Raw genomic sequence first — 72,089 nt, forward strand, 5'->3', positions numbered from 1 at the left:
TGCAGTCTGTGGGTTAAGAAGTTCAAGATCCAATTGCAGATGCAGGAGCCGAGCCCCAGGCCATGGATTTTAAACACGAGTTTCGTAGGAATAATGATGTTAAAGACTGAGCTGTAGTCGATTAAGACGAGTCATAAAGAACATAAGAACATAAGAAATAGGAGCAGGAGTAGGCCATCTAGCCCCTCGAGCCTGCCCCGCCATTCAATAAGATCATGGCTGATCTGACGTGGATCAGTACCACTTACCCGCCTGATCCCCATAACCCTTAATTCCCTTACCGATCAGGAATCCATCCATCCGCGCTTTAAACATATTCAGCGAGGTAGCCTCCACCACCTCAGTGGGCAGAGAATTCCAGAGATTCACCACCCTCTGGGAGAAGAAGTTCCTCCTCAACTCTGTCTTAAACCGACCCCCCTTTATTTTGAGGCTGTGTCCTCTAGTTTTAACTTCCTTACTAAGTGGAAAGAATCTCTCCGCCTCCACCCTATCCAGCCCCCGCATTATCTTATAAGTCTCCATAAGATCCCCCCTCATCCTTCTAAACTCCAAGTCTGTGTTGCAGGATTCACTGTAGGGCCAGGGAGAGGGCGTCTGTGGGTCTGTTGTGGAGGTAGGTGAACTGTAGTGGATCCAGGCAATCTGGAGGGCCGGAATTGATTCATGCCATAACTAACCTTTTGATGCATTTCATAATATTGGATATCAGAGTCACCAGGCGATAGGCATTAAGACAGTCTTCTTGGCATTTCCTTTGTACCGGCCTTTGTTTGAGTTTTTCTTGCCTGATGCATTGATGAGCAACTTTCCTGCTGAGAGAGGACACACTGAGGTTCACTCGTCCAGTCGGTCATAGTGGGACAGCAGTAAACGCGGTAGCTTTTTACTGAACCCGAAAGCTTTCTCCCATTGTTCAATGTAAACCCTGGTACTTGTGTTCTGTGCCAATCGAGTGAAATTACTGTTCCTTCCCGTGTTGTTCTAACCGTGGCCACAATGCTGTGATCTCCTCTCCTGGGTACAGTCCTGGGTAAATATAGCAGAGATTCTGTGCTGTCGACACATCAGGACCTCCCTCTGCCAACTATCAATATTGTCCAGAGGAAAGGGTGAAACCAGCACGGTTTGCTACCAGCTCTGTTGCAGGGGTTGTCAGTAAGCTGTCTGAGAGACAACAGATTACCACCGACAGGACTCCACTCCGGAATTTCTGTCAGGGTTTGCTCCCTCAGCCTTCTTCCTGTCCAAATTCCCCAACAAGGTCGAGGGGCTAGTTATCTGTAGCTGAGTGAGGCTCAACATTGAGGATTCTCTGGAAAACTCTCTTCCGAATGATATACCATTGTGTCGCTACCATGGAGCAGCATGGTGGCACAGTGGTTAGGACTACTGATTCACAGCGTCAGGGACCTGGGTTCAATTCCAGGCTTTGGTCAGTCTGTGTGGAGTTTGGACTTCTCCCTGTCTCTGCGTGGATTTCCGCCGGGTGCTCCACTTTCCTCTCGCACTCCAAAAGACGTGCTCGATTTAAAAAAGAAAGACATTTAATTCTTCTGTGTGCGTGTACATTTTTAAAATTTTAACCCATGCTCAGTCTAAATGGATCATATCTAATTTTATTCTTTATTTCCTTTCCTACCAGTGAACATAATCACAATTGTGACACTGACGAGCAGAAACTGTGGTCTGTCCAAATGTGTCACTCGTTACCTGGTGGCCATGTCAGTGGGGGATCTGCTGGTCGTTATCCTCGACCTGATATTGAGACACATTCCCATTGTTTATCGGGAACAGTTTCATTTCCTGCATTCGGTCCCCGTGTGTAACATCCACGCCGTCCTGCTTTATGCAGCCACTGATTGTTCTGTCTGGTTCACCGTCACTTTCACCTTTGATCGATTTGTGGCCATTTGCTGCCCCAAGCTGAAAAGTAAATATTGCAGTGAGAAATCGGCGGCTGTGGTTCTGGGAACAGTGATGGTGCTGAGCTGTTTAAAGAACATTTTCTGGTACTTCATGTTTTTAAATATATATTGGCTGGGGAACGACCCCTGGTTTTGTGAAGTCACAGGGGATGTTATGGATTCTCCGGTCTGGGGAACAATCGAGTTCCTCCACAACATTTTAACCCCGGCTGTCCCATTCGCCCTGATTCTGCTGCTCAATGCTTTCACCGTCAGACACATTTTAGTGAGCAGCAGAGCCCGCAGGAGACTCCGGGCTCACAACAGTGGGGAGAATCCCAGAGACCCAGAGATGGAGAGTCGCAGGAAATCCATTGTGTTACTGTTTGTTATCTCAGCCAATTTCATCCTCTTATGGTCGACATTAATGGTTTATTCTATATGGAGCCGGATGTATGATTTGGGCTATGAGTCGGCATGGTTAGATGTTTTTGTTATGGAATTGGGTTTCATGCTGCAACTCACAAGTTGCTGCACAAACACTGCCATTTATGTTGTGTCACAGACTCACTTCAGGCAGCAGCTACAAAATCTGCTGAAACATCCCCTTACTGCAATTCTTCAACTCATTAGACCCTGAGAGGTAACTACAACCACAAGACTCCTGACTCTTCCTGTTGGACATTCAAACTGTAAATAACAAACAGTCTCATCGAGACAGAGTGACAGATAGCGAGAGAGAGAGGGGGCAGTGAGAACAACAGTGAGAGTGATAGAGAAACAGAGATTGGCAGAGAGGAAAGGGCACAAAGACATGAAGCGGACAGAGTTTGAAAGAGTTTCTAACAGATACAGAGAAAAAAAAACAGAGAGACCAAGAGAGGGAGAGAGAGACAGAAAGAAAAGACAGAGACAGAGAGAGACTCTCAAAGAGCAAGAGAGACAGGGGTAGAGAGTGGGGGAAATGGCGAGGGAGATGGACAGGGAATGAGAAAGGGAGACAGAGGAAGACAGATGGGAGGATGTAATAGGAGAGGGAGAAGAAGACTCAGTGGGAAAGGGAGACAAGAAGGGTAGGCAGAGAGAAACCGAGATACAGAGACAGTGAGCGTGAGCGAATGGGAAAGAGTGAGACTGAACGAGTACAATGGACACAGCAAAAACAAAAGACAGAGCGAGGTTGATAGAGATAGAGATAGAGAAAGACAAAGATGTAAAGGGGGACCGAGACAGAGGGGGAAGTGGATATTGAGACGATGCGGGAGGAGAGAGAGAGACTGAGAGGCCACAGGAAAGGCAGAGGAAGAGGGTAGTAGAGGGAGACAGAGGAGAGGCAGAGAGACAGAAGGAGACGGAGAGAAACACAGAGAGAGGGACAGAGGCAGAGAGAGAGAGACAGACAGACAGGGAGAGAGAGAGACAGAGAGAGAGAGACAGACAGAGAGAGAGAGACAGAAAGAGAGAAGCACAGAAAGAGACATATTTCATGACGGGCGGCACGGTAGCACAGTGGTTAGCACTGCTGCTTCACAGCTCCAGAGGCCTGGGTTCGATTCCTGGCTTGGGTCACTGTCTGTGTGGAGTTTGCACGTTCTCCTCGCGTCTGCGTGGGTTTCCTCCGGGTGCTCCGGTTTCCTCCCACAGTCCAAAGATAGAACAAAGAACAGTACAGCACAGAACAGGCCCTTCAGCCCACGATGTTGTGCCGAGCTTTATCTGAAACCAAGATCAAGCTATCCCACTCCCTATCATCCTGGTGTGCTCCATGTGCCTATCCAATAACCGCTTAAATGTTCCTAAAGTGTCTGACTCCACTATCACTGCAGGCAGTCCATTCCACACCCCAACCACTCTCTGCGTAAAGAACCTACCTCTGATATCCTTCCTATATCTCCCACCACGAACCCTATAGTTATGGCCCCTTGTAACAGCTCCATCCACCCAAGGAAATAGTCTTTGAACGTTCACTCTATCTATCCCCTTCATCATTTTATAAACCCCTATTAAGTCTCCCCTCAGCCTCCTCCGCTCCAGAGAGAACAGCCCTAGCCCCTTCAACCTTTCCTCATAAGACCTACCCTCCAAACCAGGCAGCATCCTGGTAAATCTCCTCTGCACTCTTTCCAGCGCTTCCACATCCTTCTTATAGTGAGGTGACCAGAACTGCACACAATATTCCAAATGTGGTCTCATCAAGGTCCTGTACAGTTGCAGCATAACCCCATGGCTCTTAAACTCCAACCCCCTGTTAATAAAAGGTAACACACTATAGGCCTTCTTCACAGCTCTATCCACTTGAGTGGCAACCTTTAGAGATCTGTGGATATGGACCCCAAGATCTCTCTGTTCCTCCACAGTCTTCAGAACCCTACCTTTGACCCTGTAATCCACATTTAAATTTGTCCTACCAAAATGAATCACCTCACATTTGTCAGGGTTAAACTCCATTTGCCATTTTTCAGCCCAGCTTTGCATCCTATCTATGTCTCTTTGCAGCCTACAACAGCCCTCCACCTCATCCACTACTCCACCAATGTTGGTGTCATCAGCAAATTTACTGATCCACCCTTCAGCCCCCTCCTCTAAGTCATTAATAAAAATCACAAAGAGCAGAGGACCAAGCACTGATCCCTGTGGCACTCCGCTAGCAACCTGCCTCCAATCCGAAAATTTTCCATCCACCACCACCCTCTGTCTTCGATCAGACAGCCAGTTACCTATCCAATCGGCCAACTTTCCCCCTATCCCACACCTCCTCACTTTCATCATAAGCCGACCATGGGGGACCTTTTCAAACGCCTTACTAAAATCCATGGATATGACATCAACTGCCCTACCTTCATCAACACACTTACTTAACTCCTCAAAAAATTCAATCAAATTTGTGAGGCACGACTTGCCCTTCATGAATCCGTGCTGACAATCCCGGATTAATCCGCATCTTTCTAAATGGTTGTAAATCCCATCCCTAAGGACCTTTTCCATCAATTTACCAACCACCGAAGTAAGACTAACCGGTCTATAATTACCAGGGTCATTTCTATTCCCTTTCTTAAACAGAGGAACAACATTCGCCATTCTCCAGTCCTCTGGCACCATGCCCGTGGACAGTGAGGACCCAAAGATCAAAGCCAAAGGCTCTGCAATCTCATCCCTTGCCTCCCTTTCATCAGGCCCAGGAGACTTATCGACCTTCAGTTGATTCAAAACTGCCAGGACATCCTCCCTCCGAACATTTATTTCCTCCAGGCTATTAGCCTGTAACACCTTCTCTTCCTCAAAAACATGGCCCCTCTCCTTGGTGAACACTGAAGAAAAGTATTCATTCATCACCTCGCCTATCTCTACTGACTCCATACACAAGTTCCCACTACTGTCCTTGACCGGCCCTAACCTCACCCTGGTCATTCTTTTATTCCTCACATAAGAGTAAAAAGCCTTGGGGTTTTCCTTGATCCGACCCGCCAAGGACTTCTCATGTCCCCTCCTAGCTCTCGTAAGCCCCTTTTTCAGCTTGTTCCTTGCTAACTTGTAACCCTCAGTCGAGCCATCTGAACCTTGTTTCCTCATCCCTACATAAGCTTCCCTCTTCCTTTGTGTGGGTTAGGTTGATTGGCCATGCTAAAATTGCCCCTTAGTGTCCTGGGGTGTGTAGATTAGAGGGATTAGTGGGTAAAATATGTAGGGATATGGGGGTAGGGCCTGGGTGGGATTGTGGTCGGTGCAAACTCAATGGGCCGAATGGCCTCTTTCTGTACTGTAGGGTTTCTATGATTTCTATGACTTTAATGATAACCATCAGGTGGACCTATTGGAATATGAGCTCCCTGATTGAGGCACTTAATGCTGTCCAATCGGGTAGCCCTACAGATGTACATAATATGGTGTGTCCAGGTTACCGGAACTCAGGGTGTGTACACTCAGGCTTTGGATGTGATGGACTGTTGGTTTTAACACTAGACTATTAATACAGAAACTCAGCTAATGTTCTGGGCACATGGGTTCGAATGTCATCACGGCAGGTGGTGGAATTTGAATAAACATATCTTGAATTCAGAATCAGCTTGTGACCATAAAACCATTGTCGATTTTCGGAAAAACACATCTGGTTCACCAATGTCCCAGGGAAGGAAATCTGTCGATCTTGCGTGGTCAAGCCTAAACGTGACTCCAGGGCCACAGCAATGTGGTTAACTCTTAACTAAGGCAACTAGGAATGGGCAATAAATGCTGGCCGTCCAGTGACACCCAAGTCCCAAGAATGAATAAAAATACTTTGTGCTAGGAAATTTTAAACAAAGGGTAAACTGTTTCTCACAGCTGGATAAATACCCAAGCTCTCCGGTTGATTACGTAACCTCAAATTTGGCTGGAGGATTCTTTTTTTCCAATGATGAACTTACTCACGTGCACTGACACTAACAGATAGATGAGGAGATACATAGACAGTAACTGAATAATCAATGACATGACGGGATAAATTTGATACCTCTTTATTGTTTGTTTGTTTCTGAAAATGGACCACCCTTCATCAGTCAGGAATTTGTGCATTACGTGATGTTGAACAGAATTTGACACATTAGGACAGTGCCATATTACCCATCATCCAACGGTTTGCCAGAAAGAACAGCCCAAACAGTAAAAGCAGGTTCAAAAAACGAGCTCACAGCCTCCTTAGATACCAAATCATTCAGCTTCATCTCCAATTACAGGACGACCCCCCTCCCCCCACACATTCCCTTCAACCACTGGAATAGCCCCAGCAGCAGAGATGCACATGGATCCACGTGGTTGTGAGGCACGGTCGGGTCTGGAATAGGGCCAGTTCATATCAAGGCCGCTTGGGAGATACCATCCTATGTGAATGCTTCAATCATCTACAAACCATGAAGCCCCAAGCAATGCCTGAAAAATCAATTCCCAGCACAGCGGGAACTTTGGAAAGAATTCCAGGCTCTCCATCTCCGCCAGTGGGAACCTCGGAGTCTGAAATGGACACAGCGGGCTTAGCCCTCTCGACCACATTGTCAGCTGATAGAGGGAACACGGGCCACAAGGCTCATGGCGGAAGAGGCGAGCTCCGGTCTGCTGAACCCCATTCACTTCTGAGGCTGAGCAGGACGACCCGGACCCAGCATTGAAACTCCAAGAAAGGTCTTCCAAGGCGGTCTGCCCTCGACGGTGACTCAGACCTCGAGGGGGACAGGTGCAATGACTTCAAACAGGTTCATGAGTTGGACATTCGCAAAGTGAGGCCTGTGAAGCTGCCCACTCAGGGAGCTCCACAGAGTGCAAGCTGCAGAGAGTGAAGCACTGAGAGTTGGGGTCAGTGTGGGAGTTTAGGAAAGTGGCTGGAGATGTATTGTTGTGTCTTGCGTCCCTTACTACCCAGCCCCTTACGACCATGTCCAGTGATGGCAGGTGTCGCCCAGACATTACAGTTCAGAAAGTAACGTGGGACCAACAGAAACTGTTGTTTGATGAGTAAGTCCTTGGAAGGAACACTGAGCGAATTTTCTGAGCAGTTCCATGCTGATGTCATAGCTTCAGGAAGGGCGCCCGATGTTTTGAACGTTCTGGGGACCCGGGTTCGAATCCCATCAGGGCACCTAGAGAATTTGAATTCAATAGAAAAATATCTGGAATTAAAAATCTACTGATGACTATTAAACCGGATTTGATTGTCAGAAAAATCCATTTGGTTCACTAATGTCGTTTTGGGAAGAAAATCTGCCGTCCTTGCCTTGTGTGGTCGACAAGTGACTCCAGAGCCCCAGCAATGTGTTTAACTCTCAACTGCCCTCCAAGGTCAACTCGAGATGGGCAATAAATGTTGGCCAGCCAGCAAGGTCCAGTTCCCACAAATGAATGAAAAAATACCCTTTCCCATCCTTACAGATTCAAAGTGGACTTAGATTTTTATTGGTGGGATACTATCTGTGAAGTTTATTCAGAGAACAGCTCAAAGTAGAAAATTAGCAACAAAGTACAAAAAATACCAAACGAAGTAGATAAAATAAAGATGCAGGGCCAGTTAATGTGTTGTAGTTGCATGACGTGGGAGTTTGTGTCTGAGCTTTGAACATTGCGGCACATCAGGGAGGGGGAGAGTTAGCGAGACGCTGTTTTTCAGGAGGCAGTTACACCCCTTAGAATAACTACATCAAACTTGTTAAGTGGTCAGGGACGGGAGAGTGAGACTACAAGCAAGTCGTTTTGACAAATCCAGGAGGTAGTGTTGAAGGAGCCTCAGCCCTTGAGCTTGTCTCAGTGTCGATGATGAACTAATGGTATTGTCAGTCAACAATTAATCCAGAAACCTGGCTAATATTCTGGGCTCCCTGGTTCGAATCCCGCCACGACAGATGGTGGAATTTGACTTCAATAAAACGAATCTGCATTAAGAATCGACTGATGACCCCAATGCCATTGTTGCAAAACCTGTCTGGTTCACTAATGTCCTTTCGGGAATGAGACCTGCGTTCTTATCTGGTCTGGTCTACATGTGACACCAGAGTCACAGCAATGTGGGTGACTCTCAGTACCCTCAAAGGGCAACGAGGGACAGACAATAAATGCCAGCCAGCCAGGGACGCCCATGTCCTTCCAATGATTACAGAAACAGGTTTGTGACACCTGCTCCCTGTGCGGACGTGGGTGGGGGCTGTAAGGAGGATGGGAAACCTAACCATAGCACGGTGGTTCAGGGAGCCATTCCAGAGGGAGGAGAAAAGGGAAATGTAGTTGTAAATGGGGATAGTTGGTCAGGGGATTCGTGGCCAGGATTGAGAGTCCCGAAGGCTGTGTTGCCTGCCTGGTGCCCCGGTTCAGGACATCTCATCTGGGCTGCTGGGAAACATGGAGCTGGAGGGGATAGATTCAGTTGTTGTGGCAACTGTGAATTCATTCCAGATTAAGTCAGAAACTGGAGTCACAATTATAGGACCTGAATGGATTCAGTCGATATCCAGAGTTAAAGAGGGTAACATCCCAGGATAGAGTGGAATAGCCCGGAGAGAGACACTCTAATATTTGGAAATGAGTCACAGACGGGTGAAAGACAACACGGAGGCAACATGGGATCTTGAGAGTTGTGTTTCAGATGACAGTACCATTTGGTGGGTAGCATAGCCTCTAATATTACAAATTAATTGTGATCAGCATTGTCCATTCTTTGAATGGCAGCAACTTAATCTCATTAATAAATATATTCCACAACCTTAATCAATGTCATCACGTGTTTGTTGATTTGAAGAAACTCGAAGATGAGCGATTTTACAATGTCAATATCGCAGAGGGGATTCCACAGGGTATTTATGAAAGTCTTTGTGGGGAATGTATCACCACGGAGTTAACACAGAGATTACCTGCAGAGCGAAGGGACACATTACTTCGCGCTGGAAATGTATCAGGAATTTCAAATGGTGAACAAAATATACCACCTGATCCATGGAGTTATTGGCGTTCCTGGTAAGTGACTATTACCATTGTAGTTGTTTAAATGTGTGTGTGAGCTGCTCTATGCTGTTACTCTGTGACTGATCTACAGGTCACCATTTTACAGGCACATGATCAGTGATAAGATATACTGATACCATTGAACCTAATGTTAGCACAGGGGAAGTTGGACCTGGAGGATTTATCAAGGATTTCCATAACTCAGCACTTGGAAGACAGCGGTATAACCAGACAAAGTCAGCATGGATTTACAGAGGGGGAGTCTTGTTTGAAGAGTCTGTTGGAATTGTTTGAGGATGTAACTCGCCGAGTTCACAGAGGAGAACGAGTGGATGTGGTTTATTGAGATTTTCAGAAGGTTTTCGACAAGCTGTCACAGAACAGACTGCCATATAAAGTGAAAGCGCATGGGATTGCAGGCAATGTTTTGAGATGGATAGACAGATGGTTTTCAGATAGAACGCAAAGAGTTGACAATAAATGGGCCTTTTTCTGATAAGCAGTCAGTGTCTCGTGGGGTTCTGCAGGGATCTGTGCACGGACCTCAAATGTTCACACTATATATTAATTATTCTGAAAATGGAACTTAATGTATCGTCTCCAAATTTGCAGATGATAAAAGGTGGGTGAGGGTGAGCTATGTGAAGCACGCAGACATGCTTCAGTGTGATTTGAACAGGGTCAAGGTGTACATTGATTTGAGTACAGGAATAGAGATGTGTTAATGCAATTGTACAGGGCATTGCTGAGGCCACACTTCGAGTGTTGTGTGCAGTTTTGGTGTCCTTAGCTGAGGAAGGATGTCCTTGTTATAGAGGGAGTACAATGAATGTTTCCCAGGCTGATTCCTGGGATGGCAAGTCTGTGATATGAAGAGAGTCTATGTCGGTTAGGGCTTTATTCATTGGAGTTTATTCGGGTGAAACATATAATATTGGAACAGATGTAGACAGGGTAGATTCAGAAAGAATGTTCCCCATACTGAGGAAGTTGAGGACGAGGGTTCATAGTTTGAGGATAAGGGTCAATCTTTTAGAAAAGGTGAGGAGAAATTTATCCACCCAGATAATTTTTGGACTTCACTGCCACAGAAAGTAGCTGAGGCCAAAACCTTTTGTGATTTCAGGAAGTAATTATATATAGCTCTTGGGTCTAAAGTGCTCACGGGATATGGGAGGAAGGGATGATCAGGATATTGAAGTTGATGATCAGCCATGATCAAACTGAATGGCGGAGCAGGCTCGAAGGGCCGAATGGCCTGATCCTGCTTTTCCTATATTTCAATGTTTCTATGATTGTGAAGCTGGAGTCTGTACATGGTCCGAGACCGAACCTTGTGTGAATCTGAACCACGTCTGAGCATGAACCTGGTGCGGGCCTGAAGCTGTTGATTGAGCGATTTTGGTGTGGACATGAACTTGGAGATGTTCTGAACCAGATGAGGCTACCCACCTGATGATAATTTGAAGGCAGCTGTATATAAATCCGGAGATGTTTTGAAACTGGGGAGATCGCTTCCCCCTTCCCTCACACAAAAAGACCAACCCCCACTCCCCCCATTCCTCACCACCCAAACCTGTCACAAATATCCTAAAAAACCACCCCCAAATCCTTGCACTTTGAACATATTCCAAATGCTCCTTACATCCACTGGTATTCCTTATTCCCAAAAGAAAGAATGGTCTAGTTTCGACCAGGGAGCGGCACGGGCTTGGAGGGCCGAAGGGCCTGTTCCTGTGCTGTATTGTTCTTTGTTCTTATTGCCCGTATCATAAGAGACCATAAGACACAAGCAGAATTAGGCCACTCAGCCCATCGAGTCTGCTCTGCCATTCAATCATGGCTGATATTCTTCTCATCACCATTCTCCAGCGTTTTCCCCCATAACCGCTGATCCCGTTATTAATCAAGAACATTTCTATCTCAGTCTCAAATACACTCAATGACCTGACCTCCACAGTCATCTGTGGGAAAGGAGTTCCACAGATTCACCACTCTCTGGCTGAAGACATTCCCCCTCATCACTGTTTTAAAGGATCGTCCCTTTAGTCTGAGGTTGTGCACTCTGGTTCTAGTTTTTCCTATGAGTGGAAACATCCTCTCCACATCCACTCTATCCAGGCCTCGCAGTATCCGATAAGTTTCAATAAGATCCCCCCTCATCCTTCTAAACTCCAATGAGCACATACCCTGAGTCCTCAAACGTTCCTCATATGACAAGCTCTTCATTCCAGTGATTATTCTTGTAAATCTCCTCTGGACCCTTTCCAAGGCCAGCAGATCCTTCCTTAGATACGGGGCCCAAACCTGCTCACATGACTCCAAATGGGGTCTGACTTATACAGCCTCAGAAGTACATTCCTGCTCTTGTATTCTAGCCCTCTCGACATGAATGCTAATATTCCATTTGCCTTCCTAACTGCTGACTGAACGTTCACGTTAACCTGTTGAGAATCTTGAACAAGTACTCCCACCTCCCTTTGTGCTTCTGATTTCCTAACTATTTCCCCATTTAGGAAATAGCCTATGCATCCATTCCTCCTTACAAAGAGCATAACCTCACACTTTTCCACATTGTATTCCATCTGCCACTTCTTTGCCCACTCTCCTAACCTGTCCAAGTCCTTCTGCAGCCCCCCTGCTTCCTCAATACTACCTGTCCCTCTACATAGCTTTGTACATCTACAAACAGCAACAGTGACTCCATTTCATTTATCCAAATCGTTAATGTACGTTATGAAAAGTTGTGATCCCAGCGCTCACCCCTGAGGCACACCACCGTTCACTGACTGCCATCCTGAATAAAGACCCCTTCATCCCACTCTCCGCCGTCTGCCAGTCAGCCAATCCTCTAACCATGCCAGGATCTTACCCTTAACACCATTGGTAATTAACGTATTTAACAGTGTCCTATGCGGCACCTTGTCAAAGGTCTTCTGGAAATCTAAATAAATCAGGTCCACTGCTTTGCCTTAGTCTAACTTCCTTGTTACCTCCTCAATGAACGCTAACAGACTTTTCAGGCATGACCTCCCATTGACAAATCCATGCTGACTCAGTACTATTTTATCATGCAATTCCAAGTACTCTGCGATCTAATCTATAACAATGACTCTAAAATCTTGCCAATGACCGAAGTCAGGGTAACCGGCCTACAATTTCCCGTCTGTTGCCTCCCTCCCAGCGGTGTTACATTAGTTACTTTCCAGTCCTCTGGGACCCTCCCTGCCTCCAGTGTTTCCTGAAAGATCACCACCAATGTCTCCACAATTTCCTCAGCTATCTCTTTTAGAACCCTGGGTTGTAGTCCATCCGACCCAGGTGATTTATCCACCTTGAGGCCTTTCAGTTTCCCCAGCACCTTCTCCTTAGTGATGGCCACGACACCCACCTGTGCCCTCTGACTCTCCTTGGGCTCTGACATCCCACTGATGTCTTCCACCGTGAAATCTGATGCAAAGTTTTTATTCAGTTCCTCTGCCTTTATTTGTTTCCAATTACTCCTTCTCCAGCCTCACTTTTCAGTGGCTCAATGGCTATTTTTGCTTCTCTCTTCCCTTTTATATATTGAAAAAGCTCTTCCCATCTTCTTTTATATTCCTAGCGAGCTTACACTCATATTTCATCTTCTCCCCCCTTATTGCTTTTTTAGCGGTCCTCTGCTCGCTTTTAAATGCTTCCCAATCCTCTGGATTCCCACTAATCCATGCCACTTTGTATGCTTTTTTCTTTTGTTTTATGCTGCCCTTGACTCCCCTCGTCAGCCATGGATGCCTTGTCCTCCCCTTAGCATGTTTCCTCCTCCATTGGGATGAATTTCTGTTGTGCCTCCCGAATAATTCTCAACAACTCCTGCCATTGCTGTTCCATTGTCTTCCCTGCTAGGCTCCCTTTCCAATCAACTCTGGCGAGCTCCTCCCTCATATCTTTGTAGTTACCTTTATTTAACTGTAATACCATTACATCTGATTCCAGCTCCTTCGTCTCAAACTGCAGGGTACATTCTGTCATATTGTGGTCACTGCTCTCTAAGGGTTCCTTCACCTTAAGTTGCCGAATCAAGTCTGCTTCATTACACATCACGAAATCCAGAATTGCCTGTTCCCTCGTAGGCTCTGTCACAAGCAGCTCCAAAAAAAATCTTAGACATTCCACAAATTCCTTTCCTTAGGATCCACGACCTACCTGATTTTCCCAGTCCGCCTGCATATTGAAGTCCCCCATGATTACTGTAATGTTGCCTTTTCTATCTCCTGATTTATTTTCTGCCCTTCATTCTCTCACTGACCTCATCACTACCCTCAGACTGTACTTTGCCCTTTTCCTCCGCTAATCGTCCCTGACGTTTACTTTTGAAGGCCAGTTTCCGATGTTCAAAGTCTCTCTATGTTTCCTTCTCCCTTTCCCTTTCTTCCTTTTTTTCTTTTGCCTGCAATCCAAAGGGTTTTAATTATTTTTCATATTCAGTCAGTTTCATTTGTAACTGAATTCTCGCCATTTCCAACGATTCTGATTGTGCTTCTGGCAATTCCAAATGCTGTGCTATTGCCACAATTATCTCTCCTTTCCGTACTCTGTCAGGCAATGTCAACTGCAATGTGTCTGCCAATTCCAAAAGCTTTGCTTTCGTCACTCTCTGCAAGGTACCGTGCGTGACTTCCTCCACCCACAGAAACGTCTGAGCCTCTTAAAGAGCCATTTATCCAAACTCCACTCCCTATTTAAACTTGATTACAACACCTGTAAAGAAAACACAAATCTGTGCACCACTCACTGTCTTTGAGTTCACTAATCCCAAATCAATCAAGAAATACAGATTTCAATCCTGGAGCCCCGAATTGTTATCAGGCAGGTTTGAAAATTCTAGGTGTTCCATGAAGCTCGACTGAGCTGTAACGCTTTACATTGAATTGGGCTCGAAGGAGCATGAGAGGTTTTACGTCAGGTGTGTGTCAACTGACCCACAAGGAACTTTTATTCAAAATAAATTTTAATCAAGAATATTGTTGACATGTACAGCAAGACAATTAGGAAGAACTTCTAACAATTACAAACAAGAAACACAACAACGACGATAATGTCCAACTCTGAAGGAAATATCTCTAGTTTGTTCCAACCAAAGCCAACATCCAATCCACAAAACCCTCCAAATCACCACAATTCAGCATAGGGTAATGTCTACTTATTACACGTGTCCAGCCTCCTGGGTTGAATGCTCAATATCCCTTGAGAAGAAACTCAGAAGAGGTTGTAGTCGAATCTGTTTGGCAAAACACAGCCTTTTAAAAAGAGGACAGGGAGAGGGAGAGACTGCTTCTTAGCTTGCTGTGAAACTGCTTCCCAAAACAAAACTAAAAGCCCAAAAGGAAAAAAAAACTATCACCTGACTGCCACAGCTGAGCTCAATGTGAGCTGAATGATACAAAAAAGGAATCTTGAAGGTACACTCACATGACAACATCAACACTCACGCTCTCAACTCAGCTCTCCCTATTAGCACAATACTCTCCCTCACATCAGCACTATCCTGTCACTTCTATGCACTCTCGCTCACCTCTATACTCCCCTTCTCCTCTCTACGCAACCCCTATCAATAGACATGACACCCTTTTCTCCTCAACAGTAACTGTCTCACCTCAACACTATCCGTATCACGTCTAAATTCTCCCTCTCACATCCAAATTCACTGCGTGCGATCCACACGTCCCGTATCTCAAAACCCACCCCTTCTAATCTCAGCGACCATTCCTATCTAAACACTCCCCGATCTCCTTAATAGTCCCCCTCACACATCAACATTACCCTCTTGCATGAACGTTCCTCCTCTCAGCCCGACATGCCCCCTTATGTTGATACTGCCGTGCCTCAATGGAACAATGTCCCTCTCATCTCAAAACTCCCTACTCATCTCAAAACTCTCACCCCTCAACTCAGCACTCCACCACCTGAACAAACTTCTCCAATCCTAAACACACATCCCCGCACCTCAACAGGCCAACTCTTACCTCAAAACTCAACTTCTCACATCTGCATTCTCCACACTGAGGTCAACATCACCCCTCTCACCGGAACACCCCCTCTCAACTCAACTCCCCCACTCAACACAACCCACCTCCTCCTACCTTAACGTATTCCCCCCTCACATCAATCCTCCCTGCTCACCTCGACATTACCCCACGCCCTAAACACTGCCCATCTCATTCCTGCACTCTCCACCCAGCTTCACACTGTCACCTCAAGATCCCCAAGAGATGAATTTCCCATCCCACACCGCATGGGAGTTGGAACAGACGGGCACAGACCATGTAAAGATCCGATTCCCTCTGATTGGATTATCCAATTTTGGGGGCCAAATCCCACCCTCTGTCTCATCACAACATTCTCCTCCCATCACGTCAGCTCTCTCTTCTCATCTCAGCACTCTGCCTCGCCTCAGCTCCTGCCATCCCATCTTAACTTTCCCCCTCTCACTTCAACAACACCCCCTCTCATCTCAGTACACCCCCTCTCATCTCATCACTCTATCTCTCGCTTCCACAAGCCCCTTTCACCTCAACAATCTCTCTCTCTCACATCAACAATTTCCTCTCATCTTAACATTCCCCCGTCTGGTCTCCGGTCTCGCTCTCAAATCCACACTCCCACTCGAACCTCAACAATCTCCGTCTCGCCTCAACACTCCCATAATCACCTCAACACAGTCTGTCTCTGATTCACTCTCCTCCTTCACACCTCAACCATCTCAACTCTCATCTCAACTGTCTCCTCACATCTCAACAGTGACCCACTGCTCACCATTTTCCACCCTCACCTCATCATTCCTCCTCCACTCAAGATACCCCACTCCTCACATCAACATTCCCCCTCTAACCTCAACACTTAGCACGTATAACCTCAACACTCACCCACTCTGTCTTCAACAAGAACCCCTCTCACCGCAAAACTCACCCACTCTCACCTGCACTGGCCCACTCCAATTTAGAAGCTTCCCCTCTCACCTAAAGACTGCCCACAACTCAGCACTGCCCCCTCACCTCAACAGTCCCACTCTAAACTGTCACTGAGTGATATTGCAAACTGTTCTTGTGTTGGATAGGGTCATCTCATTGTCCCAATACTGCAAACAATCACAATATGGAACGGGTTCTCACTTCTAGAACATAGAACATTACAGCACAGTACAGGCCCTTCGGCCCTCGATGTTGCGCCGACCAGTGAAACCAATCTAAAGCCCATCTAATCTACACTATTCCAATATCATCCATATGTTTATCCAATAACCATTTGAATGCTTTTAATCTTGACGAGTCTACTACCGCTGCAGGCAGGGCACTCCACGCCCTTACTACTCTCTGAGTAAAGAACCTACCTCTAACATCTGTCCTATATCTATCACCCCTCAATTTAAAGCTATGTCCCCTAGTGTTAGCCATCACCATCCGAGGAAAAGGGCTCTCACTATCCACCCTATCTAATCCTCTGATCACCTTGTATGCCTCTATTAAGTCACCTCTTAACCTTCTCTCTAACGAAAGCAACCTCAAGCCCCTCAGCCTTTCCTCATACGATTTTCCCACCATACCAGGCAACATCCTGGTAAATCTCCTCTGCACCCTTTCCAACACTTCCACATCCTTCCTATAATGCGGCGACCAGAACTGTACGCAATACTCCAAATGCGGCCGCACCAGAGTTTTGTACAGTTGCAACATGACCTCCTGGCTCCGAAACCCAATCCCTCTACCAATAAAAGCTAACACACCGTACGCCTTCTTAACAACCCTATCAACCTGGGTGCCAACTTTCAGGATCTATGCAGATGGACACCGAGATCCCTCTGTTCATCCACACTACCAAGTATCTTACCATTAGCCCAGTACTCTGTATTCCTGTTACTCCTTCCAAAGTGAATCACCTCACACTTTCCCACATTAAACTCCATTTGCCACCTCTCAGCCCAGCTCTGCAGCTTATCTATGTCCCTCTGTAACCTGCCACTTCCCTCCGCACTGTCTACAACTCCACCGACTTTAGTGTCATCCGCAAATTTACTAACCCATCCTTCCACGCCCTCATCCAAGTCATTAATAAAAATGACAAACAGCAGTGGCCCTAAAACAGATCCTTGCGGTACACCACTAGTAACTGAACTCCAGGATGAATATTTCCCATCTACCACCACCCTCTGTTTTCTTACAGCTAGCCAATTCCTGATCCAAACCGCTAAATCACCCTCAATCCCATGTGTCCGTATTTTCTGCAAAAGCTTACCTTGGGGAACCTTATCAAACGCTTTGCTGAAATCCATATACACCACATCAACCGCTTTACCCTCATCCACCTCTTTGGTCACCTTCTCAAAGAACTCAATAAGGTTCGTGAGGCACGACCTACCCTTCACAAAACCGTACTGACTATCCCTAATCAAATTATTCCTTTCCAGGTGATTATAAATCCTATCTCTTATAATCCTTTCCAATACGTTGCCCACAACAGAAGTAAGGCTCACCGGTCTATAATTACCAGGGTTGTCCCTACTCCCCTTTTTGAACACGGGGACAACATGTGCTATCCTCCAGTCAATCATAGGATAAATCCCATCCGACCCAGGGGACTTATTTAGTTCTACACAGGACAATTGTTCCCCATTTGGCATTGATTGCAATCAGTCTGTGAATCTTATTTACTTTAGTAGGGCACTCGACACATACAACAGAAAATGTTTGCAATTAATTCATTCGAATTCCAAAGTGTCTAAAGTGTACTTAGCAAAGATCTGAAGGAGTATTTCACAAACTATGACAACAAGTTTTAACAGAAGACGGTATTGTGAAAGCACGAGTGGAAAATATCAATATCACTGGGACTGCCCTGTGATTACTTCATCTACATTGATGGAAACGTGTTTTATTCCCAAGATATCTCCTTTTTATCGGCCTGTTTGAATTGGCAGTGCAGCAAGACCATATACTTTACCCAGTGCTGTCCCTATCTTTGGAAATGTTCAATGGAAGCGCAATTTACAGTAACCCATGGCAAATTCAGAAACATGGTTCAGAATGGGGTTCAAAACAGAGTAAACACCCTTTGCAGTGAACTACTCAATGGGACACTGCAGAGTGAGCTTTGCTCTGTATTGTGCGTAACTGTTCTGGGAGCGTTTCAGAGGGCAGTATCAATAGGAGATGTATCTGTATTGAGCTTTTCTTCACCCAAACCTGGGATTTTTTTCTGGCAATATACAGAGAGCGCCGAACTATATGTATCTCTGTACACCTGCGCTCGAGTTCCTGATGGGACAGTGCAGAGAGATTTTCTGTGTACCTTACCCTGTGCTGCTCCTGCATAGGTCTTTTGTGTTTGGACCGTGTATGCGGACATTTTTTGTGCATCTCGCCCTTGCTACATCTTCACTGGAGTTTTTGGTGAAACAGTGTGGAGGGAGTTTTCTGGAAGTCTCGGCCTGAGCTGCATCTGAAGTCACACTCGTTGATGGAAGGGTGCAGAGGGAATTTAACTGTGTGAATGTTTGATGGGCACGGTCTTACGGGCCATCAGGTCTGAATTTGGATATGGAACCATGATTAATTCTCTGAATTGAACCTGCATGTTACTAGCCATGGAATTGGCAGGCCAATGAGCAAAGAAGTAAAGTCAAGCATGCAGCAATGAGCACTGAAACGAGTGGTACAGGGCTGTTGAGGCAACACAAGGAATAAATAATGCATGTCGTGAGATAGTTGTCAGCTGTACCAGCAGAATGAGCAACATGGAATGTCTTTAAAAATGTTTTGCTGCCATCATCAAATCTACTGTTAACTGCACCTTTAAAGATGCTGAAACTTAAACTGGACCAACAGAATCAGCTGGAGTTTAGAGGTGCTGTGGGTATGTGGGCAATACCCTGACACTGTAAGTCTGTAGCTTACAGTGGAGTGTTTAATGGGTGGTGCAAATGAAATTTGCTCAGTCCTAAGCTGCAGTCTCGCTGCCCACCTCACTTGGGTTGGCATATCGAAGAGGCAGATTCACTTTGCATCTAACCTCTGCTGCAAATACCCTGGGAGAGTTTGATTGACAAGGTTGGAGTGATATAACTCCATGTTCTCCCCCTCAACACAACACTCCCCTCAGATTAACACAAACCTCTCACCTCAACACATCCCTTCCCCTCCCAATAACCCCCTTTCAGCTCAAAACGACCCGCTCAACACAACACACTCCCTCTCTCAAATGAACATCACCCCCTCACTTTAACTCTTCCCACATCAACACTCCACTCGCCCCCTCAACGCAACACCTCTGCTCTCAGCTGCATACCCCTCCTCTCAGCCCTAGGATGCTGTTTTAATGTGCATGGAGACAGCACAACATGAAGAAACCTTTGCAATGTAGTGATGAGTGGAACCTGGAATGTACTGTCTGACCGTGTGGTGGAAGCAAATTCCATCAAGGACTTCAACGGTAAATTGAATGGGAAGTTGAAGGGACACTATTTACAGCGTTAAGGGGAGAGAGAGACATCAAATTAGCCATTATCTATTAGACTGGAGGAGCAGGCTCGAGCGGCAATCGCCTAATACTTCTCCTATTTCTCTATGGGGGCTGTAAAAGAAACTTTATTCTCTATCTGTCCATGTACTGTGGCTTTCCTGGTAGTTTTTGTTGGGGGCAGAGGGAGCTTAACTCTGTATCTAACCCCGTGCTGTACCTGTCTTGGGTGAGTTTGATGAGGACAGTATAGAGGGAGACTTACTCTGCATCTAAACACGTACTGTCCCCATCCTGGGAGTGTTTGATGAGGGCAATGTAGAGGGAGGTTTATTATGTATCTACCTCCCCGCCATGCTGTAGTTGCTCTGGGAGTCTTTGATGGGGACATTGGAGGGGGAAATTTACTCTGTACCTCAGTCCGCCCTGCACCTGTCCTGTACATTGCCCCTCTCCTCAAATTTCCCATTCACACTTCAATTTAGCATGGCAAATCCAACTAACTCCCACATCTTTGGAGTGTGGGAGGAAACCGGAGCACGCAGAGGATTTCCACGTAGTCAGGGGAGAACGTGCAAACTCCACACAGACGGTGACCCGAGGCTGGAATCGAACCCGGGTCTTTGACGCCATGAGGCAGCAGTGCCAACTCATGTGTTACTGTGCCACCCCTCAACTGAACACATCCCCGCTCACCACAAAATTCCTCTCCCACCTCCAGTCTCACTTTCACCTCAACTCTCCCACCTCTCACCTGTACATCTCACCCTCTGTTATACTTGAACTGGAGATTCATATTTGAACAATGTAAAGGAAGCTATTTTGTGTATTTAGGCCTGTGCTGTCTCGAGAATTAGGGTATTTAATGTGACAGTGGAGAGGCAGCTTATCTTTGTAAATGTTTGATGGGTGCAAGCTTGTGGGATATCTAGCCTGAAGATTGCCTGACTAATCCTCAGAGTTGAACCTTCAGTTTAGCAGCCATGGGACAGCCTGGTCATGCAGTTAAGTTGGGGTGGGGGTTGAGGGGCATTAGCCTGACACTGTATATCTGCAGTTAACATTGGAGTGTTTGATGGGATGTTGCAGATGATGTTTGCTCTGTGTTTCAGGGCTGTCACTGTGCCCTCCACACTCTGGATGGCAGCGTGAAGAGACAGATCGACTTTACACTGAATCACTGCAGCAAATATTCTGGGAATGTTTGTTGGATCAGTGTGTGTTGATATAACACCATGTTGTTCCCCTATCATCTGAAAGCTCCCGCTCACATCAACACACTCCCTCTCACCTCAACTCCCAGCATCCACAGCAACACCTCTCAACTCAACACTGACCCTCTCAGCTCAAAATTCCTCTTCACTTCAACTCTCTCTCTCTCACTCACCCCACTCGCATCAAAAATAGGATTGGCCTTGTGAGTTCCTTCAATCTTTCTGATCCTAGGCTGTCATCAACAGCATAAAGTTTCACTGCGCAACAGCAGTCTGTTCCTACACGGAAACACTAGTGTTGAATAATTTCTGAATGAAGCATCTATTTCAGGACAAGCTAAGATTGCGGCGTTGAAGCATGATGCTAAATACCAGAATTGTCTATATCAATGTCTGATTTCTCCATGTCCTGTGTTACATTGATTTGGGTGAGAATTTAGGAGGCATGGTTAGTAAGTTTGCAGATGACATCAAGATTGCTGGCATAGGGGACAGTGAAGGATATCTCGGATTGCAACGGGTTCTTGATAAATTGGGCCAGTGGGCTGACAAATGGCAGATGGAATTTAATTTAGACAAATGCGAGGTGATGCATTTTGGCAGATCGAATCAGGGCAGGGTTTACTCAGTTAATGGTCAGACGTTGGGTAGAGTTATGGAACAAAGAAATCTCGGGCGGAGGTGAGGGAAATACAGGCATTGACAGTAGAACAGAGGTGCGGGTTGAAGTGAGGTAGTGGGAGGAGACACAGGATTCGGTGGGGAGGGAGGAGGGGGGGATCGCCAGCATGGCGTCAGTGCCAAGCTCCTTGTCTCTGGAGAAAATCCTCAGTCACAGCCTTCTGGGATTCCTGATTTACAGAAATAAACAACTAAATAAACAAATAAATAAATGTTGGGCGGCTGATTATCAGAAGTCGCCCCAAGGAATGGACACAGCTTGTTCCCAGTTTAAAGAGGGGAGTTTATCTCTTTCTGTGACTGAGATATTGTCTATTCGGACTCGGGATATGTATGGCGTTCAGTGGCTGGATGGGAGGATTACACCAGGCATGAGGCTGGGACAATTAAATTTCTCCCCTTTGTCCCGTCCCGATATTGTCAAATTGTTGCCCATGGAGTCTGTCTGTGCATCAATAACCAGCTGCCTTTCCTGAGCTGCAACTTCTACGCACGCAAATTTAAAAAGGAACTGTCTGTAAAACATGCGAGGGACGAGGGAGGGATGAAATTAAAATTCCCCGGCCTTGGCAATGGCTTGTTCCCAATACCAGATTCCGGATTGTGTTTTTAGAAGGGGTGCTGTGAATTGGAGAATTGCCAGGGGCAGGGGCTCAGGACAGGGAATTACGATGACTGTTTCTGTCACTCCAGCTTTCTGGGCTGGAGAGAATTGTTATGTTTCACTGGAGTGGAGCGAATCCTGCTCTTTGCCCCAAGGTTTAATGCAGCCTCTGTGAGTAGGCCTCAATTCAAGCTCTAAATGCAACAGAAACAGATGGAGAGAGACACAGGGAGTGAGATGAGGAGTGAGCGTGGGTATGAAAACAGCTGGATGTGGTGGGCTAAACTGAGGCTGTTAGTGGGAGCGGGCTTCAATGAGGGATGCACTCTACATTTTAATTCTGAGGGCCCGTTGGGGCATGTCTCAGTCTCTTTGCCTCTGCCTCTATCTCTGCCTGTTGCATTCTCTTTGTCGCATTCTCTCTCTCTCTGTCGCTGTCTGCAAACATCTACTCAATAGTAAAATCTTTGCACACTATATGCCTGTCAGTTTCGACATTACAATCATGCTGAAACTGAGTGAGAGAGATCCACGATGAGAAAGCCTGCGCTGAATTTTAAAATTCCCACTATTTTGAGGATCTTTGTATGAACAGGGTGATTACAGAACTCCAAAATTACAATGGCGTGGTCACATTATATGTCACACACGGAGGAAACCCCTGCGGACACAGGAGAACGTAAAAACTCCACACAGACACAGTGACTAAAGCCGAGAATCGAACGCGATTCCCTGGCGCTGTGAGGCAACAGTGCGAACCACTGTGCCACCATGCCCTTGAACAAAATGGCATGCCAGGCCATTTCGGAGGACAGTTGAGAGTCAGACACGTTGCTGTGGATCTGGAATGGCATGCAGACCAGACCAGGGAAGGACGGCAGATTTCCTTCTCTATGGACATCACTGAAGCAGGGGGAGGGTGAATGTGTGGAGAGAGAAATTGAGAGTGAAAGGGAGAAAGAGAGAGAGAGAGAGTGTTGTGGGGACAGGGAAGAGTGTGAGGTAACACAAGGAATTGGCAGCAAAGCAGAGGTGGGGGAGCGGATAGAGAGTGAGAAAAGACACACGGTCTCCAGTGTGGGCTCAGTGCTCAGTTCCCAGTCTCTGGAGAAAAGCCTCAGTCACAATCCACTGGGATTCCTGAATCACAGACATAAATAAACAAATGAATGCTGGGAGGCTGATTTCAAAAAGCTTCCAAAGGAAGATTCCACATTATCCTCACCGGATACGGTCACATTGCTGTCCATGGGATCCTGCTGTGCACCAATGACCAGCAACATTTCCTCATCTGCAACTTGTAACCAAACAACTAGAAAATCAAACCAGCTCAATGACTGTCATAACTCGGGCGGAGAGATTGCAAATAGAGCTTAATCCGGACAAATGTGAGGTAATGCATTTTGGAAGGTCGAAAACAAATAGGAACTATATAGTAAATAGCAGAACCATTAAGAGTACGGCTAGACAGAGGGATCCAGGTTTACAGGTACACAGGTCACTGAAAGTGGCAACGCAGGTGGAGAAGGTAGTCAAAAAGGCTTATGGCATGCTTCCCTTCATTGGCCGGGGCATTGAGTTTAAAAATTGGCAAGTCATGTTGCAGCTTTATAGAACTTTAGTTAGGCCGCACTTGGAATATAGTGTTCAATTCTGGTCGCCACACTTCCAGAAAGATGTGGAGGCTTTGGAGAGGGTACAGAAAAGATTTAACAGGATGTTGCCTGGTATGGAGGGCTATGAGGAGAGGTTGGAGAAACTTGGTTTGTTCTCACTGGAACGATGGAGGCTGAGGGGCGACCTGATAGAAGTCTACAAGATCATGAGGGGCATGGATACAGCGGATAGACAGAAGCTTTTTCCCAGGTGGAAGATTCAATTACTAGAAGGCACAGGTTTAAGGTGCGAGGGGCAAATTTTAAAGGAGATGTACGTGACAAGTTGTTTTCGACAGAGGGTAGTGGGTGCCTGGAACTCACTGCCAGGGGAGGTATTGGAAATGAAGTGAGTTTTAAGGGGTGTCAAAGAAGAAAGAAGAACAAAGAACAATACAGCACAGGAACAGTCCCTTCGGCCTTCCAAGGCTGCACCGATCATGTGTTCCTAACTAGACCATCCGTTTGTATCCCTCTATTCCCAGTCTGTTCATGTGGCTATCTCGATAAGTCTTAAATGATCCTAGCGTGTCTGCCTCAATCACCTTGCTTGGTAGTGCATTCCAGGCCCCCACCACCCTCTGTGTAAAATGCATCACCCGCATATCCATACTGAACCTTGTCCCCCTTACTTTGAACTTGTGACCCCTTGTGTTTGTCATTTCTGACCTGGGAAAAAGCTTCCAACTGTTCACCCTATCTATGCCCTTCATAATTTTATAAACTTCTATTAGGTCGCACCCCCCCCCCAACCTCCGCCTTTCCAGGGAGAACAACCCTGGTTACTCAAACTCACCTCATAGCTAAGACCCTCCATACCAGGCAACATCCTGGTAAACCTTTTCTGCACTCTCTCCAAAGCCTCAACGTCCTTCTGGTAGTGTGGCTATCAGAACTGGCACCGTATTCCAGATGTGGCCTAATCAACGTTCTATATAACTGCAACATCATATGCCAACTTTTATACTCTATGCCCTGTCCAATAAATGCAGGCATGCCATATGCCTTCTTCACCACCCTCTCCCCTGTGCTGCCACCTTTAAGGATCTGTGGACTTGCACACTGAAGAAGGGAAAGGGTTAATGTTTTTTTGTACTCAATGTATTTTGTGCCTAAAAGGTTGAACTTTGTATCTGGAATGTATCATAAACATATTGCTTACTTGTGGCTAGTCATCCCTTTTTTATATTGCTCCTGGTAGTAGCATAAGCCATTTGTTCATGTCTTTCATCTGTTACCTTTAGTATAAGCCATTTGTTCATGGTTCCCTCGCTTGTTTATATCATTCTGATAAAACAGACAGTTGAATATAGATGTTAGGGGGTAAGTCTTTCTTTCCGTAGGCTTGTCTATGATTTAAACAGAGGAAGCAGCGACCAAATGATAGAGTGCGAGAATGGCCGTTTGAAGGAGGACTCCCACTGGGACAGTTGCACTCAGTCACTCAGTCACTTCAAAGGAAACGCTGCGGGAAGAGCAGGGGACCAGAGGTGACACCTTGACTGCAACGACCAGAAGAATTGTGCTTTATGACCCAAGGATACCAGATGGTTTCTAACCATGATCCAAATACTATCAGAAGCTGTTAAAGGAACTATAATTTACGATCAAGGACTGTTAACTGGACTTTGCTTCATGACTTGTATTGGGAACCCTGATGTATAAATATCCATGCTTCTTGTGTTCAGTGAGAACTTTGGCTTCTGCTTTCAAGGGGTCAAGTTCTCCCATAAGCTTGTGAGAATAAAGCCTGACTGTATTTTTGACTCATATCAGCCTATAGAGGTATAATTTCCGTCTTCACACACCCAGAACTCGCTGTGTGTCTATAGTCCTGATGGTTCTGCCATTTATTGTATAGCTCCCCCTGCATTAGATCTACCAAAATGCATCACTTCGCATTTATATGGATTAAATTCCATTTGCCATTTCTGTGCCCAATTTTCCAGCGCCCCTATATCCTGCTGTATTCTCTGACAATGCTCATCAGTATCCGCAACTCTGGCAATCTTTGTGTCGTCCGCAAACTTACTCATCAGACCAGCGACATCTTGCTCCAAGTCATTTATATATATCACAAACAGCAGAGGTCCCAGTACAGAGCCCTGGGGAACACCACTATTCACAGACCTCCAATCAGAAAAAGACCCCTCCACTGCTACCCTCTGTCTTCTATGGCCAAGCCAATTCTGTACCCATCTTGCTGGTTCACTGTTGATCCCGTGAGATTTAACCTTTTGCACCAGCCTGCCATGAGGGACCTTGTCAAATGCTTTACTAAAATCCATGTAGACGACATCCACGGCCCTTCCCTCGTCAATCATTTTTGTCACCTACTCAAAAAACTCAACCAAATTTGTAAGGCATGACCTCCCTCGTACAAAACCATGTTGTGTATTGCTAATGAGACTATTCAGTTCTAAATGTGTGTCGATCCTATCTCTAAGCATTTTCTCCAACAATTTCCTGACCACAGACGTCAAGCTCACTTGCCTATAATAACCTGGGTTATCCTTGCTACCCTTCTTGAACAACGGGACCACGTTTGCTATCCTCCAATCCTCTGGGACCTCACCTGTGTCCAATGAAGAAAAAAAGATTTCTGTTAGAGGCCCAGCAATTTTATCTCTTGTCTCTCTCAGCAATCTCGGACAGATGCCATCTGGCCCTGGGGATTTGTCTAACCTTTTGCTTCCTAAAACACCAAATACTTCCTCCCTTCCAACTGCGATTTGTTCGAACGGATCTTCACATCCCTCTGAGACACTACCAATCAACGTGTCCCTATCCTTTGGGAATACTGATACAAAGTATTCATTTAGGATCTCACCTACTTACTTGGGTTCTAAGCATAATTCCCCTCCTTTGTTATTGAGAGGTCCGACTCTTTTTCTGACAACCCTCTCGTTCCTAACATATGTATAAAATGCCTTGGGATTCTCCTTAATCCCGGCTGCCATGGACACTTTTGTCCTTCTAACTCCCTGTTTGAGTTATTTTCTACTTTCTCTGTGTCCCTCCAGTGCTTCATCTGTTTTTAGCTGCCTGGACCTTATGCATGCCTCTTTTTTCTTTTTGATTAGACCAACAATTTCCCTGGATATCCACGGCTCTCGAATTCTACCTTTGCTGTCCTTCCTTTTTTACAGGCACATGCCTGTCCTGCACTCCTATCAACTGCTCCTTAAAGGCTGTTCAGAAAGCTTGTGGCTTTTGCTACCAAATAAACCTGTTGGACTTTAACCTGGTGTTGTTAGACTACTTACGATCTGAAAGTTTACAGAATTGTGGTCACTGTTCGCCACATGTTCCTCCACTGAAACTTTGATGACCTGAGCGGGCTCATTCCCCAGTACTAGGTACAGCATAACCCCCTCTCGAGTTGGACGATCAACATATTGTTCCAAAGAACCTTCCTGGACACATTTTACAAATTCCTCCCCGTCCGGACTCCCAGCCCGAAGCGATTTCCAGTCTCTGTGAGGGAAATTACAGTCTCCCACTACAACAACTCTATTTTTTCTGCACCTGTCCAGAATCTCCTTACATATCCGTTCCTCAACTTCCTGTGGGCTGTTGGGAGGCCTCTAGTATATCCCCAGCATAGTGACTGCGTCCTTCCTGTTTCTGAGCTCTACCCACAGTGTCTCGTTACATGACCCTTCCATATTGTCCACCCGCTGTACCGCTGTAATATGCTCCCTAACCAGCATTGCGACTCCCCCACCTCTCCTCGCCCCACCTCTGTCTCGCCTAAAACACTTATACCCCGCAATATTCAGCTGCCGGTCATGTCCTTCTTTTAACCAAGTCTCTGTCATTGCAACCACATCCAAGTTCCTGCCAAGCATTAAGGCTCTAAGTTCATCTGTCTTGCCCGTTACGCACCTTGCATTGAAGCAAATGCACTCCAGACCTCCAGGCCCACTGAGTTCATCCTCGCCCAAATGGCTCTTCCTCTTGTATGTCAGGAGATTCTGGATATGTACAGAAAAAATAGGGTTGTTGTAGTGGGAGACTTCAATTTCTCTGGTATAGACTGGAAAGTGCTTCGGGCTGGAGGTCTGGACGGGGAGGAATTTGTAAAATGGAAGGTACTTTGGAACAGTATGTAGATAGCCCAACTAGAGAGGGGGCTATACTGAATCTAGTTCTAAGAAATGAGCCCGGTCAGGTCGTCAAAGTTTTGGCAGGGGAACATGTGGCAAATAGTGACCACAGCTCTGTTAACTTTAGGATAGTAATGGACAAGGACGAGTGTTGTCCTAAGGGTTTGGTGCTAAATTGGGGGAAGGCTAACTATAGCCGGATTAGGCAGGAGTTGGTGGCCGTTGATTGGGAGAGGCTGTTCAGGGGTAGGTCCACGTCTGGCATGTGGGAGTCTTTAAAGAACAGTTGATAAGGCTGCAGGACAGGCATGTGCCTGTAAAAAGGAAGGATAGGAAAGTTAGGATTCGAGAGCGGTGGATAACCAGGGAAATTCAGGATCTGATCAAAAAGAAAAGAGAGGTGTAAGTTAGCTCCAGGGAACTGAAAAAATATGCCAGGAAATAACTCAAACGGGGAGTTAGAAGGGCTGAAAGAGGTGACGAAATGTTCTTGGCAGACAGGATTAAGGAGAATCCTAAGGCAATTTATTCATATGTTAGGAACAAAAGAGTTGCCAGGGAAAAAGTCGGACCTCTCAGGGACAAAGGAGGGGAATTATGCTTAGAACCCAAGGGAATAGGGGAGATCCTAAATGAATACTTTGCATCGGTATTCACAAAGGAGAGGGACTTGTTGCCTGGGAGTGTCTCAGAGGGAGGTGCTGACCCATTAGCGAGAATCTCCATTACAAGGGAGGAAGTGTTAGGTTTTTTAGGTAACATTAAAACTGACAAGTCCCCAGGGCCTGATGGCATCTATCCTAGACTGCTCAGGGAGACAGGAGATGTAATTGCTGGGCCTCTGACGGAAATCTTTATCTCTTCATGGGACACAGGTGAGGTCCCTGAGGATTGGAGGATAGCGAATATGGTACCGTTATTTAAGAAGGGTAGCAGGGATAACCCAGGTAATTATTGGCCAGTGAGCTTGACGTCCGTGGTAGGGAAGTTGTTGGAGAGGATTCTTAGAGACAGGATGTATGCGCATTTAGAACGGAACAATCTCATTAGTGAAAGACAGCATGGTTTTGTAAGAGGGAGGTCGTGCCTTACAAATTTGGTGGAGTTTTTTGAGGAAGTGACAAAAACAGTTGACAAAGGAAGGGCCGTGGATGTCGTCTATATGGATTTCAGTAAGGCATTTGACAAAGTCCCTCATGGCAGGTTGGCTAAGAAGGTTAAGGCTCATGGGATACAAGGAGAGGTAGCTAGATGGGTAGAGAACTGGCTTGGCCACAGGAGACAGAGGGTAGCAGTCGAAGGGTATTTTTCCAGCTGGAGGTCTGTGACCAGTAGTGTTCCGCAGGGCTCTGTACTGGGACCTCTGCTATTTGTGATATATATAAATGATTTGGAAGAAGGTGTAACTGGTGCCACCAGCAAGTTTGCGGATGACATGAAGATGGATGACACGATGATAGTGATGAACATTGTCGGACAATACAGCAGGATATAGATAGGCTGAAAAGTTGGGCGGAGTAATGGCAGATGGAAATTAATCCAGATAAATGCGAAGTGATTTTGGAATAACTAATGTAGGGGGGAGTTACACAATAAATGGCAGAGCCATCAAGAGTATAGAAACACAGAGGGACCTAGGTGTGCAAGTCCACAAATCCTTGAAGGTGGCAGCACAGGTGGAGGTGGTGGTGAAGGCGGCATATGGTATGCTTGCCTTTATAGGATGGGGCATAGAGTATAAAAGCTGGAGTCTGATGTTGCGGCTGCATAGAACGCTGGTTGGGCCACATTTGGAGTACTGGGTCCAGTTCTGGTCGCCGCACTACCAGAAGGACGTGGAGGCTTTAGAGAGAGTGCAGAGAAGGTTTACCAGGACGTTGCCTGGTATGGAGGGTCTTAGTTATGAGGAGAGATTGGGTAAACTGGGCTTGTTCTCCCTGGAAAGATGGAGAATGAAGGGTGACATAATAGAGGTGTACAAAATTATGAAGGGTATAGATAGGGTGAACAGTGGGAAGCTTTTTCCCAGGTCGGAGGTGACGATCACGAGGAGTCACGGGCTCAAGGTGAGAGGGGCGAGGCATAACTCAGATATCAGAGGGACGATTTTACACAGAGAGTGGTGGGGGCCTGGAAAGTGCTGCCAAGTGGGGTGGTGGAGGCAGATACGCTGGCATCGTTTAAGACTTACCTGGATAGTCACATGAGCAGTCTGGGAATGGATGGGTACAAACGAATGGTCTAGTTGTACCAATGAGCGGCACAGGCTTGGAGGCCGAAGGGCCTGTTTCCTGTGCTGTACTGTTCTTTGTTCTTTGGTAGCCTTTGTCTTGGCCCTTTGCTCATCCCCAGTCTCTGCGCTTGCTGACCTATTGTTCTGATCCCCACCCCCCTGCCACATTAGTTTAAACCCACCCAAACCACACTAGTAAACCTCCCAGCAAGGATATTGGTGCCCCTCCAGTTCAGCTGTAATCCGTCCTTCTTGTATAGGTCCCATCCTCCCTGCAAGACTTCCCAGTGATCCACGAAACTGAAACCCTCACTCCTGCACCAGTTCTTTAGCCACGTGTTCAGCTGCACAATCTCCCTGTTCTCACCCTGACTAGCACGGGGAGCAATCCAGACATTGCTACCCTTGAGGTCCTGCTTTTTAGCCTTCTACCTACCTCCCTAAATTGCTCTTGCAGGACCTCCCTGCTCTTTCTCACTACGTCATTTGTACAAATGTGGAAAATGACATCTGTCTGATTACCCTCCCTTTTTTGGATGCTTTCTACCTGCTCAGAGACATCCACGACCCTAGCACCAGGGAGGCAGACTACCATTCTGGAGTCCCGTTCCTGCCCACAGACCCGCCCACATCCTGCAAGAGGAGCATTGAATTGCCCTAACTGCCATCCTTTCCACCCAAAATCCCAACTGTCGCCGCTCTGTGTTCCCGCTCTTTAAACTGTCGCCGCTCTGTGTTCCTGCTTTTTAAACTGTCACTGCTCTGGCTCCCGCTCTTTAAACTGTCGCCGTTCTCTGTTCCTTCTCTTTAAACTGTCGCCGCTCTGCGTACCTGCTCTTTAAACTGTCGCCGCTCTGTGTACCTGCTCTTTAAACTGTCGCCGCTGTGTGTTCCCGCCTCTTTTAACTGTGTCTGGACAAATACATGAACAGGAGGGGAATCGAGGGATATAGTCCCCGGAAGGGTAGGGGGTTTTAGTTCAGTCGCGCAGCATCATCGGTGCAGGCTTGAAGGGCCCAAGGGCATGTTTTCCTGTGCTGTAATTTTCTTTGTTAGGGAGAGAAAAAGGAGGGATAAAATTAAAAATCCCCGGTCTTGGTAAGGCCTTATTCCCAAACACAGAGTACTGTTTGTGTTTGTACACACAGCTGGGGTGGGCAGTGGGATGAATTCTCCCAACATCAGTCACTCGAGCTTCCCCTCTCTCTATCCATGTCTTTCTATGTTGTTTCTTCTAATAAATGGTAGACAGTCCCAATGCGACTCGTTGTTTTTTCAAGGGCGGGGGAGTGGAGGAGTGAGAAGAGGATTGAAGGGATAGGGGGTGAGAAAAAGTGGCTCCCTTTTCCCTCTCGCTCCTTCCAGTTCTGTTTCTTTGTGGTGAGGTTATGAGTCTTATTTTGCCTTAAGTATGGATTAAGCCTCTGTGATTAGGCCTCAAATCAAGGTCTAATCTCAGGGCCCTCAGGATGCCTGTTGCATTTGCTTTATTCCCAAACAGTGTCAGTGTTGAATTTAATGAACTCAATGGTTAATATAATGTAACAAATGTAACATCCAAAAGTTTGCAGATAATACAAAGTTGGGTGGGAGGGTAAGCCGTGACGAAGTGCTTACATCGTTCAGAATGATCTGTACAGGTTGGGTGAGTGGATAAATCAATGGGACATGCAGTATCATTTGGATGAATGTGAGATTATTCACTTTGGAAGCAAAAACAAGAAGACAGATTGCTACCTGAATGGCTGTAAATTGGGAGAGGGGAGTGTGCAGCGGGACCTGGGTGTCTTCGTGCACCAGTCGCGGAAGGTAAGCATGCAGATGCAGCAGGCGGTGAAGAAGGCAAATGGCATCTTGATTCTCATTGCGAGAGGTTGAGTAAAGGAGCAGGATGTTTGTTGCAATTAGACAGAGCCTTGGTGAGGCCACACCGAGAGTATTGTGTGCAGTTTTGGTCCACTTTTCTGAGGAAGAATGTTCCTGCTCTCGAAGGAATGCAGTGAAGGTTTACCAGGCTGATTCCGGGAGTGGTGGGACTGATGTACGAGGAGAGACTGACTGGGTTAGGATTGTTTTCACTGGAATTCAGACGAATGAGCGGGGATCTCAGAGACTTATAAAGTTCTAACGGGACGAAACAGGGTCGATGCAGAGAGGATATTCCCGATGGTGGGAGAGTTCAGAACCAGGGGCCAAAGTCTGAGGATTCAGGGCAGACCATTTATGACGGAAATGAGGAGACATTTCTTCAGCCAAAGAGTGGGGAGCCTCCAGAATTCATTACCACAGGAAGCAGTTGATAAAATAATATTGAATGTATTCAAGAGGCGGCTGGATATAGCACTTGGGGCGAATGGGATCAAAGGATATGGGAAAGGGTAGGGTTGGACTATTGAGTTGGATGAGCAGCCATTGGTCATCGTGAATGGCAGAGCAAGCTCGACGGGCCGAATGGCCTCTTCCTATCTTCTATGTTTCTATGTTTAAAGAAAACCTGGAGCAGCCACTTGAATTCATTGTATTCAGGATATAATTGTGGATTTCCCACTCTGTCTCTTTTGAGAGTCATCGGGAGAGAGAGAGAGAATGAGAGAAAGGCGAGAGAGTATGTAAGAAATAGTGAGCCAAGACAGAATGGTAGGGAGAGGAGATAAGGAATATTGTTGGTAAGAGGGGGCAAGTGTTCGGGAGAACTCTGTTGTGCAGTCACAGCCCATTCTCTGGGTAACAGAACAAAGAAAGTTACAGCACAGGAACAGGCCCTTCGGCCCTGAAAGCCTGCATCAACCATGCTGCCCGACTGAACTAAAACCCCCTACCTTCCGGGGACCAGATCCCTCCAATGCCATTCATGAATTTGTCAAGACGCCCCTTAAAAGTCACGATCGTATCTGCTTCCACTACATCCCCCGACAGCGAGTTCCACACACCCACCAACTTCTGTGTAAAAACACTTGTCTCGTACATCTCCTTTAAACCTTGCCCCTTGCACCTTAAACCTATGCCCCCTCGTAATTGACTCTTCCACCCTGGGAAAAATCTTCTGACTATCCCTCTGTCCATGCCCCTCATAATCTTGTAGACCTCTACCAGGTCACCCCTCAACCTCTGTGATTCCAGTCAGAACAAACCAAGTTTCTCCAACCTATCCTCATAGCTAATGCCCTCCATACCACGCAACATCCTGAAAAACTTTACTGTACCCTCGCCAAAGCCTCCACATCCTTCTGGTAGTGCGGCCTAACTGAGGTTCTTTTAAGCTGCAAAATGTCTTGCCAGTTTTTAAACTCAATGCCTCAGCCGGTGAAGGCAAGCATGCCGTATGCCTTCTTGACTACCTTCTCCAACTGTGTTGCCTCTTTCAATGACCTGTGTACCTGCAGACGCAGATCCCTCTGTCTATCAATACTCTAAAGGGTTCTTCCTTTACTGTATATTTCCGATCTGTAGTGGACCTTCCAAAATGCATTACCTCACATTTGCCCGGATTAAACTCCATCTGCCATCGCTCCGCCCACGTCTTCAACCGATCTGTTGAAGATTGATCGCTCCCTGCAATCCCTCACCCCTCCCCCAGCCCCACCACTTCCTCCACCCATGCCCCACCCCCTCACGCTTGCAAACTCTGCCCCATGCAACCTCTTGCCCCCTTCAACCACTGTCCTGCAACCCCTAGCCCCCTCCTCTGCAACCCCTCTCCACTTCAACCGCTCTCCTGCCACCCCTGCCCCACAACTCCTCACCCCCTGCCCCTCGCCCCCTCTTTCCCCCACAACCCCTCGCCCCCTCTCTCCCCCACAACCCCTCGCCCCCTCTCTCCCCCACAACCCCTCGCCCCCTCTCTCCCCCACAACCCCTCGCCCCCTCTCTCCCCCACAACCCCTCGCCCCCTCTCTCCCCCACAACCCCTCGCCCCCTCTCTCCCCCACAACCCCTCGCCCCCTCTCCCCCACAGCCCCTCGCCCCCTCTCTCCCCCACAGCCCCTCGCCCCCTCTCTCCCCCACAGCCCCTCGCCCCCTCTCTCCCCCACAGCCCCTCGCCCCCTCTCTCCCCCACAGCCCCTCGCCCCCTCTCTCCCCCACAGCCCCTCGCCCCCTCTCTCCCCCACAGCCCCTCGCCCCCTCTCTCCCCCACAGCCCCTCGCCCCCTCTCTCCCCCACAGCCCCTCGCCCCCTCTCTCCCCCACAGCCCCTCGCCCCCTCTCTCCCCCACAGCCCCTCGCTCCCCCACAACCCCTCGCCCCCTCGCTCCCCCACAACCCCTCGCTCCCCCACAGCCCCTCGCCCCCTCTCTCCCCCACAGCCCCTCGCCCCCTCTCTCCCCCACAGCCCCTCGCTCCCCCACAACCCCTCGCCCCCTCGCTCCCCCACAACCCCTCGCCCCCTCGCTCCCCCACAACCCCTCGCCCCCTCGCTCCCCCACAACCCCTCGCTCCCCCACAACCCCTCGCCCCCTCTCTCCCCCACAACCCCTCGCTCCCCACAACCCCTCGCCCCCTCTCTCCCCCACAACCCCTCGCCCCCTCTCTCCCCCACAACCCCTCGCCCCCTCAATACCGATTGATCCTAATCAATTTATTTGCACTTGGACTATCACCTACTACACCTCGTCTATTGATGTGTTTGTCCAGAAGCTTCTTAAATGAGAGAGTCCCTGCCTCCAGCAGCCACTCAGACAGCGCACAGCTCCGCTGGAAACATGGCGGCCGTGAACACGATGCAGTCATGGGGAACAATACTGGGTTCCGCTGGGTACAAACGGGGAACCGGGGATTTCATTCTGACTTTCTGCTTTGCAGCACCTGATTATGAATCCTCTCCGCCCCCCCGAGCCGCCATTCCATTCACTCACCGATTGAATATCAGACCGCTGTCTCCTCCACCGCCATTCCTCACACTGCGCATGCTCCACTCACAGCCCCGCCCCCTCATTCACTCCGATTGGTTGGAGGTCCAGCCGCTCTCGCTTGGTCCTCCAGTCCCGCCCCCTCTTCTTCTATTGGTCTGGTGCTGCCGTCAATCAGCCGGGCATTGTGACGGTTTCAGATGGTGGGGCGTGGCCACAGCCTCAAGCTGACTTGCTGGTCATTGGCAGCTTTTGGTGCTTGGGAATCAGAGCTGGAGCTGGATGGTCAGTTCCCCTGTGTCCGGGGCTGGGGGATTCACACTCATTTCCCCGGGACACTCATTATCACTGCAACTTTACAGGAGAAAGTCCCCGCTTCGATCCCCACTGAAAACCTTGAGTTTACAATTGTCCAAACTGGAAACATTTCCAGATTTAATGCGACAGGAAAATATCAGATCAAATTTCTCACAGAAAAGTATCAGATAATGAATTTCATCAGTCAAAAGTGTTGAAATGTTGACTAAATAGTGAAGGCTTATAAGTTGCAGAAGAACAAAGAGATGGAAAATTCTGGTTAATAAATAGCAGGTTCAAGACCCACGTCTGAACAACGTTAAAACATTATTCAGGAATATAAACTGAGCAGGGAGGATGGTTACCAGGCACTGCAGTGTCATTCAGCCCAGCTGCTCCTTTGCCTGTCCCTTTACAGCTGGGGAACTGGGACATCCTGTCCCCAAACACATGCCACCCTGTTCACACTGAGAATGATGTGGAGATGCACACGTGAGGACGGCCTCAACCGGGATATTGGGTTCATGTCACACTATCTGTAACCCCCACAACTTGCATGGGCTTGCAAAATCTCATTAATTGTTCTGGTTGGAGACAGGACACACCTCTTTAACATGTGCTTAACCCTCTCTTCACTCACATTGTCCTTACCTTAGAGACTTGATTACCTGTAAAGACTTGCATTCCACCCCTTATCTTGTAAATTGAGTTTGTGTCTATACATGCCCTGTTTATTACCACACTGAGAATTCTATGGCAGAGAACTGGGACATCCTGTCACCAAACACATCCCACCCTGTTCAGCCTGTGAATCCCAGGATGGAGAACAGGGACATCCTGTCTCCAAACACATCCCAACCTATTCACACTGAGAATCCCAGGGTGGACAACAGGGACGTCATGTCTCACACACATCCCAGCCTGTTCACACTGAGAGTCCCAGGGTGAGGAACTGGGATATTTTACCCCCAAACACATCCCACTCTGTTCACACTGACAATGTCAGTATTTGCGTGGATACTGCACCTTGAACAGTGTGAACAGGAGACTGATGGTGGAGGGAGGCCAGTCGTTTGCAAGGATGATGGGGTAACAGATTTAGTTTTGGGGATGGGACGATGAATGTAGATTTGTATGTGAGAGGGACAGTAATTCAGGAGAGAGAACTGTCAACAATCTCAGTGAACATGGGGAGGTTGGGTATTCAACAGATTAATGAAAATAGAGTCAATGGAGCAAGTCAAGTGTCTCATGGACAAGGTGAACTGAGAGGAGAGGACGGGAGATAGGAGGGAAACTGGAGAAAGGTGTGGCTTCAGACAAATGGGACCATTCCAGACATTTTACCCCTGTGGGCTAGTGGAAGGGAAGGAAGCAGCAGTGACAGCTGGGATGGGATTGTCTCGATCTTAGTGACAAAGAAGCGTGATCAGCTCCTAAAACTTGTTGTTGCAGGTGAGGATGGAGGAGACAGGGGAGCAGGAGAGCCCTTCAAAAGGAACTAATTGTGTTCGAGATAACATCGAGAATCAACAGTGTGCGCTCAACATAAAGCTGATTTATTTGATTTTGAGGCAGAATATTTGAGGCAGACCACCAGTCAGGATCAGCAGAAACAGATCCCAATGAACAAGGTTCAGTCCTGAATGTGATTAACAGGGAAATCCTCGTGAACTTTCTGTTGTGTCAGCAGGGTGGATGAATCACTGAAACTCATCCCACACTCAGAGCAGGAGAACGACCTCTCTCCATTGTGAATTTGCTGGTGTCTCAGTCGGTCAGATACCTGAATGTATCCCTTCCCGCATTTGGAGCAGGAGAATGGCCTCTCTCCAGAGTGAACATGTGGTGTATCACCAGGTTGGATAACTGACTGAATTCCTTCTCATACTTGGAGCACGTGTATGGCCTCTCCCCGGTGTGAACTCACTGGTTTGTCAGTAGATGGACTGACTGAGTGAATTCCTTCCCACACTGTGAGTAGGTGCATGGTCTCTCTCCGGTCTGACACTGTCGATGAATTTCTAGCACTGATAGACAACTGAACCCCTTCCCACAATCCTCACGTTTCCCTGGTTTCTATATGTTGTGGCTGTGTTTATGTTCTGAATGGACAGATAATTGGCTGAATCCTCCTCCACACACATAACACGTGTACGGTTTCTCCCCACTGTGAATGGTGCTTTTTCCTTCCATCTTCAAAATCCGATGATATTCAGGTTACGATAAAGTGAGTGGCTCTGTCAGATCCTGATGTGATGCTGGGTTTCAGTTTCCCGACTGCAAATCCTCCCCTCCTGATACCCTGTGAAATTGATTGGAAACAGAAAAAAATGGTGTGAGAGAGAACCCACAAAAGAACAAAGGCAGGTTGTGAAATTGAGCTGAATGAATATGGTAATTTGTGCGGCTGGCACTCGGAAAAAAATGGACATGAAAGCTGCTGGATTGTTGTAAAAACCCAAATGGGTCACTAATGTCCTTCAGGGAAAGAAACCTGTGACCCGGTCTGAATTTACACAGGACCGGGACTTCGATGGGAGGATGGAGCAAGTGGGCGGGTTAAGAAAGGTGTGAGGAGAAGAGATGACAGAGAGGAATTCTATGAATGTAAAGAAGATAGAATCTCTGAAACCCTCAATCTCCCCCATATGGTACGATCAGGTTTGCATGTGTATGTGAACATCATCACCTCCAAGTTACAAACCATCCTAACATTACTGAGATCCAGTCCTGGATTACGATAAACTTTCTCCATTTAAACAGCGAGAAACATGAAGCCATTGGCTTCAGTTCACCCTCCAAACTCCACCAACACCAGCTCACTCCCTGGCAACTGTCTGAGGCTGAATCAGAATGTTCACAATAATGATGAAGTATTTTTTTCTAAATCTGACTTTGCAGGGGATACAGGCGCGTGAGGCCAGATAACTTACTCCTGCTTCTCATTCTTATGTTCCTTTATTAACTTTGTTTCCGTTTGATACATCAGAGGGGAATTAAAATTCAACCAGATTGCTGCAGATCTGGAGATACATGTAGGCCAGACCAGGTGAGGGCAGCAGATTTTGTTTCCTAAACCTCATTAGCCAACCAGATGGGTTTTTATCAATAGTATCAATATTTAATCTTTCTCATCATGAGACTTTCAATTTCAGTCTGATATTAACTTCAAATTCCACCACATGCCGTGGTGAGATTTGAACCTGTGTCTCCAGAGCATTCTCCTAGGTCTCACCCCAAGATGGCCTTCCAACCATACATCTGTGCCATCTCCAAGAATGGGTTTCCACTGCTGACGGGACTGAGACCTCACACCATAAAATACAATTGATATTGACAGCAGATAATGGTAACATCTTCAAAAACTGGACAAAGGCCTTTATTTAAGTCCTGAATTTATGTCTGTCTGTGATTTCTGGAAACACACACTTAATTATCCCTGAAGAGACATTTTGATTCTAGACTGGAACCATGTGCAACACAATTGTTTTCTGTGATCTCTGCTCTGTAAATCTTTCCTTTCTCTGTCCAACAGATGTGTCTGAATACAGAGGGTCAATGCAGAGACCCTCTTGCTGTGTTTTCATTGCGTGCAAATAAACAATGCATTTGAGTTCACCCTGTCTCAAGGGATTGGGAAATATGTCCCCACTTATACATGAGTAGTGAAATTAAAATCATCTTTCTGTTCACGGAGATATGGCGATATGAAAAATCAATGTGGTTTAAATTAACTCCCCTCCTGTTCCTAACAAATCCCAGTAACATCACTCAACATGACCCCTGCCTCAGCTCCTGTTTCTGAAACTTTTATTCATTCCTTTATTTCCTTGAGACTTGACTGGCCAGCCGCCCACATTCAACCCACGATAAATTTGAATCTATCTGAATTCCTGTACTCACTGATCTACCCCAGTGCTTACCCCAGTCCAACGCCGGCATCTTCACATCATGACTACCACTCACTGATCTACACAGACTCTGGTTAAAGAGCAAATCAATTTAAAATTTGCATTCTTAATTTCAAATCATTTCATGACACACTTACATTCGGGTTCTGATGAATTGAGTGAATATGTCAGGTGCTAATCTGATGTTTGGTTTGTTTCTGAACACTGATCTGCTAATAGCCTGTAAAAAAAGAAGCCAACATCGTCAGTCCAAGATAGAAATTGAGAAGAAACATACATATCTCTTGGTGTGAGTTTTGTGTATGTAAATGCTCCCCTTCTAATCCCTTTTAAAGATAATTTCCAAAAGCCATCTATGAGAGTCAATATTTTTATTTATAGAAGAGTCTACAAATGCAAACTACATTACACTTTCAAATTACAAGCCAGAATACAAGATCAATCCACAATAATAAATTATAGAGATAACACCCGATATAACACAGCATCAATAATAAACATATCATTTTTAATACAATAGCACAAATAACATAGCACTGTAACAAACAGCTAGTATGCATCGCGAGTATCCACAACTGGCCGTCCAAGGTTGCAAACAACTCATAACGATTATAAATCAACAAGCTATAATATGGACACAATACCGACAGCTAACACACCGCCCTTTAACAAATAACAACCAACTCCCTTGCAATAAGAAAGGGGATCATTGCAAGTTATCTACAACTTTCCAGGACTTTGCACTCCATATTTTCCTCTTCTGAGGGTTTCACCTCCGGGGCACTGCTCTCGGGATTGCACTTTCCGAGGCTGCACTTGCCAGGGGTTATATCATGAAATAATAAATCAACAAACTTATATCACGAGACAGCAAGTAATACACCTCTCTTAACAAAATCACAAACATCTCTTGTTACAATGAAATGACCTTTGTGAGTTATCTGCACCCTCCAAGGTTTCACCCTTCAGAGTTTCACCGTCCAGATTTTCGCCTGCTGGATGAGCGTGCCTCGAACCAAGTGGTTACTCTGTCCTGGAGTTACTTTCTCCGAGAGGTACACCATCCGGGCTACAGACAATTCACAATGATAAGCCATAAAACAATAACTAATAGTATACCCTCCTTGATGCAGTAACAAATAACTCTATTACACTAAAAATGAACATTATGATTCACCTGGAACCATCCAGGGCCTAACCTTCTGGATTTTCCTGTTCGGGGGGAGCACCTTCCGGAGGTCCTCTATCCACGGGTTGCACCTTACTGTCAGGGGCTTACACCTTATAGATTTTAGGCTGGGATGGGGTGGCATTGGATCTCCGAGGATCGCTGTCTGGGCACAACCATAGGGATTTTCCTTGGGGGGTGGGAGGGGGGGGCGGCGGTTGGGGACCTTCCAGGGTTATTCTGTCTGGGGCTTCGCCTTCCTGACTTTTGCCTTGCTGGAGGTTACAACCTCTTGCGTTACACTGTCTGTGAGGGCTGGGGGGAGGGGGGGGGGAGGGGTGAGTGGACCCTCAAGACCACAAATAATACAAACATGAAAAAGTAAGAAACAACAAGCTAATACAATACCGAGACCTAATGATACAATAACAGATATTCCCTTTTGCAACAATAGTGTCCATTATAATTAACAATCGAGTCCATTGTAAGTTACAATCAAGTTCATTTTAAGTAACAAAATAGTCCATTGTAAGATGCAATCGAGTCCATTGGAAGTTACAATAAAATCCATTAAAAGCTACAATCGAGTCCATTGTAAGTTACAAAGGAGTCCATTGTAAGTTACATAACAGTCCAGGGTAAGTTACAATCGAGTCCAGTTTAAGTTACAGTAGAGTTCATTGTAATTTACACTCGAGTCCATTGTCAGTTACAATAGAGTCCATTCTCAGTTACAATAGAGTCCATTGTAAGTGACAACAGAGTCCATTCTCAGTTACAATAGAGTCCATTGTAAGTGACAACAGAGTCCATTGTAAGTTACAAAAGAGTCCATTGTAAGTTACAATAGAGTCCATTGTCAGTTACAATAGAGTCCATTGTCAGTTACAACAGAGTCCATTCTCAGTTACAATAGAGTCCATTGTAAGTGACAACAGAGTCCATTGTAAGTGACAACAGAGTCCATTGTAAGTTACAAAAGAGTCCATTGTAAGTTACAATAGAGTCCATTGTAAGTTACAATAGAGTCCATTTTAAGTTACAAAAGAGTCCATTGTAAGTTACAATAGAGTCCATTGTAAGTTACAATAGAGTCCATTTTAAGTTACAAAAGAGTCCATTCTACGTTACGTTAAAGTCCATTCTAAGTTACAATGTAGTTCATTGTGACAATCAATTCCTTTGTAAATTACAATCGAGTTCATTCTAAGTTACAATAGTGTCCCCTGTAAGTTACAATCAAGTCCATTGTAAGTTACAATCAAGTCCATTGCAAGTTACAAAATAGTCCATTATAAGTTACAACAACAAGAAATGTTATCTTGCAACAATCCAGAGGCTTCACCTTACAGGGCATTCGACTTTAGGATTACACATGAGTTGCACCATTCCAGGGTTAAACCTTCTTGCCCTCCATTTTCCTGGGTACACCTTCCTGAGTTATATCTTCCTGAGTTGCGCCATCCTGGGTTGCACCTTCTAGGACACAGAGTCTCAACTGAACCATCACCTCTCACACAAGTCCCAGCTGTGACAAAACTTCTTGCACGAGTCCCAAACAAGACAGGGGAAGACACCAGCAGCAGCCAGGCCTGTGGCACCACGCCTGCTTCTGCTGTAGAGCAGTGCCTGGCAAAGAGCAAGTGAGCAGTAGTAATTAGGGAGTCACTAGTTCGATCACAGGCAGGCATTTCTATGGCCGCGATTGAGACTCCAGGATGGTGTGTTGCCTCACCGGTGCCAGGGTCGAGGACGTCTCTGAGCTGTTGCAGGACATTTTGAAGGGGGAGGGTGAGCAGCCAGAGTTCGTTGCACATATTGGTACCAACGGCATAGGTAGGGAAAGGTGAGGTCCTGAAGAATGAATATAGAGAGTTAGGCAGAAGGCTAAAGTGCAGGACCTCGAAGGTAATTTCTGGACTACTGCCAATGCCAAGTACAAGTGAGAGTAGGGATAGGAAGATTAGGCAGATGAATGCCTGGCTTGAGGGGTGGTGCAGGGGGGAGATTTTTTTTTAGATTAGTGGATCATTGGGACCTCTTCTGGGGAAGGAAGAATCTGTTCAAGAGGGACAGCTTATACCTGAACTGGAGGGGGCCTAATATCCTGGCAGGGAGATTTGCGAGAGCCACTCGGGAGGGATTAAACTAGATTGGCAGAGGGTGGGACCCTAAAGAAGAGGGAGACAGGAGAGAAGGTTGAGGGCAGCACAGAGTTAAAGAGAGCAAATTAAATAGTAAAGGCCGTGCCAGTAATCCTCGTACTAGATAGATCAGGCAAAAGCAGGACAGAGAGCAAGGGAAGTCCAGATTTAACTGCATTTATTTCAATGCAAGCAGCCTGACGGGCAAGGCAGCTGAACTCAGGGCATCGATGGGTACACGGAACTGGGATATTAAAGCAAAGAATGAAATTTGGCTAAGGGAGGGACAAAACTGGCAGCTCAATGTTCCAGGGTACAGGTGTTATGGGAAAGATAGAACAGGAGGTAAGAGAGGAGGGGAGTTGCATTTCTGATTAGGGAAAGCATCACGGCCGGACTGAGAGGGGATATATCCGAGGTTTCGACCACTGAGTCTATATGGGAGAACTGAGGAATAAGAAGGGGGAAATCACTTCGATAGGATTGTACCATAGGCCCCAAATAGTCAGTGGGAAATCGAAGAGCAAATATGTGAGGAGATTGCAGATAGCTCCCAGGAACGTGGGGTGGTAATAGTCGGGGATTTTAACTTTGCATACATTGACTGGGACAGCCATAGTATTAGAGGCTTGGGTGGAGAGAAATTTGTTGAGTGTATTCAGGAGGAATTTCTCATTCAGTATGTGGATGGGCCAACTAGAGAGGGGGCAAAACGTGACCTCCTCTTGGGAAATAAGGAAGGGCAGGTGACAGAAATGTTAGTGAGGGATCACTTTGGGACCAGTCACCATAATTCCAGTAGATTGAAGAAAGCTATGGAGAATGATAGGTCTGTCCCAAAAGTTAAAATTCTAAATTGGCGCAAGGCCAATTTTGATGATATTAGGCAGGAACTTTCATCAGTTAACCGGGGGAGTCTGTGGGAAGGCAAAGGGATGTCTGGTAAGTGGGAGACTTTCAAAAGTGTGTTAACCAGGGTTCAGGTCAAGCACATTCCTCTTGGAGTGAAGGGCAAGGCTGGTAGAAGTAGGGACCCCTGGATGACTCAGGATATTGAGGCCCTGGTCAAGAAGAAGGAGGCATGCACGTGCATAGGCAGCTGGGATCAAGTGGGTCCCTTGAAGAGTATAGAGGGTGCAGTAGTAGAGTTGAGAGAAAAATCAGGAAGGCAAAAAGGTGACACGAGATTGCTTTGGCAGATAAGGGAAAGGAGAAGCCAAAGAGCTTCTACAAATATATAAAGGACAAAAGAGTAACTAAGGAGTAAGCAAAAGTTTAAAATTTAAAGCTTATTTATTAGTGCCATCGTAGGCTAACATTAACACTGCAATAAAGTTAATGTGAAAATCCCCTCATGTCCACACTCAAGCACCTGTTCGGGTACACTGAGGGAGAATTCAGCGTGGTCAATGCACCTAACTGGATGTGGTCTATATGGACTTCAGCAAGGCGTTCGATAAGGTCCCCCATGCAAGACTTCTTGAGAAAGTGAGAGGGCATGGGATCCAAGGGGCTGTTGCCTTGTGGATCCAGAACTGGCTTGCCTGCAGAAGGCAGAGAGTGGCTGTGGAGGGGTCTTTCTCTGCATGGCGGTCAGTGACCAGTGGAGTGCCCCAGGGATCTGTTCTGGGACCCTTGCTGTTTGTCATTTTCATAAATGACCTGGATGAGGAAGTGGAGGGATGGGTTGGTAAGTTTGCTGACGACACCAAGGTAGGTGGTGTTGTGGATAGTTTGGAGGGATGTCAGAAGTTGCAGCGAGACATAGATAGAATGCAAGACTGGGCGGAGAAGTGGCAGATGGACTTCAACCCGGATAAGTGTGTGGTGATCCATTTTGGCAGATCCAATGGGATGAAGCAGCAATATACTATGAAGGGTACCATTCTTAGCAGTGTAGAGGATCAGAAGGACCTTGGGGTCCGGGTCCATAGGACTCTTAAATCGGCCTCGCAGGTGGAGGATGCGGTCAAGAAGGCGTACGGCGTACTGGCCTTCATTAATCGAGGGATTGAGTTTAGGAGTCGGGAGATAATGCTGCAGCTTTATAGGACCCTGGTTAGACCCCACTTGGAGTACTGCGCGCAGTTCTGGTCACCTCATTACAGGAAAGATGTTGAAGCCATTGAAAGGGTGCAGAGGAGATTTACAAGGATGTTGCCTGGATTGGGGGGCATGCCTTATGAGGATAGGTTGAGGGAGCTTGGTCTCTTCTCCCTGGAGAGACGAAGGATGAGAGGTGACCTGATAGAGGTTTACAAGATGTTGAGAGGTCTGGATAGGGTAGACTCTCAGAGGCTATTTCCAAGGGCTGAAATGGTTGCTACGAGAGGACACAGGTTTAAGGTGCTGGGGGGTAGGTACAGAGGAGATGTCAGGGGTAAGTTTTTCACTCAGAGGGTGGTGGGTGAGTGGAATCGGCTGACGTCGGTGGTGGTGGAGGCAAACTCGTTGGGGTCTTTTAAGAGACTTCTGGATGAGTACATGGGATTTAATGGGATTGAGGGCTATAGATAGGCCTAGAGGTGGGGATGTGATCGGCGCAACCTGTGGGCCGAAGGGCCTGTTTGTGCTGTGGCTTTCTATGTTCTATGTTCTATGTTCTAACAGCACATATTTCAAAGTGTGGGAGGAAATCGGAGTGCCTGGAGGAAACATAAGCAGACACGGGAAGAACGTGTAGACTCCGTGCAGACAGTGACCCTAAACGAGAATCAAACCCAGGTCCCTGGAGCCGTGAGACAGCAGTGTTAAATACTGTGCCACCGGGCCACTTAGGGGTAAACAAAGTTATCCATGTGCAGATCCACAAGAGATGGGTGAGATCCTAATTGAATATTTCTCATCAACATTCACAATTGAGAAAAGCATAGATGTTAGGGAACTTGGAGAAATGAATAGTAATGTCTTGAGGACCGTACATATTACGAGAAGGAGGTTCTGGAAGTCTTAAAATGCATCAAGATAGATAAATGGCCGGATCTGATGAAGTGTATCCCAGGACACTGTGTGAGGCTCGAAAGGAAATTGCAGATCCCCCAGCAGAGCTTTTTGAAAGGTGGACAGTCACAGGTGAGCTGCCTGAAGAAAGGAGGGTGGCAAATGTTGTGCCTTTGTTTAAAAAGGACGACAGAGAAAAGTCTGGGAACTATAGGCTGGTGAGCCTAACATCTGTAGTTGTTGGAAGGTATACTGACAAATACGATCTACAGGCAATTAGAGATGCAAGGACTGAGTAGGAACAGTCAGCATGGCTTTGTGAGAGGACAATCATGTCTCACGAATTTAATTGGGTATTTTTACGGGCTAACGAAGAAGGTAGATGAGGGCAGTGCAGTCAACATTGTCCACATGGACTTTAGCAAAGCCTAGGACAAGGTATCGCATGGTACGTTGTTGTATAAGGTTAAGTCTCACGGGATCCAGGGTGAGGTAGCCAAATAGATACAAAATTGGCTTGATGACAGAAGGCAGAGGGTAGGTGTAGAGGTTTGTTTTTCAAAGTGAAGGCCTGTGACCAGTGGTGTGCCTGAGGGACCAGTGCTGGGTCCACAGTCATTTGTCATTTATATTGATGATTTGGATGAAAATTCAGGAGGCATGGTTAGTATGTTAACAAGATGGTGGCAGAGTGGACAGTGAAGAATGTTATCAAGGATTGCAACGGGAGAACATGCCCCTGACTACACCGATAGGGCCGAAGTAGAAGGGGTCGACAGCTTCAAGTTTTTAGGAGTCCAGATCACCAGCAACCTGTCCCGTTCCCCCCATGCCGACACTGTGGTTGAGAAAGCCCCACCAACGCCACTACTTTCTCAGAAGACAACGGAAATTTGGCATGTCAGCTATGACTCTCACCAACGTTTACAGATGCATCGTAGAAAGCATTCTTTCTGGTTGTATCACAGCTTGGTATGACTCCTGTTCTGCCCAAGACCACAAGGAACTACAAAAGGCCGCGAATGTAGCCCAATCCATCATGCAAACCAGCCTGCCATCCATTGACTCTGTCTGCACTTCCTGCTGCCTCGGTAAAGCAGCCAACATAATTAAGGACCCCACACGCCCCGGGCATTCTCTCTTCCCCCTTCTTCCGTCGGGAAAAAGATACAGATGTCTGACGTCACGCACCAACCGACTCAAGAACAGCTTCTTCCCTGTGGCCATCAGACTTTTGAATAAATTACCTTGCATTAAGTTGATCTTTCCCTCCACACCAGCTATGATTTAACACTACATTCTGCACACTCTTGTTTCCTTCTCTACGTATGGTATGCTTCATCTGTATAGCGCGGAAGGAACAAGACTTTTCACTGTGTGCTCATACATGTTGTTGTAGGTGAATAATACCCCTGAGACTAGTCGTGAGTCAGAGTACAGTGGTTTATTTTCACAAGCTTGTGGGAGAAGTCCGATTCCTAACGCGGTCTCCAGTCTTCTCCCCGAATACAGGTTAAGGACAAATATTTACAGATATATTTTCGCCACTGGTCATGTCCGCATTTTCTCACGATTATTGCTGCCTCAGCGATTCCATCCTTCGTGTCGTCCGTGCAATCGTGGCCATCTCAAGGCTGTTTGTTTTGTCGCCTCTATGTGGACACCCGTGGTTTGTTTATCCAGCACACGAGATTTAAGTTTGCATAAACAAGTTAACTGAAATACAGGGGCCTGTATAACAATTTATTTCGGTAAGGATGAATGGTATATAATGAATATATATGAATCTATTATTATACATTCACGTTATACAATTTTTATACAAGCATGTAAGCTCCACCGTGTTAAACAAAGGGTCATAATATAAAAGGACACAAAATGGATTCTGGCTGGGTTAGCCACATTCCTGAACACAATTAGCTGGGAAAATCATGAGCCTGTATACTGCAGCTGCTTCTCTTATCTGTGTGGATACACGAAAACAAGTTCGACAGACACGAAAACAAGCTCGACAATGCTTCTCACAAATCTCTAAGTATTACAAAGTTCGGGTTTCAATGCTTGCATAAATATTAAGTGTTACAAAGTTCATTAACCCGTTCCCTTCTTCAATTTGAATAATAAATCAAATCAAATCAAATTTAGGAGGCATGGTTAGTAAGTTTTCAGATGACACCACGATTGGTGGCAGAGTGGACAGTGAAGAAGGTAATCGAGGATCGCAGCAGAATCTTGATCAATTGGGCCAGTGGGCTGATGCATGGTCGATGGAGTTTAATTTGGACAAATGCAAGGTGATGCATTTTGGAAGATCGAGCCAGGGCAGGACTTACTCAGTTAATGCTAGGGTGTTGGGAAGTGTTATGGAACAAAGAGCTCTAGGGTACAGGTTCATAGCTGCTTGAAAGTGGAGTCACAGGTGGACAGAATAGCGAAGAAGGCATTCGTACAAGACATTGATAAAGCCACACTTGCAATACTTTGTACAGTTCTGGTCACTATTATAGAAAGGAAACAACTTACTAGGATGCTACCGGGACTTGATGCTATGAGTTATAATGAGAGGCTGGATAGAGTGGACTTTTTTCCCTGGGGCGTAGCAGGCTTACAGGTGAGCTTATAGAGGTCTATAAAATAATGAGGAGCATATATAATGTCGATAGTCAACATATTTTCCAAGAGGTAAAGGAGTCTAAAACTTGAGGGCATAGGTTTAAGGTGAGAGGAGATAGATACAAAAGGGTCCAGAGGCGCATTTTTTTCACACAGAGGGTGATGAGTGTCTGGAACAAGCTGCCAGAGGCAGTAGTGGAGGCGGGTACAATTTTGTCTTTTAAGAAGCATTCAGAAAGTTACATGAGTAAGATGGCTATAGGGGGATGGAGTAAGGAATCTGCAAGATCCTGTAAGGTAACCTTTCCTTTCTTTCAGCTCTGTCACCTCCGTCACATTTGTTCCAATGATGCCACTTTCCAACGCGCTGCTTCTAACATTCGCTCCTTTTTCCTCACCTGTGGTTTACCACCTATCATTGTTGACAGGGCCCTCAACAGCGTGCGGGAAATCTCCCGTGCCATGGCCCACACACCCTCCCCTTCCTCCCAGAACATGGATAGAGTCCCCTTGTTCTTACATTTCACCCCACCAGCCTCCGCATGCAAAGCATAATCCCCCGCCGTTTTCACCAACTCCAGCGTGGTGCCACCACCAAGCACATCTTCCCTTCACTCCCTCTGTCAGCATTCCACAGAGACCGTTTTCGGTGGGATAACCTAGTCCACTCCTCCGCTATACCCAACACCTCTCCCGTTTCTCATGGTACCTTCCCATGCAATGGCAGAAGGTGTAACCCCTGCCCCATGCTCACCATCCAAGGCTCAAAACACTCATTCCAGGTTAAGCAGTGTTTCACTTGCGCCTCTTTCAATTTGATGCATTGCATTCACTGCTCCCAATGTGGCCTCCTCTATATGGGGCGGCACGGTAGCACAGTGGTTAGCACTGCTGCTTCACAGCTCCAGGGTCCCGGGTTCGATTCCCGGCTTGGGTCACTGTCTGTGTGGAGTTTGCACATTCTCCTCGTGTCTGCGTGGGTTTCCTCCGGGTGCTCCGGTTTCCTCCCACAGGCCAAAGATGTGCGGGTTAGTTTGATTGGCCAGGTTAAAAATTGCCCCTTAGAGTCCTGGGATGCGTAGGTTAGAGGGATTAGCGGGTAAAATATGTGGGGGTAGGGCCTGGGTGGGATTGTGGTCGGTGCAGACTCGATGGGCCGAATGGCCTCCTTCTGCACTGTAGGGTTTCTATGATTGTATGATTCTATATCAGAGAGACCAAACGTAGACTGGGTGATCGCTTTGCTGAGTACCTTCAGTCTGTGTGCAATCAGCTCCCTGACCTTCGGGTTGCTTGCTATTTGAACACACGATCCTGCTCCCATGCCCACATGTCTGTCCTTGGCCCTGCTGCAATGTTCCAGTGAAGCTCAACGCAAACTGAAGGAACAGCGTCTCATCTTCCGGCTCGGCACGTTACAGACTTCCGGTCTGAACTTCGAATTCAACCACTTCAGACGATTAACTCTATCCCACCTCAAGCCCTTTGTTTACATTTCGTTTTTCACTGTTCCCTACCTTTTCTTTCTTTTATTTTTCTTTGCCCCCACCCCACCCTATTCCCCTACTTTATCCCCCTTTCTTACCTTTCCTGCCCCTTTGCTTTCCCTCTACCTCTTTTTCTCAATTTTGCCTCTCTCCCCGCTATTCCCACCCTCCCCGCACATCTCCATCTGTCACACTTACACTCTGATTTCAGCTTCTCTCCCGTTTGGCCATTCACACCTTCTATTCTCTCTATGGGCTGCCATTAGCAGCCATTCCCCTCGTTTCTGTAACTATGACCCATCTTTCATTCCCTCACCCTGCAGTATAAATATCTCCCAAATTCTCTGCCTATTAACTTTGACAAAGGGCCATCTGGAATCGAAACATCAGCTCTTTTCCCTCCGTGAAGATACTGCCAGACCTGCTGAGATTTTCCAGCATTCTCTCTCGTCAAATTTTATAAGTTTCTATGAGATCCCCTCTCTTCTAAACTCCAGTGAATATAATCCTAACCGACTTATTCTCTCCACATATGACAGATCTGCCATCCCAGGGATCAGCCTGGTAAACCATTGCTGCATTCCCTCTATAGCAAGGACACCCTTCCTCAGATTCGGCACAGAAACTACACACAATAATCCAGGGGTGTGGGGATGGAAGGGAGGATCAGGTTATTGAATTTGATGATCAGCCATGATCAAGATGAATGGCAGAACAGGCTCGAAGGGCCGAATGGCCTACTCCTGCTTCTACACGTACTCCATGTTTCTATGTGTTGTAAATGGGCCAGTTCAGACTCGGAAACCTGGTCGGCATGGATGAGTTGGGCCGAAGGGCTTGTTTCCCTGCTGTATATCTCTATGACTCCATAAGCTTATTATTTTATTCTTCCTGCTAAAATGAATAATTTCACATCTGGCCCACTTTCAAACTCCAGTAGTTTGCTGTTTTTTTATTGTTAGATCAGAGCTATTAATGTTGGTGCTGATGTTTGGCATAAAGTGGTAAGACACCCTCAGGAGAATGTTCCCCACAATGTCACCGAGATCGTCTTGTGTCCCGCTAACGGTCTGTCCTTTATCTCACTTCTCCCTCACGTCCTCAAATTAAACTCCCAGTTTGATCGGGGAAAAAAGCTCAGGACTCAACAAGATAGCAACACAAGCTTTATTGCCAAGCAGAGATTAACACAATGAAAAACAATCCCACTGGAGTAAATGTTGCTTCTTTCCACATTTAATAGATTGTAGCTTTTGGAAATCGAATGCAGTGTCTCAGCAAAATTGTTCAGCGATTTTAACTTGTCGCGTTCACGCGATTGCATCGGCCACGCTTTACATTGCAGGCGATCGGGAAGCAGGGTGAGAGTCTCTGGGAGAGAAAGTGAGATTATTGTGTGTATCATTGGGAGGTGGCGATGTGTGAGCCAAGGGAGAACAACCGGGAGTGAGAACTGTGGAAATAAAGGTCACGTTTGGGGAGACAGAAGTGAACAGAGGGAAGGAATGTGTGTGTGTGTGTGTGGCGGGGGGCGGGGGGTGGGGGGGGGATTGGTGCTGTGTTCTGGGAGGGGCTTGGGAAGGATGCATGGTGGTGGGAAAAGATTGCAATCAACAGTTATTGTGCAAGAGTGTGCGAGGGTTAGAAATAGAGGAGTGCATGGAATAGAGAGTCTTGTGGAGTGGATTGTTTAAATGTGGGGAGGATTGTATCAATGGGGGGGAGCAGGATTGTTTGAAATGGGAAGTGAGTGGTGGGGGGGGGGGGTTGTTGCAATGGTGAGCCCGTTGAAGAGTTTTAAAATTTATTTATTAGTGTCACAAGCAAACTTACATCAACACTGCAATGAAATTACTGTGAAAATCCCCTAGTCACCACACTCTGGCGCCTGTTCGGGTACACTGAGGGAGAATTTAGTGTGGCCAATGCACCTAACCAGCACATCCTTCAGAGTGTGGGAGGAAAACGGAGCATCCAGAGGAAACCCACGCAAACACAGAGGAGAATGTGCAGACTCCGCACAGACATTGACCCAAGCAGGGAATCGAACCCCGGTCCCTGGCGCTGTGAGGCAGCAGTGCTACCCACTTTGCAACCGTTCCAGGCAGCTTCTTTTTGGATGTGGAATGGACTGTGCAGGATTTTTTGGGGATGGGGACTCATCCCGAGGGAACAAAGCGCATGGATGGACTAAGTATATAGAGCTTTGGTGAGGCCACACCTGGAGTATTGTGTACAATGTTGGTGTCCTTATCTGAGGAAGGATGTCCTTGCCACAGAGGGAGTGCAGCAAAGGTTTACCAGGCTGCTCCCTGGGATGACAGGTCTGTCATAAGAGGAGACACTAAGTCAATTAGGATTTTACTCACTGGAGTTTAGAAGAGGGAGACTGGATCTCATAGAAACTTATAAAATTCAAACAGGGTTAGACAGGGATTACTCAGAAAGAATGTTCCCAATGGTGGGGGAGTCTGGAACTAGGGGTCATAATTTGATGATAAGAGTGAGTGTCCTGGAGGTGAAACCTCCAGGTGGTGGTGCTCCCACGTATCTGCTGCCCTTCTCCTTCTGGATGGAGAGGTCATGGGTTTGGAAGGTGCTTTCGACGGAGACTTGGAGAGTTGCTGCAGTGCATCTTGTAGATGGCATAAACTGCTGCCACTGTGTGTTGGTGGTGGAGGGACTGGACGTTCCTGGAATGGGTGCCAATCAAGCAGGGCTGCATGGTTGGCAGCCCTTTATAGCAACCTTTTTGAAATGAGGTGAGGATAAATTTCTTCACCCAGAGAATGGTGAATGTGTGGAATTCACTACCACAGAAAGCAGTTGAGGCGAAAACGTTGTATAATTGCAAGAATAAATTAGATATTGCTCTTGGGGCTAAAGGGATCAAGGGATATGGGGGGAAGGTGGGGATGAGGATATTGAATTTGATGATCATCCATGATCAAACAGAATGGTGGAGCAGGCTCCAAGGGCTGAATTGCCTACTCCTGCGTCTACTTTCCATTTTTCTCTGAGTGCTAGAGCGTTGGGGGTAGATTGGATGGAGAGCTCATGAGTTGGGTGTGTGTGCGTGTGGGGGGGGGGGGGGGGGGTGGAGGGGTGTCTGTATGTCTGATAATGAGTGGCGGAAAGATTGTGTGACTGGAGAACCTTATCCAGGCATTTTGGGGGTGGACGTGGGGGAGGTTAATTGGACAGCCAGGGGTGTGGGTGCTTCATGGACGGAGGTGGCTTTGGGCAGACTGGAAGATCTTTCGAGCAGAATGTAGACTGTCAGAGAGTGAGTGTGTGGGGTGAATAAGACACTGAAGGGAATTGGGAATGTCCAGGGAGTGACCCTTACCCAGAATAAGGGTAGAGCAGGAAAGAGCGCACGATGGATGAGGGGGACGGGGGAGGTGGATGGGGGGGGGGGCGGTGCGGGGGTGGAGGTGAGGTGATGGGGGATGAGGGGGGGGGGGTCTCTGGAGGGAGGGGAAATGGGGAGATTCAGGGACCGAAGGAGATTGATTCATTTCATTTCACGCAGTAATTATTCTGACGATCACATTTTTCACAGACCTTGTTCTCCTCACATTTCCAAAATAGGAAACTACCACTCTGGTCGAATGCAGATTCATCCAGACATTTAAAATGGTGAATGATCGCGTTTGTGTTATTCTCGTCCTTTCCGTAGACTTGTGTGTAAACAAAGTATTTGTGAATCGCATTCAGACCTTCAGATCTCCAATCTTGGAATGGTCTGGACAGGAGGGGGGCAGAGATATCCATCCTCTTCCCACTGAAACATTTTTCGGTGCATGGTGTGTTTGTTGTGTAGAATATCACGCAGCCTCCCCCTGATAACGCCTTAATCTTCTCTGCAAACCACTCCGACGTCAGCTGGCCATCCCGAACTTGAAATAATATCTTATACTCCGAACACTGTTCACGCACGGTTGGGTACACCGCCAAGTAGTTGAGGGGTGCACGGAACTCGTTGGGAGATTTTGTTATGTTTGGTAGTAATGTATTTTCACCGTTTTTCAGGTACAGTTTCTGCTGGTAACTCGAGCATTGCTGAGGATTCAGGGCAATGAGAAAGGAGAATTGAGAATGGTTTATCGCTTTGGCTTCTAGGAAACTGGAAGATGAGAGACAGTGGGTGAGTAAGAATCTGAACAAACTGTTGAATTCGTAAACAAATCATTCTATTCCCCCCCCCCCCCACCACCACCCCCACCCCACACCCACCACCCGCAATGCCTTACAAATTATCAGCCGACACCCCTCACACCTTCCAAATTATCGAGCTGTCCAAACTGCAATTTCGTCCAGTGTGAAATTTCGAGCGGTCCATGTTCAAATGCAGCAAGACCTGGACAATATCCACGCTTAGGCTGACATGTGACATGCACCCTTGGCGCCACACAAATGCCGCAGGCATTGACCATCTCCATCAGGAGGAACTATTTCTCGACTGCAGGAAGCATAGTGGAGGATATACCCCTGTCTACATCAATGTAGATGAAGTGGAAATGGTCGAGAGCTTCAGTTCTCTTAGTGAACAGATCACCAACAACCTGTCCTGCCCTGGTTCCTCCACGCCAATGCAATTGTTAAGAAAGCCCGCCAACACCTTTACTTCCTCAGGAGGCTAAGGAAATTCGGATACGACTCTCATTAACTTTTACATATGTAGCATAGAAAGCATCATTTCTGGATGTATCACACCTTGGTATGGCTCCTGCCCTGTCCAAGACCACAAGAAACTACAAAGCCCAATCCGTCATGCAAACCAGCCTCCCATCCATTGACTCCACCTGCACTTCCCGCTGCATTGGAAAAGCAGCCAACGTAATCAAGGACCCCAGAAACCCTGGGCATGCTGCCTTCCTCTTTCTCCCATTGGGATGGTGGCATAATGGTTAGCACTGCTGCCTCATTGCACCAGGGACCCAGGTTCGATTCCCAGCTTGGGGGACTGTCTGTGTGGAGTCTGCACGTTCTCCGCGTGTCTGCGTGGGTTTCCTCCGGGACCTCTGGTTTCCTCCCCCAGTCCGAAAGAAATGCTGGCTAGGTACATAGGCCATGAAAGCTTAATCCAAGGTGTTTTATGAAGTTAGTCTAAATCCTGAGTGGGATTTTCCGGCCACGTTTAACCAAGACCGGAAAGTCCCATCTGAGGTCAATGAACCTTTGCATGATCCATGTCCTGCCTGCTACAATTCCTGTGGTGGGCGGGATGGGAAAATTCCACAGCCTAAGTTTTACATTTGATTTTGGCATTAGGGTGAGCAGAAGATGTTTCGCTCCAGGTATGATTCAAGTGACCCACTCAGGAGATTTTATCAAACAAAGTTTATTGAAGAGCACAGTTATAACATAAGAAAAAGAATTAGCATAACTTTTACGAATTACAAGATTTAAGCATGACAGAATATAAACCCCGAACAGCTAGCTATCTCTCTTGTTCCAGGTTAAACATTATCTCACAGACACACACCCCTCTTCAGACTTTGCACAGAAAGCAAATATACTCATGTGTTGCTGGATTTTGCAGCTTTTGAACACCTGCTGTGAATTGTCCCTTGAATGTTGGATTGAAACTCTGAGCCTTCCCAGGCCTGGAACTTTCAAAAGCCTTTGGAGAGAGAGAGTGAGACAGAGACACTATCTTCATCCACCATCTCCTGGAAGCAACTGAAACCAAACTAAAAACTTGGAATGCTCTGTTTAAAGAAATGATGACCCCAGGCATATGACCTGTCCTGTCAATCGCCCTCAATCAAGCTCCACTCAGCAATATCAAGGGACACTAACAACCTCAGGACTCTGCATTAGCTCAACTTAAATTCGGCATGATGGCCATTATATTGTTTCAGTAACAACTAGAGGTCAGTGTCTGCAGACATCACGGTGCCGACAAAATCCTGCACAGAACATGATTCAAATACAATTTTTAAAGTCACAGTATCATCACAACACCCTTTGTGTTATTCGTCTCCTGTCTGTCAATTAAGTTGTCTTTCCCCATTCCACAGAATCTCCTTTGCCTTGCACCTCGAAAGCGTAAAGAATATCTGTTGAGAAATGCTTGGCTGAGCATCTGCTGGCAAGAACCCAAACGCTACCTATTAATGGAGCAGCACAGTGGCACAGTGGTGTATTGGGATTTGTGTACCCAAGCCCTTGAGTGAGATTTAAACCCAGCACATTGCGTCTCAATCGTTCCACGACTGAGAGGTGGCAGGGCACAAGATATTCCCCCCCCCCCCGCCCCCCCCCCGCCCAACCCCCGTACCAAATACCTGAATAGCAAGTTCATGGCAGGACCCTGAACAACATCAATGTAGAAGGGAATCTTGGGGTTCAAGTCCATAGCTCTCTGAAAGTGGCCACACAAGTTAACAGGGTGGTAAAGAAGGTGTATGGCATGTTTGCCTTTATTGGTCGAGGGCATTGAGTGCAAGAGTCAGGGTGTCACGTTGCAGCTTTTTGAAACTTTGGTATTGCATTCAATCCTGGTCGCCACATTACAGGAAGGATGTGGAGGCTTTGGAGAGGGTGCAGAAGAGGTTTACCAGGATGCTGTCTGGGTTAGAGAGCATGAGCTATAAGGAGAGGCTGGACAAACTAGGCTTGTTTCCTCTCGAGTGGCGGAGGCTGAGAGGAGACCTGATAGATGTCTATAGAATTATGAGAGACATGGATAGGGTTGAGAAACAGAATCTTTGTTCCCCAGAATTGAAATGTCGAATACAAGGGGGCACACACTTAAGATGAGAGGGGGAAAGTTCAAAGGAGATGTAAGGGGCAAGTTTTTTACACAGAAAGTGATAGGTATCTGGAACCCGCTGCCAGGGGTGGTGGTGGAGGCAGATATGATAGGGGCGTTTAAGGTCTTTTAGACAGGCACATGAATATGCAAGAATACAGTGATATGGACCAAGGGCAGGCAGGAGGGATTAGTTTAATTTTGCATCATGTTTTGCGCAACATGCTGGGTCTAAGGGCTTGTTCCCGTGCTTTACTCTTCTGAGTTCTGTGTTAACCCCGACATTTGGAATGAGAACACAAGAACATAAGAACATAAGAACGAGGGGCAGGATAGGCCATCTGGCCCTTATGGCCTGCTGGGCCATTCAATAAGATCATGGCTCATCTTTTCGTGGACTCAGATCCACTGACCCAACCGTTCACTAAAACTCTTAATTCCTTTACTGTTCTAACAATTATCTATCCTTGCCTTAAAAATATTCAAAGTGGTAGCCTCAATTGTTAACTGGGCAGGGAAATCCACAGATTCACAACCCTTTGTATGAAGAAGTTCCTCTTCTACTCAGTCCTAAATCTGCTTCCACTTATTTTGAGGCCATGCCCCCTCGTTCCACTTTCACCTGCTCGTGGAAACAACTTCCCTGCCTTTATCTTATCTATTCCTTTAATAATCCTATATGGTTTCATCAGATCTCCCCTCATTCTTCTAAATTCCAATGAGTATAGCCCCAGTCTACTCTGTCTCTTCTCATAAACCAACCCTCTCAACTCCGGAATCAACCTCGTGAATCTCCTATGCACCCAATCCAGTGCCAGCATATCCTTTCTCAAGTAAGGAGACCAAAACTGTAGACAGTACTCCAGGTGTGGCCTGACCAGCACATTATACAGCTACAACATTAGCTCGATGTTTTTAAACTCCATCCATCTCGCAATGAAGGAAACAAATCAATTTGCCTTCGTAATTACCTGCTGCACCTGCAATCCAACTCCTTGTGATTCTTGCACAAGGACACCCAGGTCCCTCTGCACAGCAGCATGTTCCAAATTTTTCCCAATTAAATAATAGTCCATGTTGCTGTTATTCCTACCAAAATGGATGACCTCACATTTACCAACATTGTACTCCATCTGCCATGACCCTCGCCCACTGCATAGATTGGTATATCCCTTTGCAGACTTCCCACATCCTCTGCACACTTTGCTCTGCCACTCATCTTAGTGTCATCTGCGAATTTTGACACACTACACTAAATCGTCTGTATAAATCGTAAACAATTGCTGTCCCAACACTGATCCCTGAGGCACACCACTCGTCACTGATCGCCAACCAGAAAAACACCCATTTACCCGCACTCTTCGCTTTCTGTTAGTTATCCAATCCTCTATTGGATGCACCATGCACCTTTATCTTCTGTAGCAGTCTTTGGTGCGGCACCTTGTCAAATACCTTCTGAAAATCCAGATACACCACATCCACAGTTTCCCTATTGTCCACTGTGCATGTAATGTTCTCAAAGAATTCCACCAAATTAATAACACATGACACGCCCTTCACGAATCCATGCTGCGTCTTATCAATGGGACAATTTATATCCAGATGTCTCACTATTTCTTCCTTGATGATAGATTTAAGCATTTTCCCCCCTACGGAAGTTAAGCTAAACGGTCTTTAGATACCCGCCTTTTGTCTATCTCCTTTTTCAAAGAGTGGTATCACATTTGCTGTTTTCCAATCAGCGGGAACCACGCCAGAGTCCAGCTATTTTGTCAGTAACAGTGAGGTTACACAGTTGGCTGGAATAAGGTAGGACAATTGCAGCAGTGTGATTGTTTGAAGGAAGACAATGAATTCTGAAGCACTCACTCTTTAACAATTCTTCGCAAAACTTCATCGCTTAGTACAGTTGCATCCAATTCGTGGGCGCAGAAGCAAACCAGAAGAAGGAGAGAGACAGACTTCATGGCGGATCAGCTCAACACACCCTGCAACAGAAAGACTCCAGGATCATCTCAGAGATGTGCAACGGGTTGCCAGCCACACAGTGTTCACTCACAGTGAGGACTGCATTCAGACACGGACTGACCACAGCTCACACTCACAGGAAACATGGGTCAGTGATCACAGTCCCTGGCTACAGGGACGTGACAGCACAGAAACGTCTGTACCAGTCATACCCCTCCTCAATCGAAGAGACATCGACACTGGCACACAACATCTGACTGCGATCCATTTCACTGTGACAGAGCTCTGATTATAGTCCCTACAAAAAAAAAATGCAAATTTGTACAGGGGGCCCCCTGTTAGATCACAGTCCCCATTCAGAGAGATAATCATGGGGACACAGCCACTGTACACAATCCCTTTTAAGAGAGAGATGAGAACAATGAGATGAGAACAGCTCCAGTATCCCAGGTTCGATTCCCGGCTTGGGTCACTGTCTGTGTGGAGTTTGCACATTCTCGTCGTGTCTGCATGGGTTTCCTCCGGGCGCTCTGGTTTCCTCCCACAGTCCAAAGATGTGCGGGCTAGGTTGATTGGCCAGGTTAAAAATTGCCCCTTAGAGTCCTAAGATGCGTAGGTTAGAGGGATTAGCGGGTCAATACGTGGGGGTAGGGCCTGGGTGGGATAGTGGTCGGTACAGACTCGATGGGCCGAATGGCCTCCTTCTGCGCTGTAGGGTTTCTATGATTTCTTTCGTCTATTTCTAATGATGCAGAGTGTGTTCTTCGTTAAAGTTTATTTACTGATGTCACAAGTAGGCTTACATTAACACTGCCATGAAGTTACTGTGAAAATCCCCTGGCCGCCACACTCCGGTGCTTGTTTGGGCATCACTGAGGGAGAATTTAGCATCGCCAATGCACCAAACCAGCACGTCTTTCAGACTGTGGGAGGAAACTGGAGCACCCGGAGGAAACCCACGCACACATAGGGAGAACGTGTAGACTCTGCACAGACAGGACCTGAGCGGGAATTGAACCCGGGTCCCTGGTGCTGTGAGGCAGCAGTGCTAACCACTGTGCCACCATGCCACCCAATACACGCATTGTGAATTTAGTGTTTGTAATGGTTAGAAAAGAAATTAAAGAGGAGAAGAGTTGTAAAATTGTTTATTTAAAAGATGGTTTTGTTTTTTTTCTGCACTGAGGATCTTCAGGTGCATCCAGTACAGACTGAAACAATGTATCAGAGACGAAAACAACAGGGTTGCTTTGATAACAGGCTTTAGTTATTTGAATCAGAGCATGTTTCTGAATTTTAACCAATCAATTTGAAATAGGCATTTGAATAGCCGCAGCCTATCGGATTTGAATTTTGTGTTTTGATAACTTGCAAACCAATCCAATTGTGAGTGTTTTTGATATGTCGTCAGGGCTATAAAACCAGCTCCCCGCTCCAAACTGCAAAAATAAAATGCCTGCTAGTGACTGCCACAGATCACAGCTCTCAGCTAGAGAGAGATTCATAGTCAGTAACTGTCTCTGCCTGTGTAGCGACCACATTGATGTCATAAAAGAGAGCCTCGTCTCAGTAGTGACAGAAAAACAAAATATAGTTAAGGCAGAAAATATCAGCAAAGAAGAACGAACAACCTGGAAGACGACAAACCTGATTACATTTTGAGTGTGATTAAACCTTCTATTTTATTTTGTTAATAAGAGGGAATTGTAATTATCTAAACAACATTGCATTAGAATAGTGTTTCTTTCAGTTTGTTAATAGTTTAGTTAACCTGTTCACTGTGAGTTAGAAGAAGAATTTTACTTGTTGATATTTACAGAGAGGTTCTCAGGTGGTTATTCTGGTTTAACCACTAAAATCTGTTGAAGTGCAAATAATCCCCTTCTCACAAATTCTTTAGCAGATTATGAAACTTCTCTTTGAGTGGTTGAGTGTTAGTTCTCAGAGAAGGATCAACCTTCCCTTTGTAACACATGCGACAATGATAAATAATTCACATCAAATATATCCCGACATAACTGCTCGCTAGTCACGGAATGAGTTGTACTTTACCTGGATTTCACAGCAATTGGAAGGCACAAGCGCTCTCCAGGGAAAGTAACCTGAAAGAATATAAATGAAAATGATGCAGTGTCAAATGGGTGAAGGAACGAACGAATCCGAAGAGAATGTGTCTCTTACCTTCACTCTTGACTGTGTCTTCAGTGTCTGGATATCTGTGAGTTAGGGAGAGGTGTATCGAGCTGGTATTTAAGAGCGATGTGCTCCGCTGCTGTGTACGTGACAACCTTAAATGGGCAAGGATTACACATGTCCTTGGAGCAGTTTCAGGCTGTAACGCGTGATTATCCAGTGTGGCAACGTTGCATCCTCTCTGTTACTGCACCGCACAGATATTGACTGTGGTGAAATTATTGCTCTCATTTTGGGGGCATGGGGGGGAATACTGTTGGTCTCAGCACCCACAGAGCCATGGAGAGGTAAATGAATCGAGTTCTCCGCCCCCCAATCGCACATGTCTCGTCGCAAATGCCAATGTGCTTTTATGTACTCAGTAAACACAGAGCCAGGTCGATATGCAGTTCCCCGCCACCCTCTGACTGAAGAAATTCCTCCTCATCTCGGTTCCAAAGGGTCGCCTCTCTCCTCTGAGGCTGCACCCTTGGATCCTAGTCTCTCTTACTGATGGAAACATCCTCTCCACGTCCACTCTATCCGGGCCTTGGAGTACTCTATTGTTCACCTTTGTTGAATCTCAGAGAAAGCTGTAGGAGCTATATAGCCCATTCCGACTCATATTCCTCACGTCTTGTTCACTAATTAACTCACTGAACACTGAGTAATTAACACCCACGGAGCACTAATTAAAACTTCGACAGGAAGACAGGGTATGGAACATACGATTACTAATGCTAACCAATCCTAGATTCTATAAATGAAAATGTTTCATTGTGGTGAGATAGTTATGGGGAGCAAGGAAAGGGCAGGAGAGTAAAACAGATAATTTGGGGAGGCAATGGCCACGTGGTATTATCACTAGACTCTTAATCCAGAAACTCAGCTAATGTTCTGGGGAACCCGGGTTCGAATCCCGCCACGGCAGATGGTGGGAGTTGAATTCAATAAAAAAAATCGAATTAAAAATCTACTGATGACCATGAAACCATTGGTGATTGTCGGAAAAAAAACCCATCTGGTTCACTAATGTCCTTAAGTGAAGGAAATCTGCCGTCCTTACCCGATCTGGCCTACATATGACTCCTGAGCCACAGCAACGTGGTTGACTCTCAACTGCCCTCGGGCAACTAAGGATGCACAATAAATGCTGGCCAGCCAGTGATGCCCATGTCCCACGAATAAATAAAAAAAACAATTTTGCATCAGTCTTTATGGGAGAAGACATTTGAACATCCGATTAATATTTAAGAATACGGAAGGGAGGGGGGGGGGATTAAGTACCACCACCATCACTAAAGACAAACTAATGGGGTTAAAGGCAGATAAGTCCTCTGGCCCTGATGGCTTGCATCCTCGGATCCTCAAATAATTAACTAAGATCTTTCTTTGTTTGAACTACAGAGATAGTGGATGCATTGGCTGTAACATTCCAAATGTCTTGGGATTCTGGTAAAGTACAGGAGGATTAGAAAACTGCCAATGTGACTCCCCTCTTCAAAATGGGAAGGAGGTGGAAAGCAAGTTGTTAAGCTTAATATGTTGGAAAAATGTTGGGAATCAATGATTCAAGAAGTAATAGTGATACATTTGCAAAATCATAATCTGACCCAACAGAATCAGCAGACATTCATGAAAGAGAAATCGTAAGAGTTTTTTAAGCAAGTCGCAACCAGAGTAGATAGAGGGGAACAAGTAGAGGTGTTGGATTTGGACTTCCAGAAGGCGTTCGAGAAGGTACCTCACAAAAGGTTAAGTCACAAGTTAAGAGTCCACTGTGTTGGAGGTAGTATATCGGCACAGATAGAGAATTGGCTAATGGGTGGGAAACAGCGAACGGGAATCAGGGGTTATTTTTCAGGTTGGCGACCTGTAACCAGTGGGGTTCCACAGGGATCAGTGCTGGGACCGGAACTGTTTACAATATCTGTATGCACGGCGTGGAGAAAGGAAGCGAATGTACTGTAGTCAAATTAGCACAAAAATAGGTGGAAAGGCAAGTTGCGAGAGGGATACAAACAGTGTACAAGGAGATATTGAAAGGTTAATTAAGTGGGCAAACAATTGGCAAATGCAGTCTAATGTCGAGAGAATGTGAGGTTGCATTTTGGAAGGGAGAGCAAAAGAACAGTATTATTGAAATGGTGAAAAGCTAGAGAACGCTGCAACACAAAGGGACTTGGGGGGACTTGTGCACGAAACAAAGAAAGCTAGCGCACAACTGCAGCAAGGAATCAGGAAGGCGAATGGGAAGTTGGCACTTATTTCAAGAGGATTGGAGTACAAGAGTCAGGAAGTCTTGCTGCAACTGTACAGTGCACTGGTGAGACCACATCTGGAGTACTGAGAGCAGATTTGGTCCCCATATTAAAGGGAAGATTGGAGGCAGTTCAGAGAAGTTCACTAGGATGGTCCCTGGTTATGGAAGGATTGTTTTATGAGGGGTGCGCAGTGGCACGGTGATCAGCACTGCTGCCTCACAGCGCCAGGGACCCGGGTTCGATTCTCGGCTTGGGACACGTGTCTGTGTGGAGTTTGCACATTCCCCCCGTGTATGCATGGGTTTTCCCCGGGTGCTCCGGTTTCTTCCCACTGTCCAAAGATGTGCGGGTTTGGTGGATTGGCAATGCTAAATTGCCCCTTAGCCTCAGGGAGACTAGCTAGGGTAAATACATATGGTTATTGGGATAGGGCCTCGTTGGGATTGTGGTCAGTGCAGACTCGATGGGCTGAATAGCCTCCTTCAGCACTGTAGGATTCTATGAATGGTTAATCTTCCTACTCATTGGAATTTAGAAGAATGAGAGGTGATCTCACTGAAATATAAAAGATTCTTAAGAGGTTTGATAGGGTAAATGCTGAGAGGATGTCTCCCCTCATGGGAGAGTCTAGGAACAGAGGGCATCGTCTCCAAATAAAGGGGCACCAATTTAACACTGAGATGAGGAGGAATTTCTCCTCTTAGAGGACTGAGAGGCTTTGGACCTCCTTGCCACAGAGAGCTGTGGGGGGCAGAGTCCTTGTGCAGATTTAAGGCTGAGATAGATAGATTTTTAATGCTACCAACTTTTTGCCCACTTACTTAACCTATCAATATATCTTTGTAGGCTGTATCTCTCTCACAATTTGCTTTTCCACCTATGTTTGTGTCATCTGCAAACTTGACAATTTGACGTTCACTTCTTTCCTCCAAGTCATTGATATATATTGTAAACAGTTGCGAGCCCAGCTCTGATCATTGTGGAACCCCACTCGTTACAGGTTGCAACTGAAAATGAACCCCTTATCGCTGTTTCTTGTTCATTAGCCAATTATTTATCTATGCCTATCGACACCTCCAACACCATGGACTCTTATCCCCCGCAAAGCCCGTCCACCATCTACAAGGCACAAGTTAGGAGTGTGCTGGAATAAAAAGTAAAGTTTATTTATTAGTCATAAGTAAGGCTTACATTAACACTGCAATGAAGTTACTGTGAAATTCCTTTAGTCGCAACACTCATGTGCCTGTTCGGGTCAATGCACCAAGCCAGCAAGTCTTTGAAAATGTGGGAGGAAACCGGAGCACCCGGAGGAAACCCACACAGACACAGGGAGTACGTGCAAACTCCACACAGACAGTGACACAAGCCGGGAATTGAACCCATGTCTCTGGCACTGTGAGGCATCAGTGCTAACCACTGTGCCACAGTGCCGCCCCATGCTCTCCACTTGCCTGGATGAGTACAGCTCCATCAACACTCAAGAAGCTTGACAGCATCCAGGACAAAGCAGCCCGCTTGATTGCTACCCCTTCCACAAAAACTCTACCCCTCCACCGCCGACACACAGGAGCAGCTCTGCAGGATGCACTGCAGCAACTCACCAAGGCTCCTTTGGCAGCACCTTCCAAACTCACAACCTCTGCCATCTCGAACAACAATGGCAGCAGGTACTGAGGAACACCATTGATCACCCCTGACTTGGAAATATTTCGCCAACCCAGAGTGGCACGGTGGCACAGTCGTTAGCATCACTGCCTCACAGCCCCAGAGACCGGGGTTCAATTCCAGCATTTGGTAACTGTATGTGTGGAGTTTGCACGTTCTCCCCGTGGCTGTGTATGTTTCCTCTGGGTGCTCCTATTTCCTCCAACAGTCCAAGGATGCACAGGTTAGGTGCAATGGTAAATTGTCCCTCAGTATCCAGAAATGTGCAGATTTGTTGGATTGTCCTTGCTATATTGCCCCATAATATCCAAAGAAGTGTTGGTTAGGTGGATTGGCCATGTTAAATTGCCCCATATGTCCAAAGATGTGCCGATTAGGTCCATTGGCCATTCTAAATTGCCCCTTCATGTCCAAAGATGTGCAGTTTAGGTGGAATGGCCATGCTATATTGCCCCTTAGTGTCCAAAGGTATACGGGTTAAGAGCAATGGCCATGCTAAGTTACAACTTAGAGTCCAAAGATGTGCAGTTAAGTGGATTAGTCATGCCAAGTTGTCCCTTAGTGTCCAAAGCTGTGGAGGTTAGATGGATTGGTGAAGCTATATTGCCCAGTGGTATCCAAAGATGTGCAGCTTGGTGTGGAAATGACAATTAGAAGGGGGCACAAGTTCAAGATAAGGGAGAAAGTTTCAGTTGAGATGTGCGGGGGAGGTTTTTTAAACAGACGTTGGTGGGGGCCTGTAATGGACTGCCAAGTGAGGTGGTTAAGTCAGTTACGTTAGCGACATTTAAGTCTTTTCTTGATAGGCATATGAACAGACAAGGAATAGAGGGATAGAAGCGGTTGGTGTTGATAGGTAAATGTGATAGGTACAGTCCTGTAGGGCCGAAGGACCTGTTCCTTTGCTGTACTGTTCTTTATTCTTTATCCTTTTTTGACATTGCATTTAATCTGAGCTGGAATGGCCCATTGAGTTGGTGAAGGAAGTTTACCAGTGACTGTCCATCCAGAAGTTTTATACAAGCCCTTGGAATCATTGTGGGGCTTTACTGAGTACCTTGCCCTGTGCTGTATCAGTCCCCTGAGTGTTTGAGGTATCTACACAAAGAGAGCGTTACACGTTATCATCGTTACTTCATCGTCTCAGGCTGTTGCTCTTTGGAAACTAAACAGTTTGTTTCAACAACACATTTGTCAGTTGATGGATATTTCCATGAGGCTGACGTGTTGAAATGACAGACTATGAACAAATATCTTGTTTCTGTTTCTGTAGAGAACACACCACACACAAATAATTATTTGCAACTGTACAAGACTTTGGTAAAGTCACATTTGGAGCACTGCGTACAATTCTGGTCATCCTGGCATACGAAGGATGTTGTTAAACTGAGAAAGGTGGAAAAAAATATTTGCAAGGATGATTTTTTAAAATTCATTTGTGAGACATGGGCATCGCTGGCTGGGCCAGCATTTATTGCCCATCCCTAGTTGCCCTTAGAGGGCAGTTGAGAGAGAACCACATTGCTATGGCTCTGGAGTCACATGTAGGCCAGACCGGGCAAGGACAGCAGATTTCCGACAATCGACAATGGTTTCATGGTCAACAGTAGATTCTTAATTCCAGATATTCTTTATTGAATTCAAATTCCAACATCTGCCATGGCGGGATTCGAACCCGGGTCCCCCAGAACATTGGCTGAGTTTCTGGATTAGTGGCCTCGCGATAACACCACTCGGCCATCGCCTCTCTATGAATATATTATCACAGCCCACTCGGATAGGAAATTCCAAAGAATCAGAATTCCTGACTAAGTACCCCCATCTCTGTGTTATCCTGGAGAGTGACCATCTCGGTCAACACTTTTCTAATTTTCATAGTATCTTTCCATAAGGTCATCTAATACAGCCCTCTATGGGATGGCACAGTAGCACAGTGGTTCGCACTGCTGCCTCAGAGTGCCAGGGATCCGCCTTCGATTCTTGGCTCGTGTCCTTGTCCATAAAATCCATCGAATCCCTCCAGTGCAGAAGGAGGCCATTCGACCCATCTAGCCTGCACCGACCACAATCCCACCCAGGCCCAATTCCAGCAAACCCATATATTTACTCTGCTAATACCCTGACACTGAGGGAGAATTTAGCATGGTCCATCAACCTGACCCGCACACCTTTGGACTGTGGGAGGAAACCGGAGCATCCAGAGGAAACCCACGCCGACACGGGGAGAACGTGCAAACTCCGCACAGACAGTGACCCAAGCTGGGTCCCTGGCGCTGTGGAGCAGCAGTGCGAACTACTGTGCTACTGTGCCGCCCGTAACAAATCACTTTCAGCCAAATTGTCCCGCAATTTTCAACAGTTGTACTGGCCTGCTATCACTATTGAGACCATTTATTCATCACAAGTCGGCTTACAGTACCATTGCAATTAAATCACTGTGAAAATCCCCTAGTCGCCACACTCCGGTGCCTGTTCGAGTACGCTGTGGGAGAATTGAGCACGGCCAGTGCATCTAATCAGCACATCTTTTGGACTGTGGGAGGAAAACGCAGCACCCGGAGGAAACCCACACAGACACGGGGAGAATGTGCAGGATCCGCACAGAGAGCGACCCAAGACACCATTGGCATCCTTCTGCACTGTCGGGATTCCATGGATTCTATGGACAGCCGGGAATCAAAGGCAGATCCCTGGCACTGTGAGGCAGCAGTGTTAACCACTGTGCCTCTGTGCTATCCCATAGAGGGCTACATTAGAGGATGTTATGGATAGATACTGAGAGTTAGACAAGTGATTACCACGATGGCAGACTGGTGCAGAAGGTGAAGTCACAAGGGATCAGAGGTAAGCTGGCAAGGTGAATGCAAAACTGGCTTGGTCATAGAAGACAGAGGGTAGCAGTGGAAGGGTACGTTTCTGCATGGAGGGCTGCGACAAGTGGCATTCCTCAGTGAACAGTGCAGGTTAGATGGAATCACCATGCTAAATTTCCCCTTCGTGTGCAAAGATGTGCAGGTTCGGGGGATTGGCCATGCTAAATTGCCCCTTCGTGTGCAGAGATGTACAGGTTAGGGGGATTGACCATGCTAAATTGTGAATTGACAGACTGTAACAAACATCCTGTTTCTCTATTCACTGTACAGGGCACACTCACACACATATAATAATGAGGCAACTTTAAATGACCAGCTTTACTACATAGCACCTCGTGATATTCTCGTTCTTAGTCTAGAAACTTAGCTAATGTTCTGGGGACCCAGGTTTGAATCCAGCCACGGCCCATGGTGGAATTTGAATTCAATAAAAAACTATCTGGAATTAGGACTCACCTGATGAAGGAGCAGCATTCCGAAAGCTCATGATACCAAATAACCCTGTTGGATTTTAACCTGGTGTTGTGAGACTTCTTACTGTGCCCACCCCAGTCCAACACCAGCAAGTCCACATCATATCAGGAATTAAGACTCTACTGATGACAATGAAACCATTGTCGATCGTTGAGAAAAAACATCTGGTTCACTGACGTCCCTTTACGGAAGGAAATCTGCCATCTTTACACAGTCTGGCCTACATGTGACTCCATTGCCACAGTAATGTGGTTGACTCGCAACTGCACACTGAAATGGCCGGGCAAGACACTTTGTTCGAGTCATATGGTTATACAACACGGTAAACAGGCCCTTTGGCCCAACGAGTCCATGACAAGCAGGTTCCCGAAATTCCTTTTGCCTGCGTTTGGCCCATATCCCTCTATACCTTCCCCGTCCATGTATCTGTCCAAATTTGGAATTGTACCCTCCTCTACCACCTCCTCTGGTAGCTCATTCAGTTCAAGAGCAACTAGGTTTGGGCAATAAATGAATGAAATTGAAAAGAAAATTGACCAATTTCAGAGAGTAAAAGTGGACAAATTCCTAGCAGCTGAGATTCTACCCCCAAGGCTATGAACACGGCTATGTCACCCAGAGGTAATGAATGCTCGGCTGAGATTCTACCCCCCAAGGCTAGAAAAGAGGTCGGTCGCCCAGAGGTAACAAATGCTCTGCTGATGATTTTGCAAATTGCCAGATTCCTCAGCAGTCCCAAGGGGGTGGATATTAGCAAATTGAATATCTCCGTTCAAGAATCGGGAGGGAAAATAACAGAAAAGGAAAATTAAAAGTTGAAAGACCAGTCAGCCTGACAGAATTAATGTGCGTCATATTGTAATCTCGAATGAAGGAAATCTCAACAAAGCACGAAGGATGGAAAAATCGAATCAGATAACATGTCTGTGGAAAATCAACTTTGCCAAATTTACCAGAGATTTGTTTGGAAAAATAATTTGCGGGATAGATAAAAGGAAAACAGTTGATGTATTATAGATGAAGTTTAGAACTGTACGAGGCATTGGTCAGGCCACATTTGGAGTACTGCGTACAATTCTGGTCGCCCTGTTATAGGAAGGATGTTGTGAAACCAGAAAAGGGGCAAGAAAGGATTTATAAGGATGTTACCAGGACTGGAAGCTTTGAACTATGAGAGTGCAGATAGGCTGTGATTCTTTTCTCTGGAGTGCCGGAGGATGAGAGGTGATCTTATAGAGGTTTATAAAATCATGAGGGTCATGGATAAGGTGAGTGGCTGAGATCTTTTCCCCAGGGTAGAGGAGTCCAAAACTAGAGGACGTAGGTTTAAGGTGAGAGAGGAAGGTACCCGAGGGGTAACTTTTTCACATGGCGGGTGGTGCGTGTATGGAATAAACAGCCAGAGGAGGTGTTTGGGGCGGGTACAATTACAGCATTTAAAAGACATCTACATGGTTGAAATATATCTATATGGATACAAAATTGGCTTCTTGACAGAAGCCAGAGGGTGGTTGTAGAGAGTTGTTTTTCAAACTGGAGGCCTGTGACCAGCGATGTGCCTCAGGGATCAGTGCTGGGTTCACTGTTATTTTTCATTTATATTAATGATTTGGATGAGAATATAGGAGGCATAGTTAGTAAGTTTGCAGATGACACCAAGATTTTGGCATAGTGGACAGTGAAGAATGTTATCTCCGATTGCAACGGGATCTTGAACAATTGGGCCAGTGGGCTGATGAATGGCAGATGGAGTTTAATTTAGACAAATGCGAGGTGATGCATTTTGGTAGATTGAACCAGGGCAGGACTTATGCAGTTAATGGTAGGGCGTTGGGGAGAGTTGCAGAACAAAGAGATCTCGGGGTACATGTTCATAGCTCCTTGAAACTGGAGTCACAGGTGGACAGAGTGGTGAAGAAGGCATTCGGCATGCTTGGTTTCATCGGTCAGGGCATTGAATACAGGAGTTGGAACGTCTTGTTGAAGTTGTACAAGACATTGGTAAGGCCACACTTGGAATACTCTATGCAATTCTGGTCACCCTATTATCGAAAGGATATTTTTAAACTGGAAAGAGTGCAGAAACGTTTTACTAGGATGTTACCAGGTCTTGATGGATTGAGTATTAAGAGAGGCTGGATAGACTGGGACTTTTTTTCTCTGGAGCGTAGGAGGCTGAGGGGTGATCTTATAGACGTCTATAAAATAATGAGGGGCACAGATCAGCGGGATGGTCAATAGCTTTTGCGAAAGGTAGGGGAGTCTAAAACTGGAGGGCATAGATTTAAGGTGAGAGGGGAGAGATATAAAAGTGTCCAGAGGGGTAATTGTTTTATACAGAGGGTGGTGAGTGTCCGGAGCAAGCTGCCAGAAATAGTATTAGAGGCGGGTACTTTTATGTCTTTTAGAAACCATTTTGATGGTTACATGGGTATGATGGGTATAGAGGGATATGGGCCAAATGCGGGGCAATTGGGACTAGCTTAGGAGTTTAAAAAAAAAGGCCGGCATGGACAATTTGGGCTGAAGAGCCTGTTTCCATGCTGTAACCCTCTATGACTCTATGACATTTGGAAATGTACATGGACAGGGAAAGATTTAGAGGGATATGGGACAAACGCAGGAGAATGGGGCTAGCTTAGTATCAGAAAACTAGTCGGCATGAACGACTTGGGCCAAAGATCCTGTTTCCGAGCTGTATCTCTCTCTGATTCTATATTCAATTAAATGCCTGAGGAATTCACCCCAGTGGTGAGGAAATTACGAGAAAGAATCTGAGGCACAGAAATGTCTGCACTTGCAAAGGCAAGGATTGATCAGGGATAATGAGCACGGATTTCATAAAATCATAGAATTCTACATTGCAGAAGGAGGCCATTCGGCCCATCGGGCCAGCACTGACCACAATCCCACCCAGACCCTATCCCCATATCCCCATGCATTTACACCAGCTTTTCTCTCAGACATTAAGGGGCAACTGAACATGGCCAATCCACCTAACCTGCACATATTTGGACACTAAGGGGCAATTTAGCATGGCCAATCCACCTACCCTACACATCTTTAGGCACTGAGAGGCAATTTAGCACGTCCAATCCACCTAATCTGCACACCTTTGGACTGTGGGAGAAAACCTACACAGACATAGGGAGAACACGCAAACTTCACATCGACAGTGACCCAAGCTGGGAATCGAACCCAGGTCCCTGGCGCTGTGAGGCAGCATTGCTAACCACTGTGTTTGATTAATTCAATCATATTTTTTGATGAGGTAACCAGGGTTGTTGATAAGAGTAATGCATTTGGTGTGGTCCATATGGACTTTAGCAAGGCTTTTGATGAGGTCCCTCATGACAAACTGGTCTCAGCAGTTTCTCCCTCAATGACAGTAAACTGAGTGTGAACAGCCCATTACATGGACGATTGAGAAACTCCCCTCAATTTCAGGAGATGGAACTGGATCAATAATGTTTGGATACGACATACACATTTGACTTGGGAAATCTAGGAGCTCAGCGATGAATTGAGAAGACTAGGTGGGGCAAGCTACATTTGATTTCCCCGGGGACCTGCTGTAAATTCCTTCTGCAGGGTGTCCAATTAGAAAGGGGCAGCACAGCGGCACAGTGGTAGGCGCAGCACGGTGGCACACTGGTTTGCACTGCTGCCTCACAGTGCCAGGGACATGGGTTCAATTCTGGCCTCGGATCACTGTCTGTGTGGAGTTTGCTCATTCTCCCACCGTCGGTATGGGTTTCCTCCAGTTGCTCCGGTTTCCTCCCACAGTGCGAAGATATGCCGGTTCGGTGGATTGGCCATGCTAAATTGCCCCTTGGTGTCCCAAGATGTGTGGGTTAGGGGAATTAGTGGGGCAAATATGTGGGGTTACGAGGTGAGATGCTTTTTGGGAGGCACGGTGCCACAGTGATTAGCATTGCTGTCTCACAGCGCGAGGGACCCTGATTCAATTCCGACCTCAGGTCATTGACTGGTTGGAGTTTGCACATTCTCCGGGTGCTTCCGTGGGTTTCCTCCAGGTGCTCCAATTTCCTCCCGCAGTCCAAAGATGGGCAGGTTAGATGGTCTGGTCATGCTAAATTGCCATAGTGTTCAAAGATGTGTAGGTTAGCTGGGTTGGCCATGCTA

At 46.5% G+C, this 72,089-nt stretch overlaps 1 long non-coding RNA gene across 1 annotated transcript; it reads right to left on the reverse strand.

Annotated features, from left to right (window-relative positions):
• Positions 1 to 6,377: 6,377 nt before the first annotated feature.
• On the reverse strand, positions 6,378 to 35,272 carry LOC144481613 (uncharacterized). Its single transcript, XR_013495749.1, has 3 exons — positions 35,205 to 35,272; positions 27,899 to 27,987; positions 6,378 to 7,516 (listed from the first exon to the last, which is right to left on the reverse strand). It is a non-coding gene; the product is annotated as an uncharacterized LOC144481613 (long non-coding RNA).
• Between the last annotated feature and the right edge of the window lie 36,817 nt (positions 35,273 to 72,089).

This window comes from Mustelus asterias, chromosome 31 (genome assembly GCF_964213995.1).
Source record: "Mustelus asterias chromosome 31, sMusAst1.hap1.1, whole genome shotgun sequence".
Classification (NCBI taxonomy): domain Eukaryota; kingdom Metazoa; phylum Chordata; class Chondrichthyes; order Carcharhiniformes; family Triakidae; genus Mustelus; species Mustelus asterias.